Raw genomic sequence first — 72089 nt, 5'->3', positions numbered from 1 at the left:
CATCATTGACTGCCTGAGAACCCTATTTTAATTAGCCAAGGCTTCTAAGTACAAACCAGAGGAAATAAAGACTGGATTATGGATGGATCCACTTATTTTATTCATATTATCCTCCCCATTTCCTATTGATTTGCCTCATTGATCACATTTATCATGAAGGTGACATGGGGAGCTTTATAAACAAAATAATGGACAGCATGACTTGGTATGAAAAACATAACTTGTTTGGGCATAATCTTATTCTGATACGCTGGCCTGGATGGTGTTAATATGACCCAAAACTCAGAATCACAGAGCAGACAGGATACTGCACAATAACCAATTTTTTTCATCTACTTTAGCTCACCTCCTTTGTACTTTCTCATCAATTTGCTGAAAAAAAATTGCTGCCTTTAACTGTGCAATTTAATGACTGTACCGGACACGTCATGAAAAGATAACACCCAGCACCCCAATCTCCGGCGACCGCCGCTCTTCCCACCGAGATAGACAATCACGGATTGGCAAGACTCAACTTCACATACAGACGCTAAGCGAATCACAAGCCGGGATCATCAAAAGCAAGTCACAGACATCTGTTGCACACCAACGCTAAGTGAATTACCAGCACCCAGAGCATGGAAGCGGAGCGGCTGGAGCTGTGGTGCGGCCGACACAACCTGGAGCTGAACACGCTCAAGACTGTAGAGATGATCGTGGACTTCAGGAGGCATCCTTCGCCACAGCTGCCCCTCACGTTGTCCAGCTGCCTTGTGTCAACCGTCGAGACCTTCAAGTTCCTGGGAATTACAATCTCTCAGGACCTGAAGTGGGCGACCAACATCAACTCCGTCCTCAAAAAGGCCCAGCAGAGCATGTACTTCCTGCGGCTTCTGAGAAAGCTGAGACAGTTCTACACAGCGGTCATCGAATCAGTCCTGTGTTCTTCCATCACAGTCTGGTTTGGTACTGCTACAAAAAAGGACAAACTCCGACTGCAACGGACAATCAAAACTGCTGAAAGGATTGTCGGTACCCCCCTACCCACCATTGAGGACTTGCACGCTGCCAGAACTAAGACAAGGGCGTGCAAAATCCTCTCGGACCGTCTGCACCCCGGTCACCAGCTCTTCCAGCTCCTTCCCTCAGGTAGGCGCTACCGATCAACGCAAACTAGAACTAGTAAACATTCCAACAGCTTCTTCCCTCTTGCGATCAACTTCTTAAACACCTAACCTATAATTCCATTACAACAAGCTGGAAATTTTTTGACTTGAGTTCGTTGCCACATTTCTGTGGGGCCAATTACGTATTACTCGTGCACTCACTGTAGTTGTCTCGCCATGCTGCACTATTTGCATATACTGGCCACTCATGCCAGTAGCATCTGCTCCATTTGCACACTGATTGAGGAGTATCTGTAACATTTGCACAACCAACATTGTCCCAGATGATCGCACTACTCGTCACTTTAAACCGGATACACTCCTTGAAGTCTCAGCGCCCTTTGCACAATGGTCATTGCACCGGACTATTGCAATATTAGTCGTTCGAACTGCTCTAAGTGCTAGAGGACTCTGCATCTTTTTGCACAATTGTTTTTTGTCAATGTCTTTATGTCTGTTGTACTGGAGCGGCTCCAACTACCGGAGACAAATTCCTTGTGTGTTTTGGACATACTTGGCAAATAAAGATGATTCTGATTCTGATTCTGATTAAAAAGGGGGACCACCACCTCAGTCTGCCAATCCAGAGAAACTGTCCCCGATATCCACGTAATGTTGCAGAGGCACGTCAACCAGGACAGCCCTGCAACATCCAGAGCCTTGAGGAACTCTGGGCGAATCTCATCCACCCCTGGGGACTTGCCAGCGAGGAGCTTTTTAACCACCTCGGTGACCTCAACCCCAGAGATAGGAGAGCCCTCCTCAGAGAACCCAGATTCTGCTCCCTCATGGGAAGGCGTGTCGGTGGAATTGAGGAGGTCTTCGAAGTATTCTCCCCACCGGCTCACAACGTCCCGAGTCGAGGTCAGCAGCGCCCCACCCCCACTATACACAGTGTTGATGGTGCATTGCTTTCATTGCTTTCCCCTCCTGAGACGCCGGATGGTGGACCACAATTTTCTCGAAGTGGTCTGGAGGTCTTTCTCCATGGCCTCACCGAACTCCTCCCATGCCCGAGTTTTTGCTTCAGCGACCACTAGAGGTGCATTCCGCTTGGCCGGCCGGTACCCATCAGCTGCCTCAGGAGTCCCACAGGCCAAAAAGGCCCGATAGGACTCCTTCTTCAGCTTGATGGCATCCCCCACCGTTGGTGTCCACCAACGGGTTCGTGGATTGCCGCCACGACAAGCACCAACCACCTTACGGCCACAGCTCCGGTCGGCCGCCTCAGCAATGGAGGCACGGAACATGGTCCACTCGGACTCGATGTTCCCCGCCTCTCCCGGAACAAGAGCAAAGTTTTGTCGGAGGTGGGAGTTGAATCTCCTTCTGACAGGGGATTCCGCCAGACGTTCCCAGCAGACCCTCACAATACGTTTGGGCCTGCCACGTCGGACCGGCATCTTCCCCACCATCGGAGCCAACTACCACCAGGTGGTGATCAGTTGACAGCTCCGCCCCTATCTTTAACTGAGTGTCCAAGACATGCGGCCGCAAGTCCGATGACACGACCACAAAGTCGATCATCGAACTGCGACCTAGGGTGTCCTGGTGCCAAGTACACGTGTGGACACCCTTATGCTTGAACATGGTGTTCGTTATGGACAATCTGTGATGAGCACAGACGTCTAATAACACAACACTTCTCGGGTTCTGATCGGGGGTCCTTTCCTCCCAATCACGCCCTTCCAGGTCTCACTGTCATTGCCCACGTGAGCATTGAAGTCCCCCAGCTGAACGATGGAGTCCCCAGCGGGAACGCTCTCCAGCACCCCCTCCAAGGACTCCAAAAAGGGTGGGTACTCTGTACTGCTGTTGTGCACAGGCACAAACAACAGTCAGGACCCGTCCCCCAACCCGAAGGTGGAGGGAGGCTACCATCTCGTCCACCGGGGTGAACCCCAACGTACCGGCGCAGAGCCAGGGAGCAATAAGTATACCCACACCTGCTCGGCGCCCCTCACTGTGGGTAACTCCAGAGTGGAAGAGAGTCCAACCCCTCTCGAGAGGACTGGTACCAGAGCCCAAGCTGTGCGTGGAGGCGAGTCCGACTATATCTAGTCAGAACTTCTCGACCTCACACGATAGCTCGGGCTCCTTCCCTGTCAGAGAGGTGACATTCCACGTCCCTCGAGCCAGCTTCTGTAGCTGGGGATCGGATCGCCAAGGTCCCCGGCTTTGGCCACCGCCCAGCTTGTACTGCACCTGACCCCTATGCCCCCTCCCACAGGCACTCTCCTTCCAGGCATCAGGCACTAGAGTCACCACCAGGCACCACCAGGCAGTCTCCTTCGAGCCCCACCTCCAGGCCTGGCTCCAGAGGGAGGCCCCGGTGACCCGTGTCCGGGCAAGGGAAACCTGAGTCCATAATTTGTCTTCTTTATAAGGGGTCTTTGAGCCGTGCTTTGTCTGGTCCCTCACCTAGGACCTGTTTGCCATGGGTGACCCTGCCAGGGGCATAAAGCCCCAGACAACACACAAACCCCTCCAAGGTTTGTTCAAGGAGTGGTATTCTAAAAACAAGCCTCTAAATTGTCCTTTTGTGAATATTGTTTTTCCTATTCCCCATGATTGGCTGGTAACCAATCCATGGATGGATGGATGGATTGATTTAAACGGTCATAACAAGCAAGTCAGTCCCACAGTCACGAGATCCAGTTTTATCAAATCGTCACCAGAACATGGAGTTCGCATGTTCTTACCTTGCTTGCATGGATTTTGTCCAGGTAATCTGTTTTCCTCCCACTTTTCAAAAGCATACTTCTTAGAATAAATTCGGTATGATTGGTTGGTTGTCTCTATGTGCCCTACAATTGATTGGGAACCAGTCTGCCAATGCTTTTTGTTTGGTATTTCATGAATTAAAATTAATGTGTTGAAGTCCTGGCCCAAGTTTTTTTTTTTTCCTTGGCATCCATAGGATGCTTCCAGAAGATTCTAACTGATGATTTCAGGTTGCTGTCCAGGAATAAGGAAACTGCAAGTGGGAAAAACCAACAGATGACAATATTTTGTCATGCAGAGCGTGGACAATGGACTCTAAAAGCATACTTCATTCGTCAAATGTCAACCAGAACTGACTATGTTTAGCAGGCTTCTGTATCTCTTACACTGAGAGGCTTGTGTCAGCCCGATGGAGATGAAGATGGAAATGATACCTGTTTTTTCCTGACGGTAAGTGTACTTTCCTCCGTTACGCTACATGAATCTAAGGTCAGTCTATTTTCAGGCCTCTCTGACTTGGACTACTTAATTTATTACATGGGAGATACAAATGCTGATTGACTAGCATGAGTGATTATTATTTTTTTTTTTTACCTCATATTGTCCTTTATTGTTATCTTCAAATGTGTCTCATGGTGGGAGCTCAAGAGTAATAATACTGGTCATTCAGAATACTAAGCAAATTGTTTATCTTGTGATTGTCCAAAACGCACATAGCGTACACAAAGAAAAACAGTCCAGTAAAATACTCTTTTGAATACATCATATATAGATGCATATATACATGAATTTTCACAGACTGCACCCGAGACCGCAGATGTCAAGCTCAAGGCCCGGCATCAGCATCACTCAGCACATAAAAAAATCTCTTCAGCAGACACACCAGTACAACTATGAATCCTTACTACATAGAGTAAATTGAATCTCTATCCATACCGCTTGTCCTTCCTTACTAGGGTCATGGGGTGAGCTGGAGCATATCTCAGTTAAATTAGAATGAGTGGCGTAGTACACCCTGGAAGGTTCGCCAGTCAATAGCAGGGCAGCTCTAGACAAAAAAACATTCACACATTTACAGCTCTGGTCAATTAGGTCTTTGACCTTCAATTAAACAAACAATGTTTTTTGGGAATGTGGGGAGAAAGCTGGGGAGAACATGCAAACCCCACCAAGCCTGCAAAATAAAGTGGCCGATTCTTCCAATTTAATAGCACCACCATTCTTTAGAACTGTGTAAAGAATTATGGATTACGGCATATCATAATAAACAAACAACCAATTAATCTGTTTTCTGGGTCCTGCATTTCTGTTTTTTTTCCAGGACCAAATGGATAACGAAAGCCCTATTTTTATAATTCATTCCCATGGTCTGCTGCCTAAGTGAGATGGTGTAATTACACTCACCAATAACAGAAACCAAAGTTGTTCTGTCACGTTGCATTAACTTAATGTTGTTTTGCAAAGGTTTCCAGCCGAGTAATGAAAGTGTTACTTTAGCTTTGCTATCTCATTCATTTTGGCACACAATTACAATGAATGGACCAAAAACGGCGATTTAACTCCCGCTGAAAAAAATAAGTGCTCATTAACAAAGAGAAAGTCTTTTTTTCCCATCCATCTGTAAGAAAATCAATATCTTCAAATACTGTAAGTCTTGTGACTAATCAGCAACTGCAATCACATTACTTAAATGCTTGACTTTAAGAGGTTGGTCAGCAATTTCACCTTGTGTGAAGACTTCACCACCTAATGTCAATTCTTGTTGGTAGCGGGTATTTTTCAAAGGTGGTGTTCCTCAGTCTTTCTATGGGGAGGAAGTATTAGCATGGTGTTTAAAAGATTACCACCCCATGTTAGGCAAAGATGGAAATGTACAGGCAGCTTTGTGACTAACGTTTGCATAGGCTCAGGTTGCCTTGGTTACAGGACATCTGGTGGGGTTGACTATAAACAGATGTCTTTGCTGTAGGTTCGAGTTCTCAAAGATCAATATGTTAACAGGACAGGACACAAGATCAATATGTTAACAGGACAGGACACTGCTCCTCAGAGGAGCAGTGGCTCCACTGGAGCATTGGCTCCACTATTCGCTCTTCCCGGATGACTGAGTTCCTCTCTAAGAGCCCGGACACCCTGCGGAAGAAACTTAGTTCGGCTGCTTGTATCTGCGATCTAGTTCTTTTATTCACGACCCACAGCTTCTGACCACAGGTGAGGGTAGGAACGTAGATCAACCGGTAAATCAAGAGCTTTGCCTTTCGGCTCAGCTCCTTCTTTACCATGACAGACCGCTACAGCGTCCGCATCACTGCAGATGCTGCACCGATCCACCTGTCGATCTCCTGTTCCATATTTACCTCACTCGTGAACAAGACCCAGAAATACTTGATCTCCTTCACTTAGGGCAGGATCTCTTCCCTAACCTGGTGAGAGCACTCCACTTTTTTTCGACCGATATGGCCTCAAATTTGGAGGTGCTGATTTTCATCCAAGCCACTGCGAACTGTTCCAGCGAAAGTTGGACAACATGGCTTGATGAAGCCATCAGAAGGAGCTTTAACTCCTACCTCCAACAGTACTTCGCCCAGGTCCCGGGGGAGGCAGGGGACATTGAGTCTGAGTGGACCATGTTCTGTGCCTCCATTGTTGAGGCGGCTGATTGGAGCTGTGGAGATAATGTTGTCGTGCTTGTCGTGGCGGCAATTCCTGAACTCATTGGTGGAAACCAGTGGTAAGTGATGCCGTCATGCTAAAGGAGTCGTATCGGGCCTTACTGGCCTATGGTGTCATGAACGGAACAGAGGATAGGACCCAAAAATGCACGACTGCCTGACAAAGCGGGTTCCATGCAAAAGGTTTGTGTGGCGAGGTAAGATCATGCAAAGGAGAGGCTATAGAACTGAAATTCCTGATGAATTTTCTGTAGAAGTTTGCGAACCCTAAGAACCTTTGTACATCTTTGCGTGACGTGGGAGTAGGCCAATTAATTACTGCATCGACTTTGCAAGGGTCCATTTTGACTTCACCTTGAGCCAGGACAAAACCCAGAAAAGAAACTGACGCCTTGTGGAACTCACATTTCTCAGCCTTAACATATAGCAAAACAGAGCGGACATGAATAATGTGAGTCTCCTCATCCGGGGAGAAAATCAAAATGTCAGCGTACCCTATTCCTATAGGAAACATTAAGCTTTGGTGCTGCGGGGTTGGTGCTGCGGGTCTGGGTGAGATGGCCCTCTTCGTCGGTGTTTTTCCGGCCTAATGGGCCCGACCTGCGGCAGCCATGCCTCTTAATCACTCACTTAGTACACACTCACACCATTCACTGTATATATTTCTCACAAATCACATCTGGGCATATACACATATGGGATATGGGATCGGGAGGGTGTGGGTGTCGGATTGGGTTTCAGCACATCTGTGCTGTTTCCCATTCCGTGCGCCCTGCCCTTCTGCCCGGCCTGCCCCCCTGGAATTTAAATGCATCACACACACGCCCCATGTTTTAATGAACACATACACTTATCTCTGGGGGGCGGTGGGTCGGGGGTGGGGAGATTTGGCTGTTAGGCAAATTTTTAATGCACCACGCCATTCGGGGGAGGGGAGGGCACTTATACATGGGGTAGGGCCAATGACTGCCAGTCGGGGACCTGGCAGTCATAGTAACAGGGGTGGAGGTGGGTCTCACTTACTTGCATGGCGGTGTTCCCAAGGCCGGGACCCACGGACCTCTCATGGCTGACGGTTGCACCTTGGGTTCCCTCCCCCCCTTATCGTTCCCTTATCGGGTGCCCCTATCCGCCTTCCAACAAACAAGGGACACTCTCCCGTCCTCTGGCTGGGCAGGGACTGGCTGCATCGCGGGTCCTGTGGGTTGGGGGGGGGGGGGGGGGGGTGTCTGGTTCTCCTGAGGGTGGAGGTGGGGGGGGGGGCGTTTGGGGTGGTTAGCTGGGGGGGGGGGGGTGGCATTGGGTCCCTGCGGCACCCGCTGGGTGGCCGGTTGTCGGGGCGCCTCGGTGGGGCCGGCTGACCGCCCTGGGTCCCTCGGTGTGGGACGTGTCCCGTCCACCGGGCTGATCTCGGGTGGACCCCTGGGCCTAATCCCGCCCCTCGATTGATTGGGTGGGGTAGTCAGCCGGCACAGCAATTACAGGACACTTCTGTCAGTCTTTGTGTATGTAAAATGGTATCAATTTACTTGCATGTATCCGCAGGCACACACCCCTGGGGCTCTTTCACTGGGTGTGGGGCCACGCAATTACTGCAACAAATAACTCATGAATATGCAAATTGCTTGTCTATTCCCTCACTTATACTCTCGTCCTGTAGACTTTTATAATTTACATAATTAATGCCACCACACTTCAGTTGTACAGCCAGGTTCACAACCCTTTTCATGCATGCTTCTTCTCCTGTCCTTGTCCTCTTCTATCTTGTCCTGTCCTTCCTTCACAGGTTGTAGCACTACAGCCCCATGCAACACTCATATTTAATGTTTTATTGTTGTAGATAATGTAATGATTTACTTCTCTCATCCTGTTTACAATTAGTGCTTTGTCTTTTGTCTTTGTTTCTCTCTCCCTTCTAGAAACTTTCTTCTGTTCTACTGATAGTCTGATTCTCAATAAACCTCAATTATAATACCACAGCCGGAGCTTGAAAACTCCACTGTGACACAGTAAAACTGTTACTGTTTTACTGTGTCAATTTACTGTAAATACAGATTTTCCATTCTGCTTGACCTAACAGCAGAACAGGACAAAAAAAAAAAAAAAAGATGGCAACACAATTATCTACGCCGGTGAGGAGGAGCAACACCAACTGGGCGTAGCAATAATGATGACCAGAGAAGCGCAACAGAGCCTGATCGAGTGGACACCTGTAAGCAGCCGAGTGATCAGCGCAAGATTCTATTGACGTTTCAAGAAAATGTGTATGCACCAACAAACGAGGCACCAAACCAAGACAAAGATGAGTTCTACAATCAACTACGAACGATGGTCAGTAAATGCAACATACTAATTGTCGTGGGGGACCTGAATGCAAAAGTCGGAAACGACAACAGAAACATGGTAGAGGTCATGAGAAGATACGGAATGGGAACCAGAAATGATAACGGAGAAAGACTGCGACCATTGCGCAGTAAACGGGCTCGTCATCACAGGACCTTGTCTCCCTCACAAAGAAGTGCATAAAGCGAACTGGGTGTCTGCTGACGGAAGGACCAAGAATCAGATTGACCACTTGATGATACGGAAAGAGTGGAGACGGTCGGTCGAAGACCACTAAGTGACGAGACTACGACTAAAGATACAGACTATGACTAAAGATAGACAAGAACGCAGACAGGAGCGAGATGAAAACGAAATTCGACACTCAGAAGTTGGAAAGTGACGTTTTCCACACGAGATTCATTATTGAACTACTCAACAAATTTGAAGCACTAGAGGTAGCAGACGACATAAAGGAGGACTGTAAACAGATAAAGAAGGTGTACACAGAAAGAGCTGACAAAATACTAGAACGGGTGAAAAGGAAGCGTAAACAACAGCTGAGTGATGACACCTGGCGGATAATACACCAGAAGAGAAAAATCAACAACAAAATCAACAGCACAAGGTCAGAGAGAGACAAAGGACAATTGAGAATAGAGTACATGTTAAAAGACAGAGAGGTTCAGCGCAACGCGTGAGAAGACAAAAGAAAGTGGATGGAAGAGGTCGCCGAATAGGCCGAGAGGTATGCTGAGAAAGGGAGAACGTCCACCGTCAAGTGGCTCTGTAAGATTATGAAGTCGTACGGCATCCCAGAAAAACTGATAGATGGTTAAAATCATTTACGATGACTTTGAATGCACACTGATGACATTGTAAGAAAATATGGAGGCGGCACAGAAGACATCAATAGCAAATTGAACAAGGCCAGAGAAGCGTTCCACAATCTCAAGAAAATATGGCAGACATCAAGCAACGGCGGGAACACAAAACTCAAGCTGTTCAAGACACTAGTGCGCCGTGTACTCCTCTACGGGTGCGAAGCCTGCTAAGTAACAAAAGCAGAAGAGAAACGTATGAACAGCTTCCAATTCAACTGCCTCAGAATGATCCTGAAGATTCGGTGGCCCAAAAGAGTGAGGAATGAGAGGATCTAAATAATCACAGGGATCCACAAAAGAACAGCGGTAAAGGAGATGAAGCAGGAGGGGTGGAACAGTTGGAACGAGGTCCGAGTGGCGGCGGAAGATAGGGGAACTTTGGACCAGCTCTACTCCCTCAGTAGGGTCCTTGAGGATGCATGGGAGGTCGCCCACCTAGTCTAAATGTGTTTTGTGGACTTGGAGAAGGGATTCGACCATGTCCCTCGGAGAATGCTGTGGGAGGGTGCTCCGGAAGTATGGGGTACCGTAATCCCTTTTCAGTCCCTGTACAACACGTGTCAGAGTGTTGTCCTCATTGTCGGCAGTAAGTCTGATTCTTTTCCAGTGAAAGTTGGACTCTGCCAAGGCTGCCCTTTGTCAATGATTCTGTTTATTTTCTTGATGGACAGAATTTTTCGGTGCAGCCGTGGTGTTGAGGGGGTCCGGTTTAATGACATCAGTATCACGTCGCTGCGTTTTGTAGAAGCTGTAGTTCTGACGGCTTCATCAAGCCATAACTGGTTGTATCTTATGTAGTGAAGTACGAACGCTGTTATGGTTTTGTTATCTACAACATGCAATCAACTATCCAGCCCAATAACAATTTATTTATTGTGAAGATAGGCACAATTGATTATTAATGAATTCTGTTTTGAACCAATTGAGGACAAATAGGGTGCATTCATTGGCTGCAATGGCAGTAGCAGTGTTTACCTCAAGAGTTTGAGTAGAAGACGACCATGATGTCATATTATCCTACATCCACAATGGCCCTATAGCATTATTCTGCCCAGTACGACACTGGCATAGAAACAGTTGTTCAGAAAATTCACAAGTAAGTTATTCCATCCTGTTAAACATAAAACTATACAGTATTTGAAATGCATTTTCAGTCTAATTAAAACTAAAATAAAAATAAAAATAAAAACTATATATGTAATATTAAATTCATTGCTCGTTCACTTCCTATAGTTGATCAAATGCAGTCAATTCCTCTTGTCTAAAATAATGATTTGCATAAATATAAGTTAACTTGAACACAAGTCAACCTTTTAAATCAGGGGTCTTAAGCCACGGGCCATGGAAGATTAAGTATGCTCTGCAGAGAAAGGGGCGGCACGGTGGACGACTGGTTAGAGCATCTGCCTCACAGTTCTGAGGACCCGGGTTCAATCCCCGGCCCCGACTGTGTGGAGTTTGCATGTTCTCCCCATGCCTGCGTGGGTTTTCTCCGGGCACTCCGGTTTCCTCCCACATCCCAAAAAACATGCATAAATTGGAGACTCTAAATTGCCCGTAGGTGTGCATGTGAGTGCGAATGGTTGTCTCTTTGTATGTGCCCTGCGATTGGCTGGCAACCAGTTCAGGGTGTACCCCGCCTCCTGCCTGATGACAGCTGGGACAGGCTCCAGCATGCCTGCGACCCTAGTGAGGATAAGCGGCTCAGAAAATGGATGGATGGATGGATGCAGAGAAAGGATACAACCTTTTTAATGTTATTATTTAACTTACATTTATCTACAGAGTCTAATAAAATATATGCATTCCACATTGTTGTGTTGTATTATATCAAACATGTATTTATTATGTGATTAATAATAATCACAACTTAGTGTTAGATATATTTTAGTAGTTATCATTTATTTGCTTAGCTTGCATTAGTATTTTGCATTAGTAGCTTGCATTAGTATTATGGACAATATTTAGATAGAAAGATGTCTCGCCTTCAAGAAGATGACTCAGCAACATTTGATGGAAGGGCGCCTTGACCAAGGACGTGATCGGATGTGGTCGGGGACGGGACAGGTGTCGTCTGATCCTATGTTTTGTGTTGTGTCTTAATGCTTAGAACATTATGTCTTGTAGAACCCTCCTATTTTCAAATAAATGTAGGAGCGACGGGGGAGATTGTTTAGAGCGTGTTGAGAGGCTGTAACCTGAACAATCTCCCATGCGCCCTCCTCATGAGTAAAATGACCAACGTCTTCATTCCTTTTGTGTTTATTCATTATAATGTTTGGTAAGATAAATCCAACACTTAGTGATAAATAATATAATGTACATCACATTATTACATTTGGATTATGACAATGAAATTCTACTTTGTGAATTCAGTTTGAATTTTTTGGGTGGGTTTTGGCTGCAACACAATATCATTATCATCATCAACTGAAAAGTTATCAAATGGTCTCTAAGAAAATAATTGACTGCTTTAAATCAAGCATGTGGGTGTGTTAACAAAGGGAAGAAATTAAACTGTTACGACACATGATGGTGGATTTGTAAATAAAGTTAGAAAAACAAATACAAAGATCTCATTTGATGTCGGGTTGACCAGACACACATAAAGCATGGGGAATCTGCATCCACAGATGCACAGCATTGCTTACGCACATATATGTGTGTTTGTGTGTGGCTAAAGTGCTTCAGCAAATCGTCACCAACAAAAAGGGGGACATTACTTTTTCACACATGGCCGGGTAGCTTTGAATATTTCTTTCCCTTAATAAATAAAATCACCATTTAAAAAGAACATTTTATGATTACTTGGGTTATCTTTGTCTGATATTTACATTCGTTTGGTGATCTAAAACATAAAAATGGAGAAACTATGCAAAGAAATATAAGAATTTGAGAAGGGAGGGGGCAATATTTTTTCACAGCACTGTGCATCTCTTCATCCACATTCTTGTTCTATAGGTGAAAATGTAGTTGGTTTTAGCTTGTGTCAGAAAGATTCAACAAAATAACAAATCAACTTTAAAACAGCTGCTGAGAGCTCCATTTGCAAGCAGAGAACTGGAAAATGTCTTGTGCATTAGTGCCAAAAGTAAGAGAGGCGGAGCAGCAGAGAGAAGGCTTCTGCTCCATCCATCAACTGAGCGCTGATGGCCCATCTTCCAGAGTATCATCCTAAGTGCTTGGGTGCAGCTCTTTCTCAACAGGGCACTAAAAGAAATGACAGGTCATTTAGACAACTGAATGAACTGTACTGAAACCTAACAACAAATGGGTACTCTATAGTAGAATCTTATTCAGCTGAATTCAGCATGGGTTCTGAATCATTTTTATGACTTAGCATGAGCTGGACCTTTCTCCAGAAGGTTTGCCGTTTTACTTCCTGCAGAGAAGCTACAGAGTCCCAAGAGGCCAGTTGACAAAAAGGTCATTGGTGTTGGAGATGTGGCTGCTCTGATGTTTAACCTGGTGAGGAATAATTGAAAAGGTTTTAAAACTTCAATCTGAGCAATGAGTAGCAGTAAGATACCTTATCTGTTGTTTGCTGCATCTGAGCAAATTACAGGTTACAGACACTGCGTAGAAAACAGTTTTCTCCCATCTGTGTCCAAAAAATACCCAGCACATTGTGATGGTCATGTTTTTCTTCTTTCCCTGGGATTGACTCTGGATAAAGCCAGGGTGTACCAAGCCTCCTGCACAGCAAGTTAGCTTAGGCTCCAGCTCACCCATGTCCCTGAACAGGATAAGCAGTAGAAATTGATGAATGATTTTTTTTGCCAATGTCTACAGATGCCTAACCGAAACAGATAGAGCAAGACTTGACCGTCATAAAAAGTAGGCATTCTTGGTATGGGTTTGTGTCCAAAACACATGACACAGAATAGGAAAAAAAACAAAACAAAAAAACTAAGGACTGTCGGACACGCGAGGGGATACCCAGTGGATACCCAGGAAGTTTGCAGTTATGAGTTATTTATCGCAATTAGTGAGTGGCCCCAGACTAAGCGAATTAGTCCCAGGGGTGTGTGTCTACGGACACATACAAGTGTATTGACACTGTCTTGCATGCACACTTACAGTCAAAAGTGTCCTGTAATTGCTGCGCCTGCGCCACGGAGGCTTAGTACCACACCACACTCACCCGAGAGGCAGGGTCAGGCCCAGGAGCCCACCCAAGAGCGGCCCGGTGGATGGGACATCACCCACACCACGGGGCCCCACCGTGGCCCCCCAAAAACGGCCACCCCCAACGCCAAGCCAACCACCGCCCCACTCCCAGGAGAGCAAGACGCCCCCCACATCACCCCCAGGGCCCGCCAATGTAGCCAGTTCCTGCCCAGCCAGAGGGCAAGATGGTGTCCACCGTTCAGTGGAAATGAGGGCAGATGGGGGTGCCACCAGGACAACGATAAGAGGGGCAACCCGGAGAGCAGCCACGGTGCATGAGAGGGGAGCCCCCACCTCAAGCAGCCGTCCAGCCAGACGGGTTCGGCCTCCAGTAACAACTCCATGAGCCCAGTGGAAACCTCCCTGAGCCCAGTGGAAACCTCCCCCGTCACTATAACAACCCCCCCCCCCCCCCGAGATTTGTGTATGTAGTACATTAAAAAAAGGGAATGAGTGTGTGTAATGTGTTAAAAGACCTGGCGGGCAGGCAAGGAAGAAGAGAGAGAAGAGAAGCAATGCGGTGAACGTCAGATCCCGCTCCAGGCACTATTACAGTCACGGGACACTGTGCACATCAGAGAGATGAACTTTTAACGCTTTCCCCTCATCTACTGGTGTTTTTATGTTTTACTTTAACTGTCATTTTTACTTTCTTAAGACTCTTTTCAATTTTTGAGAGTGGAGTAGCCCCGTTTTTGAGGCTACTAGCGCCAGCCGCACCTCCGCCAGACACGATGAGGCTCTTCAGCTATCCCACAGACTTCGCCTCCAAAACACTAACCAAATAAACGTGCACCACTTGCACCCTTCTCCTTGAGAGGCTTTCTGCCAAATAGAGCAGCAGAATAGTTTTGGTAACTGCAGATGTGGAGTGCACACCTGATAGTGTAGGTTGTAGCCAACCAACTAGCCCAGTTAGCATTAGCAAATCAGCTAGCTAACCGCGGTCTGTCTGTGGCCCCTTTCTTGCGAAAGGCAATGATGAGTGGTTTAGCAGATTATTCTTGCTGAACCGGTGGCTGGCTAGCTTCTGTAGCGAACAGGGAGTGCAGTTTGTAGATAATTGGCCCACGTTCTGGAGGACTCCCGGCTTGATGAGGGCAGACAGCCTTCATCCTAATGGAGTAGGCGCCATCACTCATTCTAGAAACATTCTGTACTCGTTGAGCTTTCCATGACAGTTCACACTAGAGCAAGCCGGGACACAGGTGACAGACTCACTAGCCTCGTTAGTGTGGCAAAAGTGACAACATGCTTCCCTCTCCTGGGAAACTTGTTAAAGAGCTGTTTTTAATCTTAGGAACCTCAATCTCAAATAATATATATTTATCACGCTCCTCCAGCACGGTACCTGCAGCTTTCAAGGCAGTTATTATTCGACCCTTACTAAAAAAAAAAACAACAACAACAACCTTTATCCTGAGAGTTTTTGCAATTATAGGCCGGTGTCAAAGCTCCCATTTATAAAGAAAATTCTTGAAAGAAATTGTAGTACAAAAGCTTAATGATCACATGGCCTCTAGCAATCTTTTTGAACTTCTTCAGTTTGGATTCAGGGCAGACCACTCTACTGAAAGAGCCCTTGCAAAAGTGACGAATGATCTTTTACTAGCTATAAATTGTGATGCCTCATCAGTAATATTATTACTCAACCTCAGCGCTGCCTTTGATACTATTGATCACAATATACTACGAGACGCCTCGAAATGTGTATCGGTAATACAGGCCGAGTGCTATCTTGGTTCAGATTTTATCTGAACCAAGTGATCTGAACCAATGTGATCTCTGAGTATTATGTTACTTGTGGAGTCCCGCAGGGATTGGTACTTGTCCCCCTTTTGTTCACTATTGATATGCTGCCGCTTGGCGATATCATACGCAAATATAAGATTAGCTTTCACTGTTATGCTGACGATATACATGCCATTAAAACTAACTATCCCACGCGATTACTCAAATCAGGAATCGTGTCTCGCTGAGATTAAGCAGAGTCTGTTATCTGTAATTTTTTTTCTCCTTAACCCGAAGAAAACTGAGCTGTTGATTATTGACCCTGCTAAACATAGCCACTTGTTAAAGAACACCACTCTGAGTTTTGACAAAACCACCTTTACCTAAAGTGAGTCAGCAGAAAATGTCTGTTATATTTGACTCAACTTTCTCCTTGCAAAAGCACATTAAGAATATTACCAAAACTGCTTTTTCATTTTCGCAATATCACTAAGGTACGGCAACCATATCCCACCTGTCATTGGGCCAACATCTAAAAGGGAGCACACCACACCAGCAGATTATCGAGGAAACCGGTTGAATCGCCCACACCCCTCCCTACCACATTGGAGCAAAGCCCAACACAAAACTCACTCTTTACTAGCCTAAATTCTCTGATAGGTGTGACGGACAGGATGAAGACGATTGTCAATATTGGAATCCAACGCACCCCACGCCAAGATCTTCCTTCCATCCCCCCTCTCCTGAAACCACCGTCCACTAAGATGCGAAGGGCCCCTCCTCCACCCATGAAGAACCTTATCTGCAAATCTGACTGATATCTGCAGGGTCTTTTCTAGAATAAGTCCGACCCCTATTGAAATCAGGCATTTTTTGTCACTGTAAGGGACAGAAAGTTGGTCAAAGAAATATGGCACAATAAATGTAGAACTACAATCTTAGTGAGGATAAATTGTGAATCTATCAAACCATTGTCTCCAGTTATCTCTGCAAGACTAGCTCTTTTCAACATCAGGTCACTGGGTAATAAATCAATGTTGATAAATGACATCATTACAACCTATGATCTGGACTTTTTGTTAGTAAATGAAACATGGTTATAAGAAAATAGCTGTAATACCATTTTAAATGAGGCAACACCAGCAAATTTAAATTTGCCCAGCCAAACACCTGACTTGAATCCAATCAAAAATCTATGGAAAGAACTGAAACTCAAGGTCCATAAAAGAAGCCCACGGAACCTTCAACATTTGATGACTGCTTGTGTGGATGAATGGGCCACAATCACACCAGAGCAATGCATGCATCCCGTTTATTTCCATGGGAGGCGCGTTGAACCTGTCGTTGCAAACAAAGGCTTTTGTACAAAGTATTAAATAAATACCAGTTGCCGTGTTCAATACATTTTTCCTGTGTTATTTCACATTATTACACACAACTTAAATTCTGATCTTATTTGTTCTACTTTCTTTGTATGTATGGATTAGAATTTGTGAAATGTGAAGTGAAATTTTCACGTCAAGCGCACCTTTGAAAATATATTTAGTGAGAAAAATGGTGACGTGTTAAATACTTATTTCAGCCGCTGTATGTTAGAGTATATTTTTATTTTGTTGGTAAAATGACGGGTGGCACGGTGAAAGAGTGGTTAGCACATCTGCCTCACAGTTCTGAGGACCGGGGTTAAAATCCTGCCTCGCCTGCGTGGACTTTGCATGTTCTCCCTGTGCCTGCGTGGGTTTTCTCCGGGTACTCCAATTTCCTCCCACATTCCAAAAACATGCATTTGAGGTTGATTGAAGATTCTAAATTGCCCGTAGTTGTGAATGTGAGTGCGACTGTTTGTTTGTTTATATGTGCCCTGCGATTGACTGGCAACCAGTTCAGGGTGTACCCTGCCTCTCACCCGCATTTAGCTGGGATCGGCTCCACCATACTCACGAGCCTAGAGAGGATGGATGGTAAAATGACACGAAAGTACTCGAAACTCAAAGCTCCAAACACGACTCGGGACTTGAGGGCAAAGACTTGAGACTTACTTGTAACTTGCAAAGCAATCACTTCATCCCACCTCTGCCACTTACTGCTTTGCTTTTATGGAACATTGTTTGGAAAATTATTTATCCTAGCCTCATATATTGATCAGAGTGGGCAGTTAATTGTCTGGTCAGTTGTGAGTGAACTTCATTGTATTTTAACTCAATGGAAGTTATGCAATTTTCATTAATGCATTTTCCTTTTATGGTAATTGTAAATTCAGTCGAGATAAGGAGCGTTATGAAAGTATTGCTGAGATATTTTATTTGCCGTCATGGAGAAGGTGCTTAATTAATATTTCTACCTTTACACTGTAAAAAAATCTATATAATTACAAAGTAATACTATGCATTTTGCATAGTATGCATCCTTTGACAGTCAAGACAACTGTTTCACTCTGTCAATTAATAAATGCAGGTTTACTACTCTATATTTGTATTTCTCCAATGCCCTACACGTATAAATCTAGAGGGTACCCAGAAGCAAAGTAAAAGATTCTGCATTGTTGGATAGAATAGAAGAAGACACAAAAGGACATACAAGTAGATTTTCCACATAAGTAATTGACTATCCAGCCATACCTTTTCTGTGCCGATTATCCGCACTAAGGTCGCGGGCGTGCTGGAGCCTATCCCAGCTATCTTCAGGCGAGAGGCGGGGTACACCCTGAACTGGTCACCAGCCAATCGCAGGAGTATTTGTCTACTTGGCTTGAAATGCGTTTGCATTTCACACCATGTGACATCACTGATGGATTTACAGGTAAGTTAGGTTAAAAAAAAACAAAAAAACACACACATTTTGAATGGTTGCTTTTTGTTTTATCTCAATTTGATTTGCCTCACTCTGATATGATGAAAGTACTCGCGATTATTGCTTCCGGTACCATACCTTATATACCAATAGTGTTTTTTTTTTTTTTTTAATCCATTACATGTACAGTGGGCCCCATCTGCAGAATGTAGCTGCTCCAGTAAAAGCCATCCCACTGGGATAGAGTGTATAGGGTGCATCACTTACTGAGAGAACATGGCCTTTTGATTAATAACCCCGCAACTCTTAGCTTGATGCCAAGTGATGCATTCATCAAATTTGCAACATCTACATATCCTACGTATTTTGTTTGCCAAGCTTATGAGACAAGACCCACTGAACCAGATTGCTCCTGCATATCCATTCGTCTACTTTAAGCATGCATCACCATAAATGCAATGGCATGAGCTACAAATAAGCAACTTTGCAGCTCATAAAATGACAACTGTGTGTTGGTAAGGAAGCAATGGCCAAAAAGCAAATGCAGTTAAGTTATTATTCCTGGATCATCAAGTCCTACTTTTTATTTGATTTGATACTTTGACAATTAAAAAAAAAAAAAAACTGACAAATGAAAAAGCAGATATGCATGGATGCTTTGCTTGCATTGCATGTGTTATGATGTATTGTAGCTGTAGTTGCTGTAGTAGTCTAAAAAGCATATGGCCCAATGCAGTTTTCCTCACCATGACTGGTTTACAATACAGTAATTCCCAACTATTCCTGTGGAATAGGGATAAAAGCCTGACAGTGATTAATGAATAACTTTGAATAATTGATACCCTCCAAAAATGTATATAATTGCCTCTATAATTAGTTTGAAAAACAAATGTCACACGTTATGATCGCAAAAAACTCTCAAATGCTTACAAACATTGTACAACATTGCTGCACCCAGGTAAGCACTTACAATGCAGCATATGTACACGGCAACAATTCTTAAAACATTATTACAGTACTGTAATAAGAGACAAGTTTAAAATTTCTTTACAATCAAGATCTTGATGATAATGAATTAGCAGTACACTCTGAAGAATGACAATGAAGATATGAATGCACAGATAAGCAAATCAGTTACATCTCCTCCTCTCGTTTCGATAATGTTTTCATGTTAGCCTATACTATAGCTTCCATGTTTTGCTTTCATTTGGAGCAATATTTTAGAATGGACTGACTGCAGCTGCGGATCTACGTCCAGTAGGTCTTTGCGTAGAAGAACGGCAGTAACGTTACTGTCTGCCTAACCTTGCGCTTTTTTATCTGCGATTTTATGCGATCAGCAAAACACACAAAAATGTAATATGTTAGCTTGACTATGGAAAATTGGTCTAGTTAGTATGTCCGCCTCACACTTCTGACGTTGGCAGTTCGAATATGGGCTCCTGTGTTGAGTTTGCATCTTCTCCCTTTGCTTGAGTGGATTTTCTCAGGGCACTCTGGCTTACCTTCCTACGTTACAAAAACATGCATGTTGGTTAATTGAAGACTCTTTATTGTATAGGTGGGAATGTGAGAGTGAATGTTTACTTTTCTATACAGGTACTGTATGTTCAATGTAATTGGCCAGTGACCAGTCCAGGGAGTATCCCGCCTCTCGCTCACTCAGCTTTGACAGGCTGAAGCTGACAGAAAATGGATGGATGAATGGAAGAAAACATCAAACTGGGTCAGCACATCTAGAAAAAGCCTGAGCAAATCCATATTGATCGGAAATGTATCAAGATAATACCTGGATTTGAACACTAAAACGGCATTTTAAATAAATACATAAAAATACACCTGAAAACAATGCATTGTATTTAATCCATGTCATTTAAACATGAATGCCCGTAAACGGGCGGCACGGTGGCCGACTGGTTACAGCGTCAGCCTCACAGTTCTGAGGACCCGGGTTCAATCCCCGGTCCTGCCTGTTTGGAGTTTGCATGTTCTCCCTGTGCCTGCGTGGGTTTTCTCCGGGCACTCCGGTTTCCTCCCACATCCCAAAAACATGCATTAATAGGATACTCTAAATTGCCCATAGGTGTGAATGTGAGTGCGAATGGTTGTTTGTTTGTATGTGCCCTGCGATTGGCTGGCAACCAGTTCAGGCTGTACCCCGCCTCCTGCCCGATGACAGCTGGGATGGGCTCCAGCATGCCCGCGACCCTAGTGAGGAGAAGCGGCTCAGAAAATGGATGGATGGATGCCCGTAAATGAATACAACATTTGGGAATTAACCACATTTCTTCAACAAATCATGGAAACAAATATTTTGTTGCTTTACACTGTATGTGGCAGCACGGTGGACGACTGGTTAGAGCGTCAGCCTCACAGTTCTGAGGACCAGGGTTCAATCCCCGGCCCCGCCTGTGTGGAGTTTGCATGTTCTCCCCGTGCCTGTGTGGGTTTTCTCTGGGTTTCCTCCCACATCCCAAAAACATGCCTTAATTGGAGACTCTAAATTGCCCATAGGCAATCCCATGTCTGATTTTTTTTTAATTAATTGTAATTAATGCGTTAAAGTCCCACCCCAATATGTGTGTGTGTATGTGTGTGTATATATATATATATATATATATATATATATATATATATATATATATATATATATATATATATATATATATATACACACACAGACCCTTTCCAACAAATTGACAAAGGGAAAAAGTATTGAACACGCCAACTGGTATTTATTTAATACTTCATACAAAAGCCTTTGCTTACAATGACAGCTTCAAGACACCTCCTGTATGGAGAAACTAGTCGCATGCATTGCTCTGGTGTGTTTTTGGTCCATTCATCCACACGAGCAGTCTTCAAATCTTAAAGGTTCTGTGGGGTTCTTTTATGGACCTTGAGTTTCAGTTTTTTCCATAGATTTTCGATTGGATTCAAGTCAGGTGATTGACTGGGCCATTCTAGCAGCTGTATTTTTTTTTCTTTGAAACCAATTGGGCGGCACGGTGGCCGACTGGTTAGAGTGTCAACCTCACAGTTCTGAGGACCTGGGTTCAATCCTCAGCCCCGCCTGTGTGGAGTTTGCATGTTCTCCCCGTGCCTGCGTGGGTTTTCTCCGGGCACTCCGGTTTCCTCCCACATCCCAAAAACATGCATGAATTGGAGACTCTAAATTGCCCGTAGGTGTGAATGTGAGTGCGAATGGTTGTTTGTTTCTATGTGCCCTGCGATTGGCTGGCAACCAGTTCAGGGTGTACCCCGCCTCCTGCCCGATGACAGCTGGGATAGGCTCCAGCACGCCCGCGACCCTAGTGAGGAGAAGCGGCTCAGAAAATGGATGGATGGATGGATGAAACCAATTGAGAGTTCCCTTGGCAGTTTGTTTTGGATCATTAAAAATGTTGGATTATCAAAAAATACACTGATTGACAACAACTGATGGTTCCCTGAGACCCTCCCAAGGCGTGGCCGCTATGCTGTTCTGAGCGTTGCGTCGCAATCGATTGGCTGAGATGTGCCTTGCTTTTCAGGCCGGCCTCTGTCCCAGTAAACGCTGACCCACGGGCTCGGATCAGCTGCGTGTGGAGCAACGCTTCGTGAAGTCGCATCCCAGCTGGCACTGTCTACTACCGGGAAGCCACATGAGCCGGCCCTTCACGGGCCGCCGCTCCCCTTCGAAGAGAACATCCGCCAAATTATTTAAGCATATTGTAACAGTAGCACTTTTAATTGGTGTACTGGTGAGTGTTTATCTCAAGTCAAAAGAAAATCCCATGGAGAGAGAATAATTCCGACTCCCCGTTACAACATATCTCTCACCAATACATTCCATTCGTCAAAAAAAAATAATAATAAAATGGGTCCACTTCATACAAATACAGACATCAAAGCAAAAATAAATCATCTGACATACTTCCCTCTCTTCAAATGAAATGTCCACATTTCAAATTGGAACATTACAGAGGTTACTGAGAAAAATAAACCATCCTACAATATCACTAAGCAGAAGAATAGAAGCTAAGGATTCCCATGTCTTCAAGAGTGTTCCTGCATTTTTGACTGCACTTGAATTTTTGGACTCGAGCAAAGAAATCAAGTATCCAATTTTTAAGATGATCAATTTTAAAAAAATATGACAGTAAATACTGTAAAATTAGTGAACAGACAATTTATCAATGGGCGGTTTTATTATTGTGAGCCTTGCATGATTATTGCTGCAACAATAATAGCATTTTGGAGGTACAGTATACGAATGTAAACATTGGCTGGACGGGGATAGAAGTTCACCGTAATATATGATTTGAAGGTGTCTTTTTCACAAAAGCGTGAGAGGAAACATACAGAAATTATTGAAGCTTGTTGATGACTCGGCTAGTCTTTTCGGTTCTGCCTTTGCATTTTTCCCCACTTCTTCTTTATACTGCAATCCACCCGCCCGCTGCATTCGTCGGGTATGTTGGTATCCGGCTCGAAGGACCAAGTAAATGTCAGGTTCAAGACACCTAAAACACTTGTAAAAAATCAAGACAGACACAGAGGTAGTTCAGTTTTCAGACTTGCAAGGAGAAAACGGCCAAGAGTGTACTTAGTTACAGTCTCCAACCATTTTCTCAGTTCACTCTGCCGGATTCTCTCTTTTTATTACTTTAGGGCAGTTCCCTTGTTACATATGAGTTACAACGTCAAAAAGGTGGGGGCATACATGCTTGTTGATCAGCACATAACACTCTTTGTTGTGGTTGAGACAGTAGAAGAATTATATACTTCTTATCAAGACACAGGAAGACTCCAGCTCAAATTTGTCCTTGCACCTGCAAGCACATGACTCATCCTGTGGGAGAAAACTTTGCACGCAGTGATAAAACATTTCTCTAACTAGAAGTAAGCAGAAAAGCACAACACATGATAACTTATTTACATTTTTCCATCATGTTTTTGCTTGTTTCACATCACTTATTTAGCAGCCGCTTCTTCTGATTTTTGGCTGTAAGATCATTATCATGAACACAAGACATGAAATGCTTTATTTGATCTCCTCAGCTGAATCAAACAATGTCCCGATCTCCATTTCTTTATCATCATCGTCATCAGAACTATCCTGGTTGTGCTTCGTTAGAAGGGGGTACATTTGTTCTGCCCGATTGCTCATAGGTTGGATTGCGGTGGTGATTAATCTATTCAGAAGAGCTCGTAAACATGGAATACAGCAACATCCACACAATGTCAGTATTGCAGCAAATACTGCTATTGATATTAAAATTGATGAGACCAACGTCTTATACTTGCCAAACACTTTCATTCACATGGATGTCCACACCAGAATGCTCTTTCGTCTTGCGGTTGAGGGTGCGCAGGCCATCAATGGCCCTGGTCAGGCAGCCACCTGCAGCGGTGTGTACAGCACAATTCTCCAAACATGGCACACACATCTCCTCTCTCCGCCAACAACATATCTAGTGCAATTCTGTTCTGAAATGACATTAAAGATGTGGCAGTCAGTTGTTCATATATGGCCTCAAAACCGTCTTGTGTCTAATTTCCTAACGCTGTACATTGTAGTGGATGTAGTTTATTCGGTCTATGTTTTTATTGGTTGTACACCACCAACAGATTGTAGATTCAAACCCTGATGTTACTTGATCTACTAATTTTTTATTCATCAGGTACCCCTCTTGAAATTCCAATTGCATCTATGTAAATTGGATCTGTCTGGGAGAAGGTTTTGATATGTTTCAGCAGAAGGTTGACTAGTATTCACAGGGTTTTTGTCTCAGGTTTCGCAAACCTTTTCCTTATTCATTCATACCTTTTTAAATGAAAACTCAACTCACCCCTGTCTGTCTTCTCAGAGTACCGTCAACTTTTGGATTCCAGCTGGCGGGCCGATTTCAGTCCCGTAAAGGGTTTTTTGGACTCATTTTAAATGGAGTCCGCCATGGCCATGGTCTTTATACTGCAATCCACCCGCCCGCTGGATCCGGTTCGAAAGACCAAGTAAATGTCAGGTTCAAGACACCTAAAACACTTGTAAAAAATCAAGACAGACACAGAGGTAGTTCAGTTTTCAGACTTTAAAGGAGAAAACGGCCAAGGGTGTACTTAGTTACAGTCTCCAACCATATTTTTCTAATCTGTACTTTCCTCAGTTTTCTTTCATTAAAATTGTACTGTATATATGCAGTGGTTTCCTCCAAATAGCTGACCAGTATTTTTTTTCTTTCTCACATATTTACTAGCCAGTATATGATAGGAAAAGTACTTTCCTCTTCGATAAATATTATACAGCTGGTTGTATATTGTCTCTATTAGGCCAAGGAGCTCATTTTATGAATGGTTATCTACAGTTCTTGATGGAGCTTGATGAAAAGTAGGGTTCAGTGATGCTTGGATTTCAATTCAAGCCTGTTTTTTCTGACTGTCATTGGAATGCTTCAGTGACCTGATAAACTTTGACGTATTTTGGTCTAGAGATTTGAGACATTTGAAGCCCTACCAGCGCTATTTTGATCCCAGCTTTTGTCAGCTGTATCAATTTTCAGAACCCAGCAGTCCACGGAAAGATGGAAAATGCCTTATATTTAATATCTCTTGCATAGTCAGGAATACACGCTTGAATTTGAGCTGAAAAGCCCCACTGCTTTTAAAAATGGAAACCGTTTAGTTGGTTGATTCTGCACATTGTCGCTTGGTGATAAGAAAGAAGCCAACCTTTTCTCAGTCAGCATCATTTCCTTCCTGATGTGTTTTCCATCACGATTAGAGGCCATGAAAACGTAACGTATCCTTGAGGAAATGTGTGCAGAAAGCAGAAATTCAGTCCAATTATTTTCTCCATGTTAAGTTACATTCACTCCTTTACTGTGCAATTGGCATTGAAAAAGAGCCAAGAAACAGTAGCACCATTGGTTTTATGAGTGAAATAAAGTTACATTTCATACCTACTTTGAGGGAAACATCAGACGCAATTTAATAGGTGAGCAGGCGTGTATCTCTGTGCAACGGGGCTTGTAGAGTGAAATTATTAGGCTATAATGTACTTTAAACAGTCTTACAATCCCTTGTGTCTTGTAGTGGGGAGAAGAAAATGGAAAGTTATCAAAAACAGCAGTCAACAAGGCTAAAATGTATGATAATCCTGAAAATTACTGTTAAGCATGTTGAACGAGTTATTTATCCTTCAGTAGAAGTTCACAAAAAAGCTTTCCATTTAGTAGAAAGCCACTTAGTAAGATTAGAAAGGCTCCCCTAACAGGCTATGTGAAGCAGCTCTGTTTTTCTGCCAGAGTCTTTGTAAATTAAGCACAGTAGTGAGGAGCAAGCAGGCAAACGAAGGGTCAATGCTGGAAGCAGGTAGTACACAAATTACCACCTTCACGTGCTACTGGCAGACAGCTGACTTCACTGTGCTACTAAGCCCTATGATCAGATGAAGTAGCTCTGTTTATCCCATAGATTTCCTCAACTTTACCTGGGTAGCACAAAGATTGTGTTTTTACTCAAGCCAAAACATGTAACAATAATAAAGTCTGCAGGCATAATTCATCCCTTCCCAGGTGACCCAATCCTTTTAAGGAAATACTGTTCCAGATTATTAGAAAGAAGTAGTAGGACAAAGACAAAATAACTAACAGGTACAATAAATGGACATGCGTTGTACTGTCAGTCTCTCTGTGATGCCTCAGGCTTGATGTTTCAAAACTGTCGCATTCAAAGTAAACAGGGATGACTAATTGTACATTTCAAATGCAAAGCCTGCCTACAGGGGAGTTTGGCAGGATTACATATAAAAAAAGGATTTATCCCTGTGCGCTCCACACAGAAAAATCAACACATTTACATGTCACAGTGCTTCTTTTAAATTAGACAGAGGCCAAACAGAAAAAAACAAAGAAGAAAGAAGCATTTGATTCAGGTTTCAAGCAAAACGTAGTGGTCAACTGTTGGTTCAACCTTGTGTTATTATCATTCTTCTTAACAACATCACTGACGATAAATCATGACATATCTTAGCATACAAATACTGCAGCAAGATACTGTATGAACCTTTAAAGCAGGGGTCACCAAGCGGCTCCAGAATGAGTCATGTCCAAAGCTTCAGTAGTAGTGTGGCGTAATATTCCTAAAAAACGTAATTTCTCGTGTATAATGCGCACCCATGTATAATACATACCCCCAAAGCTGACCTCAATTTTCTGGAAAACCCTTCTGTATAATGCATTTTTAAAATGCATGCATCTGCTTCTACCCATATGATCAAAACAAAGTATTATCTGCATTTCTTTCAAATAATTATTTTGACGATAACCACTTTATTTGAACACATAGTTTTTTTATACTGTTTTATCCGATATCTGTTATATTGGGCTCCGTTTTATTGAGGTTCCACTGTATCATGATTTATACATGTAATTTTGTATTAACACAAATAATCACATACAGTTATCAATAACACATAAGACTGTACATTGTGCTTAAGTAATAATGACTCCTCACAGTTCCAGTATTATTGGTGTAAACAAACCTCAATTCCAGTGAAGTTGGGATATTGTGTAAAACGTAATTAAAAACAGAACAGTGATATCCAAATCCTTTTAAACCTATATTCAATTGAATACACTACAAAGACTATATTTAATGCTCAAACTAATAAACGTTTGTTTTTTTTGTTATGTTTTGTTTTCTTTTCAAATATTCTCTTTTCTTTTTATTTGATACCTTGAGCACTTTCCAAAAAGGCTGGGACAGGGCCCTGTTCACTAACGTTGCTGGCTTCAACGCTGAGCGACGCCCCTAGATGGTGACCCCCAGGTCTATTAATGGGGGGATGTGGGTGCTAACAAAAACGTTTTGCCTATCAAATCCATTTGTCTATGGGGGGCATGCTGCTCTGGGTGACTGTCTTTGTCTCCCATTTACCACTGTGTTACATTACCTTTCCTTTAAAAGTCCCCTTCCATCTATTTTTTCTACTGATTTATGCATAAATCAAAAATGCACCAGACTATCGCAATATTAGTCATTCGAACTGCTCTAAGTGCTAGAGGACTCTGCATCTTTTTGCACAATTGTTTTTTGCCAATGTCTTTATGTCTCCAAAGTGTTCTGTAAATTGACTGTCTGTTGTACTAGAGCGGCTCCAACTAACGGAGACAAATTCCTTGTGTGTTTTGGACATACTTGGCAAATAAAGATGATTCTGATTCTGATTCTGATTCTGATAATATAGGTCAAAATGAATCTGTGACATGGTTTAGGTTGATATCTATGTGCTTTCTCGTTTGAATGCAAAAGCTTTTGAACACCAAAACCACTTGCAAATGACAGGATTTGAAATCGCGGACAGTGTGACATAGTTTTGGTCATTATATTCATATCTTCATATAATACCTTCCCACTTCCTGGCTGTTACCTACCTGGGTTTTTAGCAATTGAGTCTCAGCTGCTACAGAGCCATAAAAATACATTCTATAAAGTATATATATGTTGTGTTTTACAACAATGCTTAACTATATAAAAAAAAATCATGTAACTATGGTGGATGAAATAGCAAAGCTTGCATTTATTGTTGCCAGCTATTGTCCTTGCACCCACTTAAATTCACATGTATGGGAGACAAGCTCAAAATAGCCCCCTGTTGTGATATTCACCCTCTCCCTCTCACTTGCTTGCCAGGCACGCGCACCAGCAGCTCACTGGGGAGCACCGAGGGGGTGGAGAGGCATGTCCTGCGCCCGGCAAGAGAGCCGCTCTACCACGGCCGAGCTACACCGATGCCCGTCCCCCGCAATTTGGTGGAGGCATGTCAGTGTGGCGCGGATGAGGCGATCGAGTGCCCGTTCAGTGTGTATAAATTGTGAAGCACAATTCACCAAGGGCCACATTCTCCCGTTGGTGTGTAAGTCAGCATTTTACTCGCCTAGCTTGCGTGTTTTCAGGTTAAGCTGACTCTGCCATAATCAGAATCAGAATCATCTTTATGATGACATAACGACTGCTGACACAGCCCTCGTGCATACCGGGTCAGTTTGTAAGGAACTCTCTGAAGTCTGCAGGTGGGTAGAATTCTCCGAATGTGGATTTGTGAAAGTCTTTGACATCCACTCGGAGACTATGTCAGACTTTGAATGTGAAATTAACCCTCATAGACAAAAAGGAAGTCTGTGAGAAGTCAGCAGGCAAAGGGGCATGTATTTTTGTGTACTCTAATCTCTATGTTACATATTGTACAATATATGTGCTTGTAATTGAATCATAAACCTGTGCTTATAAGTGAACACATTTGGAAGGCCATCATTAAGAACGCGAGTGAGCCAGCTGTTGATCAGTGTTGCCCAACAACCATACTAACTCCACACACTCGTCACTTAAATGATGATGACATAGATCAAATATAAACAGACACATGACATAGATCAAATATAAACAGAATTATTCCATATTTACCATACCATTATGCCATCAAGATGATCGCAGTTGTTGAAAGCGGCGTTTTCAGACAAAGATGTTGCTTGGATGGCAGCATATGTTGCTCCACACTGCATGTACATTTCTACACTAATGGTGCCTTCACAGATGTGCAAGTTACCCATGCCATGGGCACTAACACACCCCCATACAGTCATAGCTGGCTTTTAAACTTTGCGCTGTTGGTCCTTTTCCTCTTTGGCCCAAAGGACAAAAGCAATTTGAAATGTGGACTCGTCAAAACAAAGCACACTTTTACTCTGTGCGTCAGTCCAACTCAGATAACCTCAGGCTCAGAGAAGCCGGTGGCATTTCTGGGTGTTGTTGATAGCTTTCGCTTTGCATGGTAGAATTTTAACTTTTTAGCATTCATAGGTGTAGCAACAAACTATGTTAACTGAAAATGGTTTTCTGAAGTGTTCCAAGTCCTCAAAGGTGGGTAGGGGGCGTACCGACAATCTTTTCAGCAGTTTTGATTGTCCGTTTCAGTCAGAGTTTGCCCTTTTTTGTCGCAGCACCAAACCAGACTGTGATGGAAGAACACAGGACTGATTCGATGAATTGTGTAGAACTGCCTCAACAGCTCCTGTGGCAGGCCATGGTTCCTCAGAAGCCGCACGAAGTACATCTTCTGCTGGGTCTTTTTGAGGATGGAGTTGATGTTGATCTCCCACTTCATATCCGGAGAGACTGTTATTCCCTGGAACTCTAAGGTCTCGACGGTTGATACAGGCCAGTTGGACAGCGTGAGGGGCAGCTGTGGTGAAGGATGCCTCCTGAAGTCCATGATCATCTCTACACTCTTGAGCGTGTTCAGCTCCAGGTTATGTCGGCCACACCACAGCTCCAGCTACTCCACTTCCTGTAGTTACGCAGACTCGTCACAGTCTTTGATGAGGCCGATGACTGTAGTGTCGTCTGCAAACTTCAGGAGTTTGACAGCCGGGTGTTGGTTGAGGTGCAGTCATTCGTGTAGAGAGAGAAGAGCAGCAGAGAGAAGGCACAACCTTGGGATGCGCGGGTGCTGGTGGTGCGTGTAGAAAGGGTGGTGTCCCCCGGACTCACCGGCTGTGTCCTGCCCATCAGGAAGCTGTAAATCCACTGGCAGATGGCAGGCGAGACGCTGAGCTGGAGAAGCTTGGAGGAGAGGACTTCGGGAATGATAGTGTTGAACACAGAGCTGAAGTCCACGAACAGGATCCTCGCGTAGGTACCTGCGCTGTCGAGGTATTCTAGGATGAAGTGCAGTCCCATGTTGACTGAGTCATCCGCGGAGCTGTTTGCTTAGTAGGAAAACTGCATGGGTCCAACAGGGGACGTTCTTGAGGTGGTCCAGCACCAGGCGTTCGAAGGACTTCATGACCACAGATGTCAGGCCGACAAGCCTGTTGTCATTCAGACCAGAGATTGCAGGTTTCTTGGAGACTGGAATAATGGTGGAGCGTTTGAAACAGGATAGTACTTCACACAGTTGCAGAGATCTATTGAAGATCTGTGTGAAGACTGGAGTGAGGTGGTCCGCGCACACTGAGGCAGGATGGGGACACAAGGTCTGGGCCTGCCGCTTTGTTGATCTTTTGTTGTTTGAAGATGCGTCTCACCTCCTGTTTGTGGATGGTCAATGAAGAAGGGGATACAGTGGACACATTCTGCTGTTAAGTGAAAAAAATAATAATAATAATAATAAATCTGCAGGTCAGGTTTTAAACTCAGTTTATGAGGGAACAAAAGGCTTAAACCCATAAAAAACATTAACCCACATTGACCAAATGTAACTGAAACTTGTGGTATGGTGTTTCTGAACAAGTAGCAGCTATCAGGTGCAGCTTTGAAAACATTCAAAGTCCTATACATGTTTTTTTTTTCTTTTTACAAAGGTGGGTCTGTACAAGCCGAAAGTTGCAACAACTACAATCTATTCATGAGAGGGTGATCCCTAAAATTATGTTTACCCTTTTGTGGACCATTACCTTTTCTTTAGAGAGACTTTCATTACATTTTTCCTTGGCTGACTGTAAGACGTGGCTCGTGTGTAAATCCCATTGACACCGGACACAATTCAGGTGTGTCTAATAACCACCCGTATACAATAGTGGAGGGCAAAAGATGCTTATGGAGGCACTAAGTGTGGTTGAAGGAAAGTGTCATTGTTGGTGGGGGAGGTAGCAGTCCATTCAGGAGAAAACAAGACTTTAAGTGTATTCATTAATCTATTAGGCTTTGTGACGCGATAAGAACCAGCATGCTTCAAACTGATAGCTGACCTCTGCGTTTTACCCATCGTGGCGCCAAGGCTCCCACACCAGCACTGTTTATCAAACTCATGCTGACAGACACAATGGAGTATTCATGCTTAATTGTACACCTACACATGCATGAAAAACAGAGAAAATAACACAGACAGAGGGACCCTCTCAAGTACTGAAGCAAGATGAGACGTGAAACACTGATCTAAAATAAATGAGGAGATTTGCTCACACTAGATTAGAATGAGCATTTGAATAAAACTGAATTTGGTAGACGATGATTAGGTTAAATGACATTTGCGAATTTGACAAAATCAAGGTAGGGCTGCATTACTTTTGTGTTGCAGGCCAGCACCTTCTTTACAACCAGAAGTGTCATGTGACTAGTGTCAGTACTTTATAGCACTCTTTCAGTTGTTGTTTTTTTCCTGACAGAACAACCGAATGTTTGGGCCCCATCAAACCGGAATTTAACCTTAAGTGTCTCTCTGATAAGCTCATTTCTAATTTTATCCAACCTGGTCACTTATAGAGAGAACCTCAACATCTTCATTTCCGCCACCTCCAGCTCTGCTTCCTGTTGTCTCTTCAGTGGCACTGTCTCTAATCCGTACATCATGGTTGGCCTCTCCACTGTGTCATAAACTTTGCCCTTCATTGTCGAAGGGACTCTTCTCTCACATACTGTGAAACACCTGACATTATGATATTATGTTTATCCCGTGAGCTGATTGGCTGCGCATCATCCCAGCCTCACCCAGCATCTTCCCTTGGGTGTCTCACCAGTCTTGTCCACGCTGTTGACTGTCTCGCATACTGTATCTTAGTGTTGTGTTCGTGATAAATTTTTTTGTTTAAGCGACAACTTTTTTTTATTAGTTAAGCCCTTACAATGCCGCCTAAGCGCTGTGCCCCTGCGAAAGCTTCCAAGCTTCCTCTTGGGCGCCCGAGAGAAAGAAGAAGATGGTGACCATCAGCGAAAAAGTGAAATCTTTAGATATCATCAAAGAGGGCAGACGTTATGCACCTGTGGCACACCATTATGGCGTGAATGAATCTACAGTGCGGTACATCAAGAAAGAGGAAGCACACCTCCGCAAGACTGCTTCAATAAGGAAGCGAAACATGTGGTAACTCTGTGTAATAAGAGACGGGGTTATGTCCTTGTACAGGGGAATTTTAAAACAAAAGAAAAAACAAAGACAACAACTACCCATCACCATGTTTTTCTCCAAGGTAAAACCCTAGCTACACCATCAGCGCCTCCAGCAGAAGAGTCTCCGAGTGAACCTAAAACCTCTACGAGTCAAGTGAGAGCCTCTCCTCTGCCACCAACGCAAGTCTCTTCAACTCTCTCAGAAGGCAATGTTGATGAATGTTAATTACTGTATAAGGTTTTATAATGAAATATTTAAGTAAATATGTGTACTGTTGTAATCTTTGTCTCAAATATGTAAAGTATAAATACTGTTTACATATTTTAAACATTCTGGTACCCACATACACATACACAAAAATTCCAAGGAGGGAGGGGGTGTCAAATCCTACTTCGCGGTTTTTCACCTTTCGCGGGGGGTTCTGGTCCCCATTAAACCCAAAAACGAGGGATCACTGTATATCAACCTTTCTCCTAATCATGTCAACCAACTCCTGAGCTTTTCCTGTCATAGTCCCAACATTCAAAGTCCCCATATTCAGTTCTAGGCTCTGTCCTTTCCTCTTCTCTTTCTACCTAAAAACCCGCTTTCCACCTCTCCTTCGTTTTCGACCCACAGTAGCTGAATTTCCAATGGCGCCCTGCAACTTAACGGCGCTGGTGGTGAACGTTGTTAACCCAGGCCACGACTGATCTGGTATGGAATTCTTTGGAAGAACGCTCATATTTGTTTGGCAAAGTTGTAAGCCAGATGCCCTTCCTGACGTAACCCTTTGCCTTTATCCAGGCTTGGGACCGGCCTACAGTTTGTACTGGCTTGTGCTTCCCATAGGGCTGCATTGTAATTCACAATTGAAACAAAGTAGCAAATAATCTAACCGCTTTAGATGTCTTTACTTTGGCCTCTAGCAACACTGAAAAAAAAACCTCTGAGACATCTTTGATCAGGGTTTGCAGGAAATGTCAAAAGTTTCATCTTCCCCTCATTGTGCCCACTATGCAGCATACAGGCTGTCAACATTTACCGGAAGAAGCCAGCTTGGCTAGCAGTGAGCTCCTGGGAAATATAAAATAAAAGCTCACTGTCAGAAGAGGAACACATTATTTGTTGCTGCAGAAAAGGCAGTTTCACATGTGACTAAAAGATCAGCTATATGGAGTTTAGCAAGAACTACAATGCCAAAAGTATCTAGCGTACTTGCAAGATGAATAATATAACTACAGCTGAAAGCTGAGCAACTGATTTTTTTAACGAAGCTAGTCATGGTCCGAAATAAGAACAAAGCAGCAACCATGGTTTTGTTTCATGTGAGCATCCAGGAGGGCAAAAGTGATTACCTTCTTCAGAGATTATTAGAACAATGATCATTAAAAAGCAGCTGCCATTCACAAGTTAGTTGCCATAACAACATAAGGAGCACAGGCTATATTGGACATGCACTCCAGATGTATAGCACTGTCGAGCAAAGCGGAGAAGAGCAACCAGCACTTTTGGGGGGCTTTAGGTTCAAGAAGTATCATCTCATTTGCTGTGCTGTATAGTTCAAGACAAGTTGCTTCTCTCAGTTGCTTCGTCGATGTCCTGCATGTGGTTGGAGGCTTGCACCATTTTGTTCCACTCTCTATTTCTCATTAAGGCTTACTAGTAAATTGTATCTATCAAATTGTATTTGATTGCTGTCGATTTACAAGAGGAACATTTGTAATTGTGTTCCATGAGTTGTTAAAGGAGATTATTAATGGCAATGAGGCTTTCACGGTTAAATAATCCATCGATCCATTTTTCAAATTTAAAAAAGTAGAGTAAAAAAAAACAGGAACTTTGGCTAAAAATACTTTTGATAATTTTTTTAGTATTGTCAGTCCATACATGTTCTACAACTTGTCCTCATTAGGGTCACAGGAGTTTGTCAGCTGACCTCGTGCAACAGGTGCAGTACAACTGGTCGCAAGCCAGTCACAGGGCACAGATAAACAACCATTCACACTCACACCTCACTAAAGACCAATTTGGAGTCTTCGACGCATGCGGGAGGAAACCAGACTACTGGAAGAAAATTCCAGTAGTCCATTCTCAATACCGCTTATCTTGTTCAGGGTCACGGGGTGCTGGAGACTATCCCACGGTTCCTGCACCGAAGTCAGGTGAATTGTACCACCACACCACCAGTGAAGGAGCTGATATTATTTTATTCATTCATTTTTACCTCTCCTAAGATGGTTATGGTTTCAGAAATATACTGTATTTATTTTTGTTATTAACATTTCATAATGTGATTCAAGAAAAATCTACCGAACACAATAGTGTAAAATATGATAGGAGACTAGTTCCCTTTCTTGAACGTGTTGAATTACATTAGCATAAAAGTCAAATTGTAAACTTAGAGATATCTGTGGTTTGCTCCAACTATCCAGAATAATGACCATTGAATCAGAAGCTGTCGGTTCAACTTTTATAGTTCAGATACACTTAATCAGTTAATTGCTCTTTAGGTAATACTGTGATACTCTATTATAATAACCTCCCATAAGCAGAGTGTTTGAAGCCTAACTGTGTCTGTAAGAAATCTTTTGATAGGTTGAAAGTGCATGTATATGATGCAGCCCCTATTTGCAGTGCCCGTGTGTTTTAGTTTTGACCACATGTATCTCCTATCTGAAGTTTTGGATGCAGTATAATTTATGGTTAATTATATTAGTCGTGTCATGAATGAGTCTATTTGCCTCTCTCATATGTTTTTTTGTCAGAATGCCGTAATTTACTCTTCTTTCGTACATAAAATATTCCCTGAAAAATAAAAGGATAGTAAGATGTCTTATGCACTGCAAGACAGACTTGACCCTGACTTTGGTTAGCAGGGGGCCTGAGTATGAGTGAAGGATAAGACATTCACAGTGACATGCCTTCCTGTTCTTCTGGCTCTGCCACAGGATATTGTGGTCTGCCTTTTTAAGAGAAGCAATAACAGCTCATGTTTCATCTGTGACTAAATGCATTAAAAGGCATCGCTAAAATGATAACTAATGTATCTCCTCTTGCCCCTCTAAGCTGTCTCGAGTGCATTAGCCTGAGAAAAATTAATCAGTAATTAGTCAATTATCAAATGATTGAAGTCACGATGAGAATTAGTAGCAATGTCAGTTGATTTCTTATTTTCTTATAAACTCCCAATATGGACAATTGACCATGATTGAAAGCATAGGAATAAAAACATTATTCAAACGTGAACGGATTTGTTGTGGTCGGCGAAATGTGCCGAAAAGCGAACCCTGAAAAAACACACGTTTGTTTGTTTGCTTTCGGCTGTACACCAATCAAACAAAGCTGTGTTTAACTCAGGGTGCACGCAACAAACGGAACAATAATACCACATAAAATGAAAAACAAGACAAAAGGTTGACGCGACTGTGGAACAAAGACAATAAATATTGACAGAAACAGGCTGGAGTGGAGAAGCGAAGGAGTGTAAAACACTGAAGAACTTACTTCCATGCAACGATACGGCCGAACAAACGGTAAGTACGCTCGCGAGGAGTTGGCGGAGGCGCACACGTGCCAAGCAAACGCCGCCGAAACAACGATGCCAACCAACGAGTACTGATCCAACGCCTTCCTGCATTTTCAATTGATCTGAAATACTTGTTGTTGATAATGATAATAAGAAGCCAGCAACGGACACCACGCCGACTACAATTACACAAACACAGAAACGTGACAGGATTTATTAGTTGCTCTATCAATGACTGGAGTATGAATCCAGAGCTTTTGGTTACTATGGCTATTTTCATATTATAGCCACCTCTTAGAAGAGTTCGGGGAAACAAATAATATGGCTCAGCAATATGACCACCATTTTCACAATTTCCAACTTGTCGGACCCCAAAGCAGATGCAGAGTGTTGGGTGAATACAGAATACTGTATAAAAAGTCTTTATTTCCCATAGCAAAGTAACATATAAGCAGTTCTCGAGGCTACTGATGAGTAGAAAAAAACAACAACTGAAAGGAGTCATTACACAAGGCGTTCAATTTGAACGAAGGAACAAAAAAACAAAACAAAAAAAGACCAGGGAACCAAAAACAACAAGAAGGAACAAACAAACTGAAAACTTTGGTTCAAGGCAAAGGGCAAACAAAAGCACAAGGATAAAAGGAGATGACGAGCGAAACGCGTGGCTGTTATTTTGTAAGTAACGGTAATAAGAATGAAGCGGTTCATTTATTTTTGCAAGTAAGCACGGTACGGCATGTGTAATTACTCATTGCACATAAGATGTGCTCCCAAAATTGGGGTCATCGAAAATACAGCAGAAGCAGCAAGATATTCCCCAAGCAACCAACAATTAATGATAAAAATGTCTCTTTCGATACACATTTCTTTGCATGGGAGACCAGGTGTGAAAAGGTGAGGAAGTCACCTTTGTAATAGATGCCACATGATATTAATATACGAGGAATACTCCCTCTAACCTGGGAGCTACAGGAAATCAATCACTAACCAGAAATTACTTTCTTCTGACAAATGTGCTCTCATTGGCCAGGCCTCCCAAAGTATTACCTGTCCAAAGATACATTTCCTATTAGTAGTTATGTAGTCATGCGTACTCCGATGATACCTTGCAATATTCTCAGTCCTGCAAAAGACCCAAACAGTCACCGACGACTCACATGAGCCAAGAGAGGCTTTGTGAACGTTATTTCCTGCGAGAGACATGAATCTCTAGAGCTGCAAGAATGTAAATATAACCAATGCACAGCAACGGCCAGGTATGGTTTCATCATTGTGTGAAGTTCCTTGTTAGCAGCATTTCATACTAATCACAGCAAAGGATGAGCATACATTGTTTATTTATCCTTTTTTTTTTTTTAAATTGTGCAGTTGTCTCAGCGGTGTTCAACAAAGAGCACAGCGGCTGTTAATCCGGCTGTTAACAGACAACAACTGGCCACCATGCTTTCACAAGAGTTAAATCCCCTTTTTCAATCCACAGAGAGGGGAGCCTGCATGGTGACTGGTTTGGGATGAGGTTGAAGGGGCAGGAAATATGCTGCATTCACTTAAACCGGGAAAAGTGGAAGGCGTAATTGCCAGTTGAAAATACGTATTCATGTTCTCGGGAAAATAATCAATTACCCACGATCAGAATGGAAAAGAGGTCGCCATAATAAGTCATACAATGGTGCTAGATTCACGGGGGCTGAAAATAAGAATGTGCAGATTTGTCATGAAGGTAATAAGAACAATGATAGTATTTACAATATTTGGTGAATGGTTAAACGGGCAAAAACCGATTCTGAAATAATTCATTCGGGTACATATCAATGGAGTCCTGAAAAAGCAAGTGAAATCAAATAGTATTCGCCATGAATACATAGAGAGATGATGCACAGTACACATATGAAACATAAGATGACAAATGGCGGTAGCGTCAATGTATGTAGAAATGGGTCCAATTTTCCAAGTGCAACGACTCGACCATCGTGACTCGAACGTCAACATTAAAGAGCTGTTTGTTTTCCCCACACTCGCTGAACACAGCACGACCATCGCTCTAGGTCACGTGAGACGCTGAGCTAAAAATGCCGTGACGTGCGAGAGTTCCGTCAGTGGAGCGGTGTCTGCCATCCAGCCTACCCGGGCCAGCGGCTGCTTTACCCGCCGAGAAATACCGACTGCGGTCGGTCCGAGGCAGACGAGCGAGGATGCGGACGATGAAAGAAGAAGAAGAAGAAGACAGCACGGGCGGTAGGGAGAACATATTGTTTTCCCACAGATACAGAGAAGCGTGATAAGACACTTAGGGTTCTATTGTTCGAGGAAATTGTTTTTCCCTCCACCCGCGCCGCCGCGTCTCTCTTTGTGTGTGTTTCAAAATGACCCGAAGCAACTTGGACAAGAGCAGGAAGCAACCGCGAGGAGAGCCGCTCGTTTAGTGGAAGCTGCGGTGTACGCCGGAGACCCGGAGAGGGAGGAGTGGCAGCAAGAGGAGGGTGGGGGTGGGGAGCTCCGAAAACCCGCAGGGTTGAAGATTCCGTGGAGATGCCCGAGAGCGAGAGGGCGTAACACGACACGCGGGGACTGACCAAAGCGTTGCGGCGATGTGGGCTAAAAGGAGCAGGGTTCGCAGCCAGCCCATTGCAGCCTTGATACAAGCGAGCAGCGTCGACCCCGAGGGAAGAGAGGAGGTACGCCACACTGCACATCTCGTGAGTCCTCCACATCCACACATCCTCATCATTTATTTAGCCGTCCCCACCCACTTCTCTCGACTCTCACACGCAGCCGTCATCCCCGCACAGGCAGCTTTGACTGTCAATCCATTCGCACATCTGCGCATCCCTTCCATCACATCCAGCGTTTATTTCCTGGCGTTCAACCAGGTGATTGGTTGGCTTTTCTTATCATCGTCCCAGCCCATACAACAGTGGCAGTTTACACGGATCCGAGTGCACAAAATGTTTTACTTCCAAGTTATAGGGAGTGGGAAGCAAGTTCTTGGCAGTTCCGTCACATATCACCAAATGTATTCTGTGTTAATTTGCAAATGATCAAGTTAAGGGGAAAAAAAAAAAAAAAAACACTCTTGGCCCTGGAGTTTCTGGATGCTCTCACAGGTATTTGGCAGCGAATCATGCATATGAATTGCTGCCAACAGCGGAGGTAGACCATAATAAAGGAATAAAGGGGGCAGATTATGAAAAATGGACTTCAATTGATTCCATACTTGGGCCTTTCAAATGCCTATCCGCCCATCAACATGAAAATGACAGAACTGTAATTCTTTGTCTGAAAACAGGCAGTTTAGATTTTGGGCTGATTGAGATGTCATAATAGAACTCATTTGCATACACAGGGGGGTTCCTCAGTTTCGGGGCGGTACCGGCACCTATCACAAGAAGGCATGCTGAGTTACTGCTGTCGTTAATTGTTTTTCATTTGAATGTTTTAGATGTGTTGCATGGGAGTGTTTTTCATACAAATATTGACTGTAATGAAGTTAGTATTACATTGTGTTGCATTACATTTATGTATGACATCAATTGGCGCCAGATTGGGGGGGGGGGGGGGGGGGAACAAATGTGTTTTAACATAATAACATTCATAAATCAGTCAACATTTCTTACACTAGGTAATTTTTGGATTCGTGTTTGTTGGTTACTGAGCAAGTTATTATATTTTTGTTCTTATAACTTTAAACATACCACTAAACATAAAGGGGTGGCACATATCAGATAAAGGTCAAGGACATTAATTTGACCTTTTGGAGCTAAGTGGTGCAGTGACACAGCCAAAGCAGTGGAGGGCCCCACTTTGCAATGTACATTGTCACCTCCTAAACTCGGATTTTGGTGTAATAATGTTTTATATGCATCCAGCCATCCATTTTCTGAGCCGCTTCTCCTCACGAGGGTCGCAGGCGTGCTGGAGCCTATCCCAGCTGTCATCGGGCAGGAGGCGGGGTACACCCTGAACTGGTTGCCAGCCAATCGCAGATGTTTTATAATTTTTATTTATTTATTTATTTTTTTAGTCCAGGTGGATTGACAGTTTTAAGATTGTTCGGCCCAATGGATGTCTTGTGTTTTACTGACTTTCAAATGCAAATACAGGTTTTTGTTAATCGTGGGCCAATATTTAATGTGGGCATATTATGAAAAATTTGCTTGTAATAGTTAAGTCCCTGGAATGCTTGCCGACCAAGCATATCTTTATTTCCTGCCTACTTCTGAAAAAGTGTCATTCTGCACTCCACTGTTACGTTAACATTGGGGCCAATTTACACAATAAACGGCCCCACAGTGGCTTCACCCATGACATAACCAGAGTCATTTTTAAGCATAGGCAGCAGTGCAGCCGCTGGACAAAATTTTCTGAAATCTGGAGCATGATCGTGTAGAGACACCAGAATCTAGTAGCCTATATGAATAAAAAGCAGTGTAAATATGAATATAATAAGTCCTAGAAAGTACCATTTTTTTTTTGTGCAAACTGCTGAATTTTGTGTGCTTCCATAAGTGTCACATGGTGAATGTCACAAATTATTAGCATGATATGATTGCACAATATTAGACACAAAAGGTGGGTGTGTGTTATATTGTGTTGCGCGAGCGTACTTCCGAGAATGGCTGGCAGGACGGACCACAGGTACCGCCCCTTCTGGCACGACGATTATAGCTGGCTTTTGCTTCTTAAAGCTGCACAGGATGGGAGATTAGGTTGTTATGAGCGATGGGATCTTGGCAGGCATTTACCCCTTACACATCACTTCCACTTGTTCCAGAGGTTGGCCTCAGACAAACTGGCTCCCCAATCTGTTAACCTTACTTTTATTGGCTGAGGTGCTCCAGACCACACAAGAAAAATGTCTACCGTATTGTCATAGAAGGCCTTCGAAGTCCCATTTCAAGCAAGAGCTACAGTCCATCTGACACTGTGCTACAGTTGGAGCTATAAAGACTAGTTTTATTTTATGGCATTATTACTTGTAACAACTACATGAAAAGCAAACCATAATACAGTGTAAAGAGATGAGAAACACAGTACAGTAACAAAGAACAAAAAATGGAGGATTTCCACAATGTTTAATATAAGAAGACCACCAAATGGTTTTGAAACAAACTCTTGTACAGTCACTTTTTAGTAGCCTACTAAATTGCATACCAGACCAAACTGAACTGCATTGCTCAATGCAAACAAATCCCCCTTCACTCAAAAAGACATAACTAAAGGCACAGTGTAGGCTCTTATCGTCTCTATGTCAGCACAGTGGATGTCTGCCGATGTCGGTAGGTTGACTATTCCTGAGGAAATCCGAGCCAAGCTCCTTTTTCTTTTCAAAGTGTTGATCTGGAGACAGTGCCAATGGCACTGGTCCAAAAATCCTGCATCAATTGTCTGTACTCTCTGGCGTCTTCGCCTGACGTGAAGCCAACAATTGCCGAGCTGTCACCTCGTCCGAATAATTGAGGATACTGTAGCTCATATACTCCCCCTTGAAAACAGAAGGAAAATATGTGTATATTGCCTTATTTTAATGTTCAAGGGCAAACCCTTTTATTTCTTTTGGGAGGGGGTGGGCAACATTTCAATTTACATGCAAGGTTCAAAACGCCAGCCACCTTGATGTCGGAGCAATCCGACTACCATCCAGTCAAATAAGTCATGAGAGAGAAAATGCTGTAAGGAGAAACTGCCAAGGCCACCCCTCGTTTTGACATTATACTCTTCTTGTGCATTGCAGGTGTAATGGCTATCTAAAAGATGTTATTACTTTAAGAGCCTGGTGAGCAAAACCTTAGGAGAGGGTTCCTTGGAAGATTTGTTTTATGACAAGCCGAGTCGGCATTGCCTGAAGGGGAAAAAAAAAAAAAAGTAAATTCTGAAAATCCTTCTCAAGCCATGGCACAACACAAACATAATAAACCAACTCTTCTTTCCAGTATAAGTATATTTCTTTAGAATTACACCTGTTCTTTGTCGTACAATTTTTACTGTTTTGGACAAAACATGCACAATTGCGGGCAAAATCAGCCCTCGTAGCTAAAAACGGAGGTCGTACATTGTCAGTGAAACACAAGCTAAGTCGATGAAGATGTAAACATAAAGCACAGAGAAATGGAGGCAGAACCCTTCTATGCCGGACTCAGAAAGAGGTGTGCTGTGGCTGAACCTAGCGCGAACTGTGTATGTAAACAAATAATTTTGACAAAGAGGATTTGCTGTGTTGAGAGCGTGAAATTCAATCTGTCATAATCCTGATTCGATGTATGTCTAGCTGCACAGTGTGAGCATTCAGAAAATTAATAATCTCTCCATTTCACTGTGTGCAGTGTAGCTTACATGTATTTTATAGGACTGTAAAAGAGCACAGTGTACACACACTTAGGTACAAGGGTGCATCTGGTTCTGTAACATGGGCAACTCTGCCATCGACTGTCAGAAAATAATAGCCTTCCTTGTTGCTCCCTGTTGCTTTGGTTTAGTTAACGTTTTAAAAAATACATATCTTTCAGTAATTCCATGACTAAAGTTGATCGCGCCTTCTTCGGTTACAAAGCACAAAAGACAAAGAATAGCCTATTTCCAATTCCCTCGGAAATATATGGATATCCGACAGACGTGACCAACCTCTTGCTTCGAAATGGAAAATGTGAGCGTGAGAGATAGTGAAATGAGAAAAGTACGTAATTACAAGTTGTCGCTGTTCTAATTTTTCTATGGAAATGCTTTGAAGTATAACAAACTAAAAGTGAAAGATACGGGGCACAACGTTGTTTTACTGATGTGTTGGAGTATTCCAGTTACCTGCATGAGAAGGCTATAACACTGCAGAGCTGACAACCTACTGTGTAAAAATTCCCCCTTTGTGTTAAATTTGTCTGAATTTCCATATTTCCAAACCTTTTTCAAGAACATTACTGTGGGACAGCCATAATCGTAATCGTTAATAAATTATGGCTTCAATATGTCATTTTTATGTTTTTATTACGTCAACCTTGTGATGGCGGATGTCGTTGCAGCCTGAATCACAGAAGCAATATATGAGATTCCGATGTGCCATCATCAAAAATATGTTTGTGTCTGGATTAATTTGCCTTTGACAATGCTTGTCTATCAAAAGTCTTAAGTCCATTAAATCACATTAATCAGATCTCAAACATCAAAATTAAAACTCAGCACTCTATTTTGCAAAGAAACTAATAACATTGCTGATCTATTGAATTGGATAGGTTATGTATGGACAATAGTTTTGGTTTCTATTTGGTGCAATGCACTTCTTGTACATCTTCCCTTGCACGTGATTTATATTAATATGTTTATATTTCCTACATCCGCCATTGCTGCTGAAAAGATGCAACTTTCCCCACTGTGGGACTAATAAAGATTCTTATATTACAAATATTTGTCATTAATAATATACTTTTAACCTGCCCACGTTGTGTGGACGTGTATTTTATGTTTAGTATATCTCTAAACACATTAATTGGCCTGTTGTTTTGTTGTTCAAAGTTTGTTACGCTCCGCGAAAACGCGGTTCCCACCAGATCTATGTAACAAGTGTACTGTATCGCCAAATCACTTAGATTATTATTATTATTGTGTGTGACTGCATGACATACTAGCTTAGCTATTAGCATGGCTTAGCATGGCTTTGACATCGTCTTCGCCTATCCACCCCTCGTCCTCCCTTCGTGACACTTGTGAGAAGCATGGTAAAAGTGTGTAGCTTATTCGCTACCATGATCAGACTTACAATGTGTTAGCACTGGACGCAAAGAGAACTTTCACCTCGTGGGGGCATAATTAAATAGCGTGCACCAAGCAACTGTTCACTATGGATGCTGGATTTGTTATTTTTTTCCCAATATCCAGAACGATCAGTTACGGCCGTAACGAGTCGATGTTCAGTGATTTCCGTAACAAAATATGGACGTTCCGTAAAATTTGGGAGCTCTGAATACTGTATTAGAAACTGTACTCAATGTGATGAGATGGATTTTTACACCACTACAAACTACAATCACTAAATTGGCTTGGTGTGTGTAGAATGAACAGACTTGTATGATCAGAGTGCTTCACGCACATAGGAGTGTCAATATTATTGAACAAAATAATTGCACGTTGCCCTTTTAGTGAGATACTGCAGTTGCAGATATGTTACTGTGACCATAAAATATGTGTTCAACCGAATTTGACGTAAAACATGTCATTACAATATCTTCGTTCTCATCGTGGAGATTTGACATTGATGGAGTTCAGGGTGAGTGTGGAACCTTGCAGAGAACTGTTCCGTCAACGAGTAACACCTAGTTGTCAAGTCTACTTTCTACCACTGTACTAAATTTCATGAATATATAAATACAATTTTACGAAAATTTGGTTTGTGTGCTTGCATTGTTGTACATACGCCACAATCCAGTCTGTTGCCCTTATAGAGGCATTGGTGGACATTTAGGACCAATCAATAACTTTGCTAACTCATGACACACTTTTTGTGTTACGAAGGACACGCACATTAATGAATGAACATTATTTTTAAAAAGTGCATACGCGGGACTTGGATTTGTGAATGAGGTCGGTGTCGGCATCATGGGGGGCATTCGCGCGAAAATCCCCCTCAAATGAGTTACCGGGCTTCCACTGCCCCCGCCCACTGCAGTGTAGCCTTTTCATGCCTATCTTCAAATATATTTTTGAATCTATGTGCAAGTCTATTTCTTTTAGCCACTAACAGTGAGATAGATTATAATCAAAATGGTTGGTGATATACAGTACATATGGTTACGTCACTTCCTGTGAAAGTACTGTAAGTGATACGTGAGCTGACTGCCTTCAAACTTGGCCTAAAATTTGGCACCTCCACGGGTAATGTGCAAAAATTCATTCTCCACTCCGAGACACACGTTTTCAGACCAAAGGACCACATTTCCATAAAATAAAAGACCCAGGTAGCTCTGCTGGTGTTTGAGAGATCTAACCTTAAACTCGCTTCTGTCGTATGAGTAGAAAATACAAGCAAATATTTCTATATACAATAACTAAGATCACTAAATTATGTCTGAATTGTGCTGACTGGACTGACTTGTATTATTTCAACAAAAAAAAAAAAAGAGACCTTTAAGATTATTTAATAAAAGTAACTCTAACATCTTACATGAGTGAATACCCACACATGAAGGAGATGCAATTGTCTTGTGGAAAATATAGTGAATCACAAAGATGACCTCAGTTTTACCAAATTAAGGTCATATCCTCATTGCTATTCTCCAAGCTTTCATTACAGATTTGAGGAGGCAAAAGAGGTTGAGAATTCATGACGCAAGGAAACTAAAATGAAAAATGTTGATTTGCTCGACTCTATTAGTTTCAAAATACAGTATAATACAGTTTAAACAGATGTAGTCATGGGAAAACAGAAATGTGTCAAATGTAGTCATGGGAAAACAGAAATGTGTGGTCCTTGTATGTCACTACTCTTACTCTAGCACTACAGAATCACTGCTTTTGATTTGTTGATTTGTGCTAGTGTGAGTAATTGGATTGCAAAAAAGTGACGGTAATGGAAGTCAAATGAATGAATTTACATAACAGTAGATGTGCAGGAGGGTTTACAATACAATTCACTAGAAAAAAAAAGTAAAAGTGGGTGTCTGATCTTGTCGTGAAAATAGCTTTAAAAAAAACACTCATCTGCTGTGTGTTTGTGTGGGCGGGTGGTTAGATGTGTATTTATGCCTAGATCAGCCATCGGGATTTTAGCCCCGATATTGGGCTGATTAGGTATCGCAGCCGACTTCCCATACTGGGCTGACATATTTTGTCGGGAACAACAAAAATTCTTGTAGTGCGACACAATCCACGACCAACGATTTTTCCCTACGATAGCCCTACGACGCCAAAGTGAAAATTCTAGCAAGTTAGATTTTGGGGGGTTTTGTCCATGAAGTGTGATATATTAGCAACAAACTCTCCAACAGCGCACCTTGACGTCGACCAATAGGATTGCGTATTGTGACCGGCTTATCGCCTCCCGTTCTTGCCGTTGTCAATATACTCGCGCGCCGTTGTCAACCTTTATTGACGCGCACAAGCCAATGTTTACCGAAGCTTTAGAGCAAGGGTGTCAAACAAATTTTTGTCGCAGGCCACATTGTAGTGACGGTTTCCCTCAGAGGGCCGTTATGACTGTGAAACCATAAAAATCTTAAATCACTTCTTTTTTTTTGTCCTGTTCGGCTGTAACAGCCTAACAGCCGAATCACCTCCTCATTACACGCGAAATTTATAAACTAGTTTTGGAATCAGTTTTGGAATCAAACTAGTTTTGGAATTTGAATCAGAAATCAAGGGTAATGGGGTTTTTAACTATTGTTCATATTTGGTAACACAAAAATGCTTGCAATTTCTCAATGTTATTTGTGAAATATGACAATTTGAAATCTTGGTACAGATTTTAAAAAGATTCATGGAAGTTGGCACACATGATTTGCCTTCGCGGGCCACATATAATCATGTGGCGGGCCGGATCTGGCCCTCGGGCCTTGAGTTTGACACCTTGACAGTGTTTGATTTGATAAGATAAAGTCCAGTGATCGTAAAAAACGGCATACGGTGATATCGTGATAAATGTCGTGTAGTGTTGCCACTACCTGCCTGAGAAACGGCAAGATTGGATGGCAGCAGTCTGACATAGTGCTATCGGGAAAGACCAAATTTGTCTTGTAGACTGATGCAGGCATTAGGTCTTGCATGCGTGGCTATTGCATGTTTAGACTTATTAAAAGCTCAATATATTAGATATTCATTTAGGTGGCACGAGAATCTCTCAAGCCCTGGATGTTTACTATATGAGGTGTGATAACCTTTAAAACAAAGCTGTGTCATTATTTGGTCATGTCTTATTGAGTGCGCACAATGGCGATGAACAATTCATCATTTTCCTTGCAAGTTGTCATAATGATTGAGCAAACACAACTTCCCCGGCCAAACACACACACACACACACTGTCAAAACCAACAGACAGACATAAATCCTGAATCTCAAGACAAACCAAACCAAAGCTGCAGAAATAAAAAAAAACAGCTGATGTACTGAATCTTACATTAGCTTGCCTGGCAAGCGGACCTAAGTATCTTTCTTTGTGTTTATAAGAAGACAGTTGTACAGTCGGCTTCTTTTGTTTTTTTGTTCTGGTTGGAACTATTTGTGTTCATTTGTAATTGGTTTTCACAATATTAGAGGACTGCCCAGGTTGTCTGATGATACCAATCTGCGAATCAAATGCAACACCTGTCTGATGACGTGTCACCTGTTCATTAGGCTAAGGGACACCTACAGTCAGTTTTGATTGACAATTAATTGAACAAGCTCACAATTATGGCTCGGTGTGTGTAGCCAGCACCGTAGAGTGCGGTTGTAGCTTTCTATTAAGATGTCCAGTTTGGAATCTGTTCCTTGGGATTGACTTCCATCATTTTCCTTATTTAGCAATACATAAGGGCAAAATGTTAGAAATGGCTCTCATTAGAATGAATATAGTTCTTCCCCAATGCTACTGTAACTTCCATCCATCCATCCATCCATCCATTTTCTACCGCTTATCCGGGTCGGGTCGCGGGGGCAGTAGCTTTAGCAGGGACGCCCAGACTTCCCTCTCACCAGCCACTTCATCCAGCTCTTCCGGAGGGACCCCGAGGCGTTCCCAGGCCAGCCGAAGGACGTAGTCTCTCCAGCGTGTCCTGGGTCGTCCCCGGGGTCTCCTCCCACTGGGACGTGCCCGGAACACCTCACCAGGGAGGCGTCCGGGAGGCATCAGAATCAGATGCCCCAGCCACCTCATCTGGCTCCTCTCAATGCGGAGGAGCAGCGGCTCTACTCTGAGATCCTCCCGGATGATCGAGCTTCTCACCCTATCTCTAAGGGAGAGCCCGGACACCCTGCGGAGGAAACTCATTTCGGCCGCTTGTATCCGGGATCTCGTTCTTTCGGTCACGACCCACAGCTCATGACCATAGGTAAGGGTAGGAACGAAGATCGACCGGTAAATTGAGAGCTTCGCCTTTCGGCTTAGCTCCTTCTTTACCACAACGGACCGATACAAAGTCCGCATCACTGCAGACGCTGCACCGATCCGTCTGTCGATCTCCCGTTCCATTCTTCCCTCACTCGTGAACAAGACCCCAAGATACTTGAACTCCTCCACTTGGGGCAGGATCTCATCCCCGACCTGGAGAGGGCATGCCACCCTTTTCCGACTGAGGACCATGGTCTCAGATTTGGAGGTGCTGATTCTCATCCCAGCCGCTTCACACTCGGCTGCGAACTGCTCCAGTGAGAGTTGGAGCTCACGGTTTGATGAAGCCAACAGAACCACATCATCAGCAAAAAGCAGAGATGCAATACTGAGGCCACCAAACCGGACCCCCTCTACGCCTTGGCTGCGCCTAGAAATTCTGTCCATAAAAGTTATGAACAGAATCGGCGACAAAGGGCAGCCTTGGCGGAGTCCAACCTTCACCGGGAACGAATCCGACTTACTGCCGGATATGCGGACCAAACTCTGACTCCGGTCGTACAGGGACCGAACAGCCCATATCAGGGGGTTCGGTACCCCATACTCCTGAAGCACCCTCCACAGGACTCCCCGAGGGACACGGTCGAACGCCTTCTCCAAGTCCACAAAACACATGTAGACTGGTTGGGCGAACTCCCATGCACCCTTGAGGACCCTGCCGAGGGTGTAGAGCTGGTCCACTGTTCCACGGCCAGGACGAAAACCACACTGCTCCTCCTGAATCTGAGATTCGACGTCCCGACGGACCCTCCTCTCCAGCACCCCTGAATAGACCTTACCAGGGAGGCTGAGCAGTGTGATCCCCCTGTAGTTGGAACACACCCTCCGGTCCCCCTTCTTAAAAAGGGGGACCACCACCCCAGTCTGCCAATCCAGAGGCACTGTCCCCGATGTCCACGCGTGTCAACCAGGACAGCCCCACAACATCCAGAGCCTTTAGGAACTCCGGGCGAATCTCATCCACCCCCGGGGCCCTGCCACCGAGGAGCTTTTTAACTACCTCGGTGACCTCAAACCCAGAGATAGGAGAGCCCGCCTCAGAGAACCTACACTCTGCTTCCTCATGGGAAGGCGTGTCGGTGGAATTGAGGAGGTCTTCGAAGTATTCTCCCCACCGACTCACAACGTCCCGAGTCGAGGTCAGCAGCGCCCCATCCCCACTATACACAGTGTTGGTGGTGCACTGCTTTCCTCTCCTGAGACGTCGGATGGTGGACCAGAATTTCCTCGAAGCCGTCCGGAAGTCTTTCTCCATGGCCTCACCGAACTCCTCCCATACCCGAGTTTTTGCTTCAGCGACCACCAGAGCTGCATTCCGCTTGGCCAGCTGGAACCCATCAGCTGCCTCAGGAGTCCCACAGGCCAAAAAGGCCCAATAGGACTCCTTCTTCAGCTTGACGGCATCCCTCACCGTTGGTGTCCACCAACGGGTTCGGGGATTGCCGCCACGACAGGCACCGACCACCTTACGGCCACAGCTCCGGTCGGCCGCCTCAGCAATGGAGGCGTGGAACATGGTCCACTCGGACTCGATGTCCCCAGCCTCCCCCGGAACATGAGCAAAGTTCTGTCGGAGGTGGGAGTTGAAACTCCTTCTGACAGGGGATTCTGCCAGACGTTCCCAGCAGACCCTCACAATACGTTTGGGCCTGCCACGTCGGACCGGCATCTTCCCCCACCATCGGAGCCAACTCACCACCAGGTGGTGATCAGTTGACAGCTCCGCCCCTCTCTTCACCCGAGTGTCCAAGACATGTGGCCGCAAGTCCGATGACACAACCACAAAGTCGATCATCGAACTGCGACCTAGGGTGTCCTGGTGCCAAGTGCACGTGTGGACACCCTTATGCTTGAACATGGTGTTCGTTATGGACAATCCATGACGAGCACAGAAGTCCAATAACAGAACACCGCTCGGGTTCTGATCGGGGGGGCCGTTCCTCCCAATCACGCCCTTCCAGGTCTCACTGTCATTGCCCACGTGAGCATTGAAGTCCCCCAACAGAACAATGGAATCCCCAGCGGGAGCGCTCTCCAGCACCCCCTCCAAGGACTCCAAAAAGGGTGGGTACTCTGAACTGCTGTTTGGTGCATAGGCACAAACAACAGTCAGGACCCGTCCCCCCACCCGAAGGCGGAGGGAGGCTACCCTCTCGTCCACCGGGGTGAACCCCAACGTACAGGCGCCGAGCCAGGGGGCAATAAGTATACCCACACCTGCTCGGCGCCTCTCACCGTGGGCAACTCCAGAGTGGAAGAGAGTCCAACCCCTCTCGAGAGGACTGGTACCAGAGCCCAAGCTGTGTGTGGAGGCGGGTCCGACTATATCTAGTCGGAACTTCTCGACCTCACACACCAGCTCGGGCTCCTTCCCTGCCAGAGAGGTGACATTCCACGTCCCTAGAGCCAGCTTCTGTAGCCGCGGATCGGATCGCCAAGGTCCCCGCCTTCGGCCACCGCCCAGCTCACACTGCACCCGACCCCTATGGCCCCTCCCACAGGTGGTGAGCCCATGGGAAGAGGGACCCACGTTACCCTTTCGGGCTGTGCCCGGCCGGGCCCCATGGGTGCAGGCCCGACCACCAGGTGCTCGCCTTCGAGCCCCACCACCAGGCAAGGGAAAACGAAGTCCATTGTTTGTCGTCATCATTAGGGGTCTTTGAGCCGTGCTTTGTCTGGTCCCTCACCTAGGACCTGTTTGTCATGGGTGACCCTGCCAGGGGCATAAAGCCCCAGACAACTTAGCTCCTAGGATCACTGGGACACACAAACCCCTCCACCACGACAAGGTGACTGCTCAAGGAGGGGTACTGTAACTTCGATAATTAATATATTTTCTCTTAGTACCTCTGTATCGATCGAAACCAAACATTGTTACCTTAACAAAGACATTTGAGCATTTGATAACAGCTCTTGAGTGGAAATTCAAATTTGATATTTTGATACACAACCATGTGAGTTAATCACCGCAGTCAATTTCTGTCAGTCTCAATGAGACTTCGGCACACGTCGACATTATTTTTGATGCACTCCTCATGACCAAACTGGTCACGTTTAAAGGGTGCCTTCTCCAAACTGCATGTTTCATGTTCTTCTTGATATTTTTAGTAGGCTTTAGAGCAGGACTTATAAAAAGCCATTTGCCATAAAGCTCCAGTTTTGCTCATTTGTCCAGATGAAATTTTCCCAGAAGATTTTGGCTTGTCAACATTCCAATGTCATGTTTTTGTAACCTTTGTCGGTTTACTTTAGCAGACGGGTACCAACAATGTGAGAACATGATTGTCATTATGTTACAAAAGATTTAATCTTTTGATGTCACATGTCAATAGTACTATATATACTGTATGTACAGATGTGCCTATTATATATTCCTGCTCGCGGTTGCAACCTGGGCAGTCTGGATGGTCTCATTGAGACAGGTAGGCAGTGTTGATAATCTTAAGGTGACTGGCACGGGAAGATTGTTATCGCCACAGGCTGGCACTGGCTTTAGCTCCACTGCCTGCCAGACCCTGAAAACTCATTCTGACAGATGCATTTGCTCCCTAGATGTCGCTGCAAACCTGCAATTTAAACTTACACCCAAGGCATTAAGCTGAATAATGACATGCGTGAATGACCATACCATGTGCAGCAAACACATCATATTTATTAAGTCCTTTGAAATTGTACTTTTGTACTGTGATGCCATTTTTAAATTCGGTTATAACTATAATTGTATGCCAAAACATAAATTGAATTACTTTATTTTTTTATTACTCTCTGCTGTATTCTAAAAATACTGTATGTGCTTTTCTGTATCTCCACTACGAGGCAGAATTCTGGCCGCGGCTTTTTCCGCCATACATGCGGATCATTTAATCCACAGCAATTATTTCATTTCTAATAGTCCCAATATCCATCCATCCATCCATCCATTTTCTGTCCCGCTTTTCCTCACTAGGCTCGCAGGCGTGCTGGAGCCTATCCCAGCTATCATCGGGCGAGAGGCGGGGTACACTCTGAACTAGTCGCCAGTCAATCGGAGGGCACATAGAAACAAACAGCCATGCACACTCACATCCCAATATACAGTATTTTGCAATCGTTCTGTTCCTTCTTCTCACTGAGCCACATCCCATGAGTCTTGTTGTGTTCTCCGCCCACGTCCACTCAAAGCTGTTACAACACTGCCATATTGATGGCGCTTCTCTTTTTTAACATGTTCAATTAGATCATCCGAGAGAGCCATTTAGAATTGTAGGCTACACAGAAGCCCACAATATGGGAGTTTTATGGGGATGAAATTAGAATTGCATTAGGGGTGTCAAAGCAAATCACAAAAACAATGAAAAGTGTGGGAAATAAGTAGAATTCTCTCCAGAAGCAGAATTAGACAATTAACATGCAATTTGGTATAAGTGAACATTAAGTGCTCCCAATCTAATGCCAAACTTATGTTTGTTGTTGCTGTGTTTACTTTTCAGACTCGAGGAAGTGACAATTATCATATTCTGAACGAGGCAAGACAGAACATGATGTGCTCATCTAAAGTTCCAAAGAGAAATCTCTAAAGTCTCCAGAAGAAATCATTAGTCATTACTCAGTGCCACCAGGAGAGCATTTAACCTGCGCTACGTGAAATTCCAAAGACTCCAACCGGACATTGTACTGCATCTGTCAGCTCCTAACAACTTTTACTTTTTGCAACCACATGTTTGAGGTGACTGCATGTGACTGCCGCCGCCGCCCATTCTCGAGCAGCAGCTGCAGCAGCCCCCTGCAATCCCGAGGTGCACCATGCAGTGGAGACGGCGTCATTGCTGTCCCATCAAGATGACGTGGACCGCCAAGCGCTCACTATTTCGGACCCATGTGGCAGGCCTCCTGTCACTGGCGCTGCTCTTCACCCTCTTCTCATTTTTCAGTCGGCAGGACTGGCTGCCTGGCCGTACCGGGCCACGGGAAAACCCTCTGGCCTACGCTGTCAGGGGTTTCCGCAATTCCAGAGGGGACGCCAACCAGAGTAGCTACCTTAGGAGCCTTTGGCGGGAGACGGGTTTTGTAGCATCAAAGCCTCTGTTCAATCTTAGTTCTCAGCAGGTAGAAGAGGCAGGAGGAGGACTTGGTGGAGGAGGAGGCGTCCGAATGGCTGTAATGGGACTTGGAGACTCCATGAGTGCCAACAACAGTTTACAGAAGGAGATGGGTGTGGGAGGGAGGCTCAGTGCTCAGCCTTACCGTTACATCCTGAACCAGCCTTTCAAGTGCAGTGACAGCACACCATTCCTCGTCCTACTCATTGCTGCTGAACCAGGCCAGGCTGATGCTCGTAATGCCATCCGGCAAACGTGGGGCAATGACAGCGTAGCAATGGGCCTGGGCTTCGTACGACTCTTCCTGCTCGGCATGGGAAAGAGCTCGGACACCTTCCTTCAGAGCACCATCGAGGAGGAGAGCCGCGTTTACCGTGACATAATCCAGCAAGAATACCAGGACACATATTACAACCTGACGATCAAAACTTTAATGGCCATGAACTGGGTGGCTACATATTGCCCACGCGCCTCTTATGTGATGAAGACAGACAGCGACATGTTTGTCAATACAGAGTATCTCATTCAGAAGCTGCTTAAGCCCGAGCTGCCTCCCAAGCAGAGATACTTCACAGGCTATCTGATGAGAGGCTACGCACCAAACCGAAATAAGGACAGCAAGTGGTACATGCCGCCAGAGCTGTACCCAAGTGAGCGTTACCCGACATTCTGCTCTGGCACAGGGTATGTGTTCTCAGGGGACATGGCAGAACTCATCTACCAGGCCTCACTCAGCATCCGCAGGCTTCACCTTGAGGATGTTTATGTGGGAATATGCCTTGCAAAGTTGCGCATCGACCCAACTCCGCCTCCCAATGAATTTCTCTTCAACCACTGGAGGGTCTCTTACTCCAGCTGTAAGTACAGCCACCTTATCACATCCCATCAGTTCCACCCAAATGAACTTATCAAGTATTGGAATCACTTGCAGAGTAACAAGCACAATGCCTGTATAAACTTGGCAAAGGAAAAGAATGGCAGGTACAGGCACCGAAGGTTCCATGGAGAGCGGCCTCCTTGATAACTTGTATTAAAGAGATGTGTGCATCCTAATCCTGATGCAGGACTTTTTTGACCTCAGCACAACTCATTATACAGTATAGGGAAAGCACATTGTTTTTGGTATTGTGTACAGTCGATGTTTTGAACTTTTTTTTTCTTTTTTTTAGAGCGAAATGTCAACTATTGTATACATGTACTTCTACAAGTATTCTACATCTGTGATATGGAGCATGGGGACTGAAAGCTTGTAGAGTATTCCACACAGATATCCAATTAAAGCTTCAAAAGACACCAATGTGTTTACACAGACAAAGGGAAATGTATTGTATATGTATTTTGTTGAAAGTTATACTACCTAAATATGAATGAAAATATCTTTGGCGTTGACCACTTCGTCTGACATCTTTCTGTGTTTCCGTCAGTGTTTAATTTCCAGTTTCATTATACACCACAAGTTCTAAAGGTTTATCTGCCATATCCTGTATTTTATCTAAAAAATAAATAAACATGAAAGCATAAAGATGACTGATATTTTGTTTCCTTTTAAGCTTTATATTGAGTATAATGAGTAGAATTGACTACACTTAAGTAAATGCGATATGGACCAGCAAATGGTTAATTGTACAGAATTCATCCATCCATTATCTATACCCCTTATCCTGTCTAGGGTCACGGGGAGCTGGAGCATATCACATCTAACAGGAAAAATGTTTTACTACATCCTTAACTAGTCAGTATACAGTATATACAAACACAGCAGTTATTACTGATAATTCAATGATCATTTCAGTAGATTGATGCATTTTAATGGTTCAGAAAACCCATCCATCCGTTTTCTGAGCCGCTTCTCCTCACTAGCATCGCGGGTGTGCTGAAGCCTATCCCAGCTATCATCGGGCAGAAAGCGGGGGAAACACCCTGAACTGGTTGCCAGCCAATCGCAGGGCACATATAAACAAACAACCATTCGCACTCTCATTCACACCTACGAGTAATTTAGAGTTGTCAATTAACCTACCATGCATGTTTTCTGGGATGTGGGAGGAAACCGGAATGCCCGGAGAAAACCCACGCAGGCACGGGGAGAACATGCAAACTCCACTCAGGCGGGGGCGGGGATTGAACCCCGGTCCTCAGAACTGTGAGGCAGATGCTCTAACCAGTCGAACACCATCCCGCAGTTCACAAAGTGAGATAGTGAGATAAATACTAAGGCATTATGTGAACATCAGTCTTTAAATAGTAACATCAAAACCTTTCTTTTAATAGTGATATAAATATCAGTCATCTTTTTCTGTGCAGGAAAGGCTAATTTGGAATTGTGCCATATTGCTTTAGAGGGGATAAAAAAAAAAAATACTTCTACACACCCCTGTTCAAATGCCAGGTTTTTGTGATAAATAGATCAAAATAATACTTAACTTTTCCCTCCATTAATGTGACCTATAACATGGACAACTCTTGAAAACAAAATGTAATATTTTGGTGGAAATATAAATATCTGAGAGGTATTGTGGTTGACATTGTGTGCACACCCTCATTATCTATGGATGTGCCTGTGTTCACCATTAACCAATCACATTTAAACCCATGTTAAATGGGAGTCAGCTCACACCTGCCAAAATTTTAAGTAATAATTTTCCGGACTTTTTTTTTTTTTTTTTTAAAGTAAGCTCCAGCTAAGGAAAAACAGCCCCAAAGCATGATGCTGCTGCCACCATGCTTGAATGTAGGTATGATGTTCTTTTGGTGATGAGCAGTGTTGTGTTTACACCAAACATAACATCAAACATACCTTTTGCATTTGTGGCCAAATAGTTCAGCCTTGGTTTCGTCGGTCCATAGCAAGTTTTCCTGCATGCATTCGGGAGACCTAATTCAGGTGAGTGTACCGCAACATCATCAGACTTTTAAACACAAAAATGTTGGACCCCTCTCCCCCTTCTCTTGATGTTAAAACATCCATGATAAGAAAAATAATAATGACTCATACCAACGTATTTATTAATCCGATGGCTGAGTAATGAATTCAACATTAAGGTCACAATTCTCTAGGGCATGTACAATATTCTGCTGAAAACATACCTTTGGATTAAAAAAAAAAAGGTTGTCAGTGTTACGCCAGCAATGAAACAAAAGAGTCTGAAGACAATGAAGTGCATGGCAAGAGTGATCGAGTTTGGCTTTTATCTTGTTTTGGAAAATATAGGTGAACTGGCACATAAATGCAAACAGTGACAAAACAGAGTCGGGTTGAGTATGACCATGAAGTCTATATCTATCTATCTGTCTGTCTATCTAGTAATTATATTTTGGTATCTGACAATACCTGGACAATAACAGCGCACTTGGTCATATTTGTTTTTGACAAACTGTTGAGCGGAATAGCGTGTATAGCTTGCTTATACGAGTTAAATCATTGAACCATCCATCCATTTTTTACTGCTTATCCGAGGTCGGGTCGCGGGGGCAGTAGCTTTAGCAGGGACGCCCAGACTTTCCTCTCCCCAGCCACGTCATCCAGCTCTTCCCGGGGGATCCCGAGGCATTCCCAGGCCAGCCGAAGGATGTAGTCTCTCCAGCGTGTCCTGGGTCGTCCCCGGGGTCTCCTCCCGGTGGGACGTGCTCGGAACACCTCACCAGGGAGGCGTCCGAATCAGATGCACAGCTCGTGACCATAGGTGAGGGTAGGAACGTAGATCGACCGGCTTAGCTCCTTCTTTAGGCACAAACAACAGTCAGGACCCATCCTCCCACCCGAAGGCGGAGGGAGGCTACCCTCTCGTCCACCGGGGTGAACCCCAACGTACAGACGCCGAGCCGGGGAGCAATAAGTATACCCACACCTGCGCGGTGCTTCTCACCGTGGGCAACTCCAGAGTGGAAGAGAGTCTAACCCCTCTCGAGAGTACTGGTACTAGAGCCCAAGCTGTGTGTGGAGGCGAGTCCGTCTATATCTAGTCGGAACCTCTCGACCTCACACACCAGCTCGGGCTCCTTCCCTGCCAGAGAGGTGACATTCCACATCCCTAGAGCCAGCTTCTGTAGAAGCCAGCTTCCGGGAATCAGATCGCCCAGGTCCCCGCCTTCGGCCACCGCCCAACTCGCACTGCTCCCGACCCCTATGGCCCTTCTCACAGGTGGTGAGCCCACGGGAAGGGGGACCCACGTTACCCTTTCGGGCTGTGCCCGGCCGGGCCCCATGGGAGCAGGCCCGGCCACCAGACGCTCTCCTTCGAGCCCCACCTCCAGGCCTGGCTCCAGAGGGGGGCCCCGGTGACTGGGAAAGGGAAAAATGAGTCCATAGTTTGTCGTCATCATAAGGGGTCTTTGAGCCGTGCTTTGTCTGGTCCCTCACCTAGTACCTGTTTGCCATGGGTGACCCTACAAGGGGCGTGAAGTCCCAGACAAATTAGCTTCTAGGATCATTGGGACTCACAAACCCCTCCACCACGATAAGGTGACGGCTCACGGAGGGGTAAATCAGTGAACCGACTTGCAAATCTATCCTAAATATTGCCCCAACAGACGTATTATGGTAACAACAAAACACTGCTTCTTTGGCATCTGCCTGTGTGACTCGAAATATCGTGATCGTCATCATGCAAAGGGAGCTTTTTTTTTTCATTCCTTTTCCTAAGCCCAAAAGAAATCCAGAGAAATTTTATCGTTGGATACGAGCTTGTAAGCGAGAGGGATTTACAGTAGAAAATGTGACCAAAGACACCTACAGTTTATGTATATTTCGTCGGTGGAAAGGGGCCACCAATTGAGAATCCAGACCTGATACTAGCAACTGCAACTCTGTGCAGGTATGTTTATTTACCTTTTTCTGAGCGGAATGAAGAATCAACAGACAACACACTGTAATCGTAAACACACCTCACACTACAACGCGAGATATTCAGACCATGAGTTAACCTCAGGAAGCCACTGGCCTTTAAATCTGTGTCAAAAGAATTAAAAAATACTTGGTGAAAATGTTACTTGAGTTCCGAGTATCTCTTTGAGAGTAACAGTCTGATTTATGTTTCAATAGTGACATAAATGATGAGAAACAAAACATGAAACAATGTGAAAGCACTATTTCCAAAGAAAATACCATTAAAAAAATTCTCCAGAATAAAATTCACAAAACACAATATATACATAAATTTTATGCCACATGAAGCTTTTTCCAGATTTACTCACAGTGGAACAAATATGATGTGAGCTATGATGTGGTGGCTGGGGTTCAAATTCCGGCACCGTCTGTGTGGAATTTACCTGTTCTCCCCATACCTGGGTGGGTTTTCTCTGGGCGCTCCGGTTTCCTCCCACATCCCAAAGACATGCATGCTAGGTTGATTGAAGACTCTAAATTGCCCGTAGGTGTGAATGTGAGTGCGAATGGTTGTTTGTTTCTATGTGCCCTGCGATTGGCTGGCGACCGGCTCGGGGGTGTACCCCGCCTCTCGCCCAAAGATAGTTGGGATAGGCTCCAGCAGCCCGCAACCCTAGTGAGGATAAGCGGAAAATAATTTTTTTTTTGCAGGTCTTGCAGCCCAAGTCATGCCCGATGAACCTGTCAGACCGATACCAACTGTGATGAAGTTAAAACTGGAGGACAGGATTCTGAAAAATGAACTCTCTTGTAAGTGTAAAAATCGACACAACAGATACACGTCTTCTCTGTTGATGATGTCAAAAATGATGACAAGCAGTTTAAATTTTACACTGGTCTGACGTGGCTTCAGTTCATGGATTGCGTTTTCCACTTTGAAGAAACCCATGTTGGCAACTTGAGAAATTGGAGCCAGAAATCTCCCTTCATGCTTTAAGAAATTCAAAGGGATAAGAACTCCCGCGACCCTAGTGAGGAGAAGCGGCTCAGAAAATGGATGGATGGATGGATAAGAACTATTATTGACTGGACTGAATTCTTTGTGGAAGAAGCCTCTAATTTTGAGCAATGGGGTAATCACTACTCATCATAGAAAAGTCATGGGACATATACAGTTTTGATAGGTGTTTCCTCCATCGGAGCTGTTACGTTTGTATCTGATGCCTACGAAGGGTCAATTTCTTGAAATTATTAAGCCAAGTGGATTTCTTGTTTGACAATAAGGGAAATTCTGGCAGAAAAGCGGGTTGTCCTTCTTTCATTTTTGAATGGGGAAAAAAAACTTTCACAAGAGTAAGAAATTTACACTAAACTGATTGCAAGAGTAAGAATCCATGTTGAAAGATGCACTTCCAAGCACCACATGTTAGCTGAAGTGAAGCATCTTGAATATTAATTTTCATGAATTATATAAAACATTGAAATAACTTCTCAATCGTGAAATATTTGTAATCAAAATGAAGTTCAAATAATGATATTTCACATACACAATCTTATTTTATTAAATGACTGATACTGTAGTACACTGATGAACATTTAAATTATAACAAAAGTATCACACGTGCAATGAAATGAGTTTATCCTAATAAAAATGGATTAGAAACACAGTCGTGCCTATAACAATTTAAATTAAGTGAGACATGCCTCTGACAAGAGAATGAGCAATGTCACATTAACTTTGATGAGTAACAGAAATTTGAATAAACCATTTTTAGGTGAACACTAGAATTCCCAAAGCCCAGAAATGTGTTTTTTTCTACCTATAATCCCTCAAGAGGAGCCGAGTGGCTGAATTACTTTGAACTAATATCCCAACTTAGGTGTGAACAGCCCAGCAATGAGTTTTTTCAAATTTGCATGCCCAAAGCGCTGGCTCGTTCAGTTTTTTTTCCCACCATTCTTCACCATCTTGTCACCATTTTTCTGTAATTGAGGCAATTACTTTCTACACAGTTACTGAAAAAGAACTGATGTTGCTTTTCCTTTACCTGAATTAGTTGATCGAAATGACTGGCTGTATGTATTACACAACACTGCGTACACCATCCATCCATCCATTTTCTACCGCTTATCCGGGTCGGCTCGCGGGGGCAGTAGCTTTAGCAGGGACGCCCAGACTTCCCTCTCCCCAGCCACTTCATCCAGCTCTTCCAGGGGGATCCCGAGGTGTTCCCAGGCCAGCCGAAGGACGTAGTCTCTCCAGCGTGTCCTGGGTCGTTCCCGGGGTCTCCTCCCGGTGGAACGTGCCCGGAACACCTCACCAGGGAGGCGTCCGGGAGGCATCAGAATCAGATGCCCTAGCCACCTCATCTGGCTCCTCTCAATGCGGAGGAGCATTGGCTCTACTCTAAGATCCTCCCGGATGACCGAGCTTCTCACCCTATCTCTAAGGGAGAGCACGGACACCCTGCGGAGGAAACTCATTTCGGCCGCTTGTATCCGGGATCCCATTCTTTCGGTCACGACCCACAGCTCATGACCATAGGTGAGGGTAGGAACGAAGATCGACCGGTAAATTGAGAGCTTCGCCTTTCGGCTTAGCTCCTTCTTTACCACAACGGACCAATACAAAGTCCGCATCACTGCAGACGCTGCACCGATCCGTCTGTCGATCTCCCGTTCCATTCTTCCCTCACTCGTGAACAAGACCCCAAGATACTTGAACTCCTCCACTTGGGGCAGGATCTCATCCCCAACCTGGAGAGGGCATGCCACCCTTTTCCGACTGAGGACCATGGTCTCAGATTTGGAGGTGCTGATTCTCATCCCAGCCGCTTCACACTCGGCTGCGAACTGCTCCAGTGAGAGTTGGAGCTCACGGCTTGATGAAGCCAACAGAACCACATCATCAGCAAAAAGCAGAGATGCAATACTGAGGCCACCAAACCGGACCCCCTCTACGCCTTGGCCGCGCCTAGAAATTCTGTCCATAAAAGTTATGAACAGAATCGGCGACAAAGGGCAGCTTTGGCGGAGTCCAACCTTCACCGGGAACGAGTCCGACTTACTGCCGGATATGCGGACCAAACTCTGACTCCGGTCGTACAGGGACCGAACAGCCCGTATCAGGGGGTTCGGTACCCCATACTCCTGAAGCACCCTCCACAGGACTCCCCGAGGGACACGGTCGAACGCCTTCTCCAAGTCCACAAAACACATGTAGACTGGTTGGGCGAACTCCCATGCACCCTCGAGGACCCTGCCGAGGGTGTAGAGCTGGTCCACTGTTCCACGGCCAGGACGAAAACCACACTGCTCCTCCTGAATCTGAGATTCGACTTCCCGACGGACCCTCCTCTCCAGCACCCCTGAATAGACCTTACCAGGGAGGCTGAGCAGTGTGATCCCCCTGTAGTTGGAACACACCCTCCGGTCCCCCTTCTTAAAAAGGGGGACCACCTTCCCAGTCTGCCAATCCAGAGGCACTGTCCCCTATGTCCACGCGATGTTGCAGAGGCGTGTCAACCAGGACAGCCCCACAACATCCAGAGCCTTTAGGAACTCCGGGCGAATCTCATCCACCCCCGGGGCCCTGCCACCGAGGAGCTTTTTAACTACCTCGGTGACCTCAAACCCAGTGGAGGCGAGTCCGACTATATCGAGTCGGAACTTCTCGACCTCACACACCAGCTTGGGCTCCTTCCCTGCCAGAGAGGTGACATTCCACGTCCCTAGAGATCCGATCCACGTTGCCGGGGATCGGATCGCCAAGGTCCCCGCCTTCGCCCACCGCCCAGCTACACTGCACCCAACCCCTATGGCCCCTCCCACAGGTGGTGAGCCCATGGGAAGGGAAACCCACGTTACCCTTTCGGGCTGTGCCCCGCCGGGCCCCATGGGTGCAGGCCCGGCCACCAGGCGCTCGCCTTCGAGCCCCACAACCAGGCCTTGCTCCAGTGGGGGGCCCCGGTGACCCGCGTCCGGGCAAGGGAAAACGAAGTCCATTGTTTGTCTTCATCATTAGGGGTCTTTGAGCCGTGCTTTGTCTGGTCCCTCACCTAGGACCTGTTTGTCATGGGTGACCCTGCCAGGGGCTTAAAGCCCCAGACAACTTAGCTCCTAGGATCATTGGGACACACAAACCCCTCCACCACGACAAGGTGACGGCTCAAGGAGGGGTCTTACAACTATTTCAAATTAAAAATTGGAAGATATCTAGGAAATCTCATTCCGACATATTCTGGGCATAGTTAATTACAGTGACTGTCACTCATAACAGCAAACATGGCATCAAAAAAGTCTTTGTTGAACACAATATTAACAATCATTCATTCCTGGCGCCAAAGAACACAGTGGTACCACAATTTAACTATTTCTAACACCTCATGACTGTCCAAGTCTCTGTCCTGCAAAAGACCGTCTGCATCTGGTGAGAATTCAACCACATTCCACTCTCTCCAACAGTCAAGTTGGGGAATTTCTCCTCAAAGCTTTCACTTGCTTCAACGTCATTTACATGGCCTTTCGTATACTTCCAAGGACTTTCGCTTTCACATGATACAGGTTACCCTCACGCAAATCCTGCATCAAGACGTTTGCTGCCTCTTCCCATGGGTTTTGCTGTTTGACAGTCTTTGGTCCTTCATTTCCATGTCACTATTTTCTTGTAGAGATTCTATGATGTGGTGATATTATGGCCAGAATTGAAATTCTCTGGTATGCCACATTGAGGAAAAGCTTTCCAATCTCCATCTCTTGGTTAAGAATCCTCATTCGCTGAACTTGACCCCTGTTTTGATGCAGCTTTGATGTCATACCATGCACTCTGTCTATAGCTGGATCAGTTGGTAGCTTTTCATTAACTGCATGCTGGCATCTGTACAAACAGAATGAATGGATAAGCATATTTATAATAATAATGAAATAGGCCCTATAATATATATATATATATATATATATATATATATATATATATATATATATATATAAAATGGGCCTGTAACTAAATAGTATATTTTTTTCTTTGTATTAGTTTCAGTGACAATAAAAAAAATTGTGCACTGCTGAGTCCAAATGTGATAGATAGAAACTAACAGCCCAGATGTAGAATTCATATTTACCAGCGGCAGATAGTATAACTTCTAACTAGTAGTAACTAGTTACTAGTAGTAACTTTTTTTTAACTGTACTTCTTAGAGTAGTTTCATAATGCAAGTACCTTTTACTTATAATTGAATAATATTATAATGAAGTATCTGTGCACTTACTTAAGTAGAAAAGATAGTTATTCATTCCACTGTAAGTAAATCTTGAAATGGCAAAAGCTTCATGTTAACATAAAATAGATGTAGTTTTTTTATTCTTTATTCTTCAGAATTATTTCTTTTCATATATTTTGTGGCATTTTATTTGGAAATATTAGAGTTTTATATTTTTATAATTTATATCACTACTGAAACAAGTTACTCAGTACTCAAGTATCATTTTCTCCATGTACTTTTTTACCCCTACCTGAGTATACATTTTGGCTATTCTAACCACCTCTTATATCTACAAATAAAATTACTGACTTCAATATGTTTAGATTCGCCTAAATTTTACAACATGACATTAGCTACACCGCAAGTGGCACTCTTTACCGAGCAAGGGCTAGCTAAAAAAAAAGAAGAAAAAACCCTATCTTTCTGTTAATAATGTTTTTTTTCCCCCTGCTCACTTTAAGGCCTCTACATGTCAATCAAAGTTAAAGTTGTTCTACACTGTGTTTCTCGATCAAACCATATTGAAATGCAGTTCCAAGGATGTCGTGCTATTCCTAAATTATTATTACAGGTGGCGCTATACTAAACTTGTAATTTGTCTGCACATTCTGGCAAGTCGAGTCACTGATACTTATATGATGCGAGTTTGATTGGACCCAAGAGCAGACTGAGGCGGAGGGAATAGATTTTGAATGGCTTATAGCAGGTTGACACAGGGGTAAGGATATCCAAGGCGGAAACGAGCAGGAAGCGGGAACGTGAGCAGGTGGAGTGGCTTGGCGACGCGTCCTTGTCCCTTTGAAAAAAATTATTCTTAGCGCGCTGTCGTTCCTCCCGCATTCACTCGCGAGTATCTGGAAATCATTAGAATAGGATGCCACAGAACTCAAACTTTTGGAGAGAGCTAAGAGGCGCCGAGTGGCTTCCCTACCCTTAAAGGGATGATCGAATACTTTTTGGAGTTCAGTCATAAAAGAGTGTAGTGACGTGAATACCAGGAAGGAATTATGCCAAAGTGCAGTGGCCCATTTGGCAGCTCTTCCGCACAGGTGGTTGATGATGTATGCAACTTTGGATCTGTCGGTCGGATAGCTCTGCGGTTTTAGGTCGAATACCAGAGTGCAGTTTAGTAGAAATTGACTACATGACCGAGGTCCCCAGAGTAAGTTTCGGGAGGGGGAACGTGAGGCTTTTTGTACGGGAGGCGGGGTTGATAGGAGGCTGCGGGCTCGGGAAGAATACTCACAGGAGGATTGCTGTGGTGGCTCTGGGAAGACAGGAGGGATAATTGTTGTGTAAGAGTGTTTAATGAGTCCGTGATTTCGCAGAGGGCTTTGTCTTGTCTGTCGATATGTGCGCCCTGGTGGGCAAGCGCTTCCCTCAACGCTTGGGGAGTCACTGGGTCCGTCATGGCCTGAGTATTCTGTCACGATGCGAGTTGGATTGGACCCAAGAGGCGGAGGGAGTAGATTTTGAACAGTTTATTGCAGGTTGGTAAGGATAGCCAAGGCGGGGTGGTGGACCGGCAGGACAAGGAGCGAGCGGGAAGCGGGAACGTGAGCAGGTGGAGTGGCTTGGCGGCACGGCTGGAACAGGCAGCGAGGCGAGGAAGGTACGGGAGGAATGCTGGAGACGGGAAAGAACACAATCGGGTGAGTACAGCAGCGGGTCGTAGGATAGTTACTGTCATACCACAAAAAATCTGGAAGTACGAGAGTCGGTCGGTGAGTCACAGACAAGTGTTAATACTGAGGCGAAGGCTGCAGGACTTGACAGGCTTTAAATGCAGGCAGTAATCAGTGCTGCTTCAAGACAGGTGTGCTGCACAGGTGATGCTGATTGCTATGGAGGCAGAGGGGAGAGGGAGAGACAAGGCACAAGGTGCCACCCAAGCTCCAAAAGAGGAACTGCAGGGCATGGATCATGACACAAATGTGACATGAACATCCATCCATCCATTTTCCGTGCCACTTATCGTCACCAGAGTCACGGGTGTGCTGGAGCCTATCCCAGCTGACTCTCCGCGAGAGGCGGGGTGCACACTGAACTGGTCATCAGCCATTTGCAGGGCACATATAAACAAACGACCATTCGCACTCACATTCACACCTACGAGCAATTTAGAGTCTTCACTTTACCTACCAGGCATGTTTTTGGGATGTGGGAGGAAACCAGAGTAGCTGGAGAAAACCCACGCAGGCACGGGGAGAACATGCTAACTCCACACAGGAGAGGCTGGATTTGAACCAGGGACCTCAGAACTGTGAAGCAGATGAGCTAACCAGTCAACATATTATATTAATTGGTAGAAAAACAATTCATCACTAGCAGACTTTTTTTCCCCTTACCTGCGAGGAGGATTTCAGCATCACTGGAGCTGGCGGCTTGGAGTTTGAAAAACACCCCTTATTCCATCCATCCATTATCTGAGCCGCTTATCCTCACAAGGGTCGCAGGAGCGCTGGAGCCTATAGCGCCCCTCATTTAAAAAAAAAAAAAAAAAAATTTAAAAACTGCAGACATCCTAATAGTTTGATGGTGATTTAGATTTTGAATCGTTTGTTTTTATGTGATCTGTTTCATTGTCAGTTTAAGGGATGCCACCATGGTTGTTGGGCAACACGGATCAACAAAAGCTGGTTCACTCACTTTTCTATTGATGCGTTTAGTCATGAGCACAGTATTCTGATGAATGATTAAATTACTTTAATTGGATTTATTAAACACAGACTACAAATGCACATGCTCCTTTAAAATTAACCTATTACATGAGGGGTGCACACATCTCACTGGTGACTATGAACTTCAATATCCACTACAGGAGTTAATTTCACACATAAACTGTGACATATTCCCAGACACATTTCTATAGCAAACATGCGTCTCAGCAAAAATCCACGATCCAGGAATTCCAGCGAGCCTCAGACAATGAATCACGCCTTTTGCGTTGGTGCGCACATATTCGCCCGGTATGCACAGTAGGTGCATCAGAAGTCATCAGAATCAGAATCAGAATCATCTTTATTTGCCAAGTATGTCCAAAACACACAAGGAATTTGTCTCCGGTAGTTGGAGCCGCTCTAGTACAACAGACAGTCAATTTACAGAACACTTTGGAGACATAAAGACAAAAAACAAAAAAGATGCAGAGTCCTCTCGCACTGAGAGTAGTGCGAATGACTAATATTCCAATAGTCCGGTGCAATGACCATTGTGCAAAGGGCGCTGAGACGTCAAGGAGTGTATGCGGTTTAAAGTGACGAGGAGTGCGATAATCTGGGACAATGTTGGTTGTGCAAATGATACAGATACTCCTCAATCAGTGTGCAAATGGAGCAGATTCTACTCTGGCATGATTGGCCAGTATATGCAAATAGTGGAGCATGGCGAGACAACCACAGTGAGTGCACGAGTAATACATAATTGGCCCCACAGAAATGTAACAACGAACTGAAGTCAAAAAATTGCCAGCTTGTTGTAATGGAATTATAGGTTAGCTGTTTAAGAAGTTGATTGCAAGAGGGAAGAAGCTGTTGGAATGTCTACTAGTTCTAGTTTGCATTGATCGGTAGCGCCTACCTGAGGTAAGGAGCTGGAAGAGCTGGTGACCGGGGTGTGGAGGGTCAGAGAGGATTTTGCACGCCCTTGTCTTAGTTCTGGCAGCGTGCAAGTCCTCAAGGGTGGGTAGGGGTGTACCGACAATCCTTTCAGGAGTTTTGATTGTCCGTTGCAGTCGGAGTTTGTCCTTTTTTGTAGCAGCACCAAACCAGACTGTGATTGAAGAACACAGGACTGATTCGATGACCGCTGTGTAGAACTGTCTCAGCAGCTCCGGTGGCAGGCCGTGCTTTCTCAGAAGCCGCAGGAAGTACATCCTCTGCTGGGCCTTTTTGAGGACGGAGTTGATGTTGGTCGCCCACTTCAGGTCCTGAGAGATTGTAATTCCCAGGAACTTGAAGGTCTCGACGGTTGACACAAGGCAGCTGGACAACGTGAGGGGCAGCTGTGGCGAAGGATGCCTCCTGAAGTCCATGATCATCTCTACAGTCTTGAGCGTGTTCAGCTCCAGGTTGTGTCGGCCGCACCACAGCTCCAGCCGCTCCGCTTCCTGTCGATATGCAGACTCGTCACCGTCCTTTATGAGGCAGATGACAGTGGTGTCATCTGCAAACTTCAGGAGCTTGACAGTCGGGTTCGCTGAGGTGCAGTCGTTCGTGTAGAGAGAGAAGAGCAGCGGAGAGAGGACACAACCTTGGGGCGCCCCAGTGCTGATGGTGCGTGTGGATGAGGTGGCCTCCCCCAGCCTGACCTGCTGTGTCCTGCCCGTCAGAAAGCTGTAAATCCACTGGCAGATGGCAGGTGAGACGCTGAGCTGGAGAAGCTTGGTTGAAAGGAGTTCAGGGATGATGGTGTTGAACGCTGAGCTGAAGTCCACGAACAGGATCTTCGCGTAGGTCCCTGCACTGTTGAGGTGTTCTAGGATGAAGTGCAGTCCCATGTTGACTGCATCATCCGCAGACCTGTTCGCTTGGTAGGCAAACTGCAGGGGGTCCAGCAGGGGGGGATCCAGTCATTACAGGAGAATTGCAGCACCTTGACAGCATGCAAGCCTGGCGGGTAAAATACAGACTTGAGCACCAACCGGAGAATATGGCCCTTACTGAATGGCTCATCCAAGACCCTAATTCTCAAAAACACTGTGGTGGGACATGTCATGGAGTGACAATTTATGAAGAATGCATTATTTCTAAGCAGCCTAGAAAAAAAAGAATGGTGGGGCGGGGGGAGGGGCTGACCTTGTGTGGTGTGGGAAGTAGTATAAAGTATCACTGTCAATTAATATTACATTAACAAAGGTGCATTTTCTTTCATATTAGGTAAAGACCTGGGACACCTGTGGCCACTAAACATATAGAAACTTTCAGGTACAAATCACTGAACCAGAGCAAGCAGGGGTCAGTTCCCCAAACAGTCACTGCTCTGAAATGCCATGACATAATTTAACGTGGCCTAAATACTTTCTGTATGGTCTCAACCTGTAGTCCATCTTGTAAGGTGATGAAGAAGAACCTCAGTCTTTAACGTCTTCATGGAATTGTTATCGTCTATCCCTCCTCGTTGTTTGCTAACAAACTGGGTACACTGTGCATATTTTCAATGTTTTCTTTGCATGCTATACTCAATAGTCTTTAAAATAACAAGCCAATTGTCAAAGACAGTCCAAATATTGTTCTCAAAGCTCATTTGTTTCTGCATGGTGCAATTATGGAGTACTCTACCTGCATTCAGCTCTTCAACAAACAATGCAAATGGGGGGAGGGGAAAAAGTGAATAACATAGATGAGAAGGCATAAAGAGATGAGAAGAATAACGGAAGCAGCAATCGTCAACTCTCTGCTTGTATAGGGGAAAATAAAGATTGCACTAAGTAGGCAGGGAGGGAAGAAAAGCAAATATACCAGAAAAAAAGAGAAGCATGACGAGGTTCGAGAAAAACAATGGCAGGGGGGAGTGATGAATGAATGGCAAAGGAGCAGTGACTGATCGGTATTGAAAACCTGTGCTGCTGTAAACGCAGAATAAAGGACTTACAGTGGAAATTGATTGAGATGTCTGTCATGATGGGGTGGAGGCAGTGATCAAACTTTAACAACGGAGCTCACTGTTCTTCCGAAATCAGAGAGGAGAACATACACTACAGGAGGAGACGAATTTCCTGACCTTTCCAAAACAGCCATGCGTGTTGCCTGACAAATAGCTCTCCTTGGGGATGAATGATGAACGTTAATGGAAGTTTGAGGTGAAATCTAAAAGAATGTGACACGGGAAATGATACATTTCCTTTCTTGCCACAGCCATTACATTTCTGCTGCAGGGAATAAATGTCTTATAGCACAGGTCTTGTGAGTATGATAATGGATGCTGTCAAAAATACACTTGAGGAGAAACCGGCAAACAGATATTTCCTTGATTAAATTATTCGATGCTGGGGGCGGGGCGGGGAGGGGGGAGGGTTTGGGGCCCATGTCAGACAGCTGGGGGCTGTGATATGGCGCCACGGTGGACGACTGTTTAGCACTTCGGCCTCACAGTGAACAGCCTATTGACTGATTCTGTCCAAGAGCATTACCCAAAACCACATTCAGAGTTGTAATTTATTGTTCAATGAAAGCGAATGAATTGAGGTCTTTACATGGCTTGGTTTGAACAACAATGCATGAGTAGGACTTTTGACTTATGGCATGGTGGAAAACAGAGCCAGCTACATTCCTCTTATTGCATCAGACACCTTTTTGTTGTTGTTGATCTTATACACATATTACACACATATTTTAGTATAAAGAGCAGCAGTAATGTATGTTTCCTTACACTAAGTATTATTAGACCTTTCAAGAAATAGTCTACTGGATCTATACTGCAATGAAATTCTGTGTGATTTCATTTAGAGATTAGATGATCTTTAATCTCATATAACCACACTTCTTTCTCATTTACTGTTGAACGGTATCATTATCTTTGAGATTGTACACCCCAGAAATGGCAGTGCCCAAACAACATGCTGATCTTAAAGAGACAGGTGCTTGAATATGCTGATTTGAATCACTTTTTTCCAAAATGCTTTACCTGTATGTTTTACTTTGTTTTGGTTCGCTTTGAAATAATAACAGCTTACAAATTCTGCTATCTCCAACTCACTGAAACGGCGGAGACCACGTTCATGTGTAAATGGTCTGTAGTATTTGTAATAAATCATTTGAATTCAAATGGAAGCACATCATCGTATCAAAGAGGATATAAAAAACTTTGACTCCTGTTTGATTACTCATTTTATTATTTTAATACACAGGAGAGGACATGCACACTGAAAAAAAAAGTTCTTTGAATTTACTTAATTTGAACATGTACATCGATTGGTTGCACATGATTAAAATGTGTTAAAATGAAGTGTTTTATTTAGGAGAAGAGGGGTAAATTATGTCATTTTAACACATTTTAATCATGTGCAACCGATCAATGTACATGTTCAAATTAAGTAAATTCAAATGACTCTTTTTTATCAGTGCAGTTACAGCCACCTGCTACATGTTCGGGGGATTCGTCCACCGTTCCTAGTGTCTCCTCCAGCATCCCCAGCGTCTCCGTCGCTGCAGACTGCCCCACACTCATATCTAATGTGTCATTGTTCTAGATATATAAGGATGTACCTTTCTTATCTTGTTTACAGTTAGTGCTTTGTCTTTTGTTGTCTTCTTTTCTCACTCCCCTCTAGAAACCTTGTTCTATTCGACTGATCGACTGATTCTCAATAAATATCCATTATAATTCTAAGAAACCATAGTGGCATCTTAAAAACTCCACTGTGACACAATAAAACTGTTCCGGCATAAAAGGGATACAAATCCTCCATTCTGCTTGACCAAACAGCCGAACAGGATAAAAAAAAAATAATAATAAAGCCAACCTACAGGCGGGAGCAGGACTTCACTAAACGTACTGCCATGTGGTTTGCGATTTTCAAGACCAATGAGCAGCCAGCATCAGGCAGCACCGTGCAGGCGGCGGAGGGATGAGCTGAATGTACTACTGAACTGAATGTACTGAAGTGAACTGAATGATGAACTGAAAGTGAACTAAATGTGCTGTTAGCCACAAGTGTTCGTTGAACTGCTTCGTTCGCGATCCGCTAAGGAGCGAAATACTAGTACGTATGCAGCTAACTGTTCTGCCATGAGTGATTCATGCGGAAGTTCACTTCGAACTAATAAGATGAGTGATTCGTTCGTGCAAGGAATGAGATACTATGCAGTGAACGTACTCATGAGTGATTTTAACCATTCGTCCTGACGTCCTCGCGGGGATAGCTGTCACTAGCATCTGTTTCTTCGAGATAACGGCAAATGATGAATCATTCAAGCACATGAAAACAAGTACACAAACGGGGCGTCGGTCGGACGGTATCGCCATAATCTAAACAGACTACACCTAAAGTCATGAAAGGACAGGAGACCGACATGCGAGTTAGATTCGCCAGTGCAAGGCAAGCTGAACCGGCAGCAGCAGGGAGTTTAAGGGGGGAGATTTATTGGAAAAGAATCATAAGAAATTGACCATAACACATGTATATATTTACACATACATATTATTCTCTGTCTACAACAATTGGTATTGTTTAGTATTGTAACTGTAATACTGATTAGCAATTAAATTATACTTTTATATCAAAACTTGTTTGTCGAGTGTTGTTTTCCTATTGTTTGCATTTCAGTGCAACAAAACTCATTTAACAACCTAACATTTACACATACACTTTATTTGTTGATTTAATTGTACATAATTGTACAACCCAATTCCAACAATTCCAATGAAGTTGGGATGTTGTGTTAAAGATAAATAAAAACAGAATACAATGATTTGCAAATCACTTTTAGCCAATATTTAATTGAATACACTACAAAGACAAGATATTTAATGTTCAAACTGATAAACTTTATTGTTTTTTAATACCTATGCCCGGGAAGCCCAGTAGAAGACGTTGTGTGAGGTCATCTGACTTTCTTGTGTCGTTTGATTGGTGAACTAAACTTAAACGTCACTACCACTTGAATTCGATTGGCGCAAACAGTGCCCAATGCCGAAGTCGAAGTCCGTCTCGCACACGAAATAGTTGTTAAATAAGCAAGAATTGATAAATAAAAGTAGCGAGCGACATTTAAATCATAGTAAAACTACCGTTACCGCTGCTATGTCGAGCATAGCCCCCCCCCAAGGAAAAACTCATCGGATCTATACGATTGACGAAAATGTCCTATTTATTTGCATGTATAATATAATTCGAGCGGCACGGTGGACGACTGGTAAGAGCGTCAGTCTCACAGTTCTGAGGACCCGGGTTCAATCCCCGGCCCCGACTGTGTGGAGTTTGCATGTTCTCCCCGTGCCTGCGTGGGTTTTCTCCGGGCACTCCGGTTTCCTCCCACATCCCAAAAACATGCATCAATTGGAGACTCTAAATTGCCCGTAGGTGTGCATGTGAGTGCGAA

General features: G+C 44.1%; 1 protein-coding gene and 1 long non-coding RNA gene across 4 annotated transcripts; one reads left to right on the top strand and one right to left on the bottom strand.

Moving 5' to 3' along the window:
* Positions 1 to 21714: 21714 nt before the first annotated feature.
* LOC133406184 (uncharacterized) lies at positions 21715 to 38623 on the bottom strand. Of its 2 annotated transcripts, XR_009769036.1 has the most exons (4): positions 38393 to 38623; positions 25150 to 25224; positions 22783 to 23910; positions 21715 to 22113 (listed from the first exon to the last, which is right to left on the bottom strand). It is a non-coding gene; the product is annotated as an uncharacterized LOC133406184 (long non-coding RNA). The 2 variants fall into 2 exon arrangements; XR_009769035.1 differs by having other exon boundaries at positions 21715 to 23910.
* Positions 37892 to 54566, top strand: b3galt2 (UDP-Gal:betaGlcNAc beta 1,3-galactosyltransferase, polypeptide 2). 2 transcript variants are annotated; one of them, XM_061683587.1, is made up of 2 exons: positions 37892 to 38494; positions 52354 to 54566. In XM_061683587.1, the coding sequence occupies exon 2, from the start codon at positions 52667 to 52669 to the stop codon at positions 53981 to 53983; it is 1317 nt and encodes a 438-aa protein (XP_061539571.1). In that variant the 5' UTR covers positions 37892 to 38494; positions 52354 to 52666; the 3' UTR covers positions 53984 to 54566. The 2 variants fall into 2 exon arrangements, with proteins under 2 accessions (XP_061539571.1, XP_061539570.1); XM_061683586.1 differs by having other exon boundaries at positions 37892 to 38515.
* The last annotated feature ends 17523 nt before the right edge of the window (positions 54567 to 72089 follow it).

The sequence above is a fragment of the Phycodurus eques genome, chromosome 8, assembly GCF_024500275.1.
Source record: "Phycodurus eques isolate BA_2022a chromosome 8, UOR_Pequ_1.1, whole genome shotgun sequence".
NCBI lineage: Eukaryota > Metazoa > Chordata > Actinopteri > Syngnathiformes > Syngnathidae > Phycodurus > Phycodurus eques.
Note: the sequence above shows the minus strand (reverse complement) of the source record. Positions and strands in the feature narration are given on the sequence as shown.

Excerpts from the sequence above, each read along its gene's own strand:
- b3galt2 (XM_061683587.1), top strand. The coding sequence starts at position 52,667 with ATGCAGTGGAGACGGCGTCATTGCTGTCCCATCAAGATGACGTGGACC.